The sequence below is a fragment of the Quercus robur genome, chromosome 5 (assembly GCF_932294415.1).
Source record: "Quercus robur chromosome 5, dhQueRobu3.1, whole genome shotgun sequence".
Classification (NCBI taxonomy): Eukaryota; Viridiplantae; Streptophyta; class Magnoliopsida; order Fagales; family Fagaceae; genus Quercus; species Quercus robur.
This window is the reverse complement of record NC_065538.1, coordinates 7356324-7428412: the sequence shown is the minus strand read 5'-3', so window position 1 is coordinate 7428412 and position 72089 is coordinate 7356324. Positions and strand designations below refer to the sequence as shown.

The 72089-nt window shown below is 35.6% G+C and overlaps 3 protein-coding genes and 1 pseudogene across 7 annotated transcripts in view; all 4 read right to left on the bottom strand.

The window, feature by feature from the left end:
* Nucleotides 1-4589, bottom strand: part of LOC126724985 (nuclear transcription factor Y subunit A-3-like) — a 4815-nt gene extending 226 nt beyond the window's left edge. The window contains exons 1-7 of one of the 3 annotated variants that reach the window (XM_050429450.1): nucleotides 4251-4589; nucleotides 2592-2642; nucleotides 2202-2422; nucleotides 1739-1851; nucleotides 1589-1660; nucleotides 627-797; nucleotides 1-516 (exon numbers count right to left, since the gene is read on the bottom strand). The exon at nucleotides 1-516 is cut by the window's left edge and continues 226 nt beyond it. In XM_050429450.1, the coding sequence (XP_050285407.1) occupies nucleotides 136-516; nucleotides 627-797; nucleotides 1589-1660; nucleotides 1739-1851; nucleotides 2202-2422; nucleotides 2592-2614 (981 nt within the window). In that variant the 5' untranslated portion in view covers nucleotides 2615-2642; nucleotides 4251-4589 and the 3' untranslated portion in view covers nucleotides 1-135. Of the gene's footprint in view, nucleotides 517-626; nucleotides 798-1588; nucleotides 1661-1738; nucleotides 1852-2201; nucleotides 2518-2591; nucleotides 2643-4250 lie in introns of those variants that run through there. The other 2 variants (XM_050429451.1, XM_050429449.1) reach the window with 2 other exon arrangements.
* A 13505-nt stretch (nucleotides 4590-18094) lies between these two features.
* On the bottom strand, nucleotides 18095-34190 carry LOC126724984 (polyadenylate-binding protein-interacting protein 4). 3 transcript variants are annotated; one of them, XM_050429446.1, is made up of 16 exons: nucleotides 33894-34189; nucleotides 33064-33117; nucleotides 31435-31593; nucleotides 31209-31364; nucleotides 30910-31046; nucleotides 30479-30669; nucleotides 29368-29545; nucleotides 29056-29265; nucleotides 27214-27341; nucleotides 27016-27088; nucleotides 26877-26910; nucleotides 24199-24524; nucleotides 23867-24013; nucleotides 23658-23747; nucleotides 23472-23534; nucleotides 18095-18498 (listed from the first exon to the last, which is right to left on the bottom strand). In XM_050429446.1, the coding sequence occupies exons 3-16, from the start codon at nucleotides 31571-31573 to the stop codon at nucleotides 18469-18471; spliced, it is 1902 nt and encodes a 633-aa protein (XP_050285403.1). In that variant the 5' UTR covers nucleotides 31574-31593; nucleotides 33064-33117; nucleotides 33894-34189; the 3' UTR covers nucleotides 18095-18468. The 3 variants fall into 3 exon arrangements, with proteins under 3 accessions (XP_050285403.1, XP_050285405.1, XP_050285404.1); XM_050429448.1 differs by having other exon boundaries at nucleotides 29059-29265; nucleotides 33894-34188; XM_050429447.1 differs by lacking the exon at nucleotides 33064-33117 and having other exon boundaries at nucleotides 33894-34190.
* A 6428-nt stretch (nucleotides 34191-40618) lies between these two features.
* On the bottom strand, nucleotides 40619-47307 carry LOC126727736 (phytochrome B-like; annotated as a pseudogene).
* A 19800-nt stretch (nucleotides 47308-67107) lies between these two features.
* The window catches only part of LOC126724983 (phospholipid:diacylglycerol acyltransferase 1-like), a 6556-nt gene continuing 1574 nt past the window's right edge, over nucleotides 67108-72089 (bottom strand). The window contains exons 2-6 of the mRNA XM_050429445.1: nucleotides 70155-70377; nucleotides 69739-70019; nucleotides 69119-69446; nucleotides 68494-68753; nucleotides 67108-67742 (exon numbers count right to left, since the gene is read on the bottom strand). Of these exons, the coding sequence (XP_050285402.1) occupies nucleotides 67259-67742; nucleotides 68494-68753; nucleotides 69119-69446; nucleotides 69739-70019; nucleotides 70155-70377 (1576 nt within the window). The 3' untranslated portion in view covers nucleotides 67108-67258. The remainder of the gene's footprint in view (nucleotides 67743-68493; nucleotides 68754-69118; nucleotides 69447-69738; nucleotides 70020-70154; nucleotides 70378-72089) is intronic.

Here is a 72089-nt window from a genome sequence, read left to right as displayed (position 1 = left end):
AGCCAACATGAAAAGCAACGGAGCAGGACAAGAGCCAAGGATGACTTCCCTCAGGATCAGGAACCCATTACAACAGCAAGCTTCTCCAAAAGAGTATGTGAAGTGCTGGGGAATGAGCATGGTTGGCATCATCTCTCACCGAAGGACAGTGAGATGGTGTTGCTTACTAGCACCATGCAGCATATCAACCGAGTGACTATTCATGGTCCCGCCAATGTGAGGAGGATAGCCAGAGAACCTGAATTCTGGCTGTTGGAAGATGTCGTCACTGTTGGAGACACTTGTGACGTAAGAGCAAGAGATGGTTGAAGCTCCATCCCTATAGTTTTCTGGCTGATGAACTTCAGATTCTGATATATTTGCAAACAAATGTAGCTTTGGGGAGCCTGAATCATCCAGTCCATGGCTTGTAGGAGTATGATTGGATTCTTCAAGCTTCTTCTTGTTGAGAAAGCGTCCACCAGATCCTCTAGCCCTCTTTAACGCATGGAGATGCCGAGATTCATGAAGATACGGCTGCACATGTTTCATAATGGCATTTCTTAGAGAATATTTCCTGTCAACCAAATTTCCATACATAATATAGGGAAATGTAAAAGGACAGGGAAAACCCAAAACACTCGTACCTTACGACTTTTGATGAGTTTGTTCTGAGCTTCAAGCTTGGCACGAAACTGCCTCCGTCTGAGAATTGCATGGTACTGCTTTTTATTGACATAAATGGGTTCATCGTCTGGAAAACCAAGGGGAAGGGGCACTCGAGCAGTGGCCATCCCTATCATTCGGGATGGATGCAACTGCATACATTTTGATGACAAAAACTTCACTGAATGGTAACAGAGAAAACACATCCTCATGCAGCAACAGACTGGAAGTGGTGTGGTTTTTGTATAAATTTTGAGGCCATATATTAATTAAAGGCAAATGGAGTATTTAATGAAAACCACTGCATGGTAGCATCCACAAGTAGAAAACAACTCATGAAATCCACTGTATGCTTGAAACAACACAAGCAATCTTATATGACATCCAGCAAAACTTTAATTTTTTATCATCAACCTATTAAAAAAAGAATAGCAGGTTATTTAAAATAACCTCGATTTGATATGATTCTTTTGCATTTATGCCTTGAAAGTTCAGATATCATTAAGAAATAGCATCTGATAGATAAAAGGGGAGAACCTTTCCTACCAAAAGTATCATAAAGACAAGGAAAGTAAAAAGAATTAAAGCAAAGGAGATGCAAAGCAAAAAAGAATGGGGTGAAAAACGAAATAAAATGGTAAAATACTTCATAGACCTACTTTTCAAACATTAAATAATCCGCAAGGCCAACAAGATGTTTATTGCACTTCCACTTAAATAATTAAGCACAGATTGATGCCTAAGAAGGTTCTACTTTCTAAAAAGATGGTAAACAGTCTAAATTTTGAAGAATCACAAATTTCTGGTAAACAGGTTAGCCCTGGGGATCCACAAACTGGAAACAAGGTTATAGAAAGAAGGGGGGAAAAAGAGAAAGATGTCCCCCCCCCCCCCCCCCTCTCCCTATCAGGGGATGATTATTACATTTTCACAGGGTACTTACAATAGCCTGATGTCCAAATGTAGCAGCAAGCAGACCGTAATATGGATCAGAATAGGGAAATTGAAGGCAAGCCTGAAACAGGAAATGTAAGAGATATAAGATTCCAAATCTTTCCTCGCAACCATCCAAACACAGGCAGCATCAACCTACAATTGATTGGCTATGATCAAGCTTTGATGAAGAGAAGACTAAATCCTGAGTTCCCATCAACGAGAATTGTCTTGTGATGCCTCCAATAGGCTTCTCCTTAGTTTCAATAAATACTGAAGAAGCACAAGAACAAAAAAATGAGATTTGTATCTGGCCTAGTAACAAGAAGGTGCATTAAACCCATTAATTATAGGTGAAGAACCTCTTATTTTATTAAGGAAGTCCTCTCATATATAAGTCAACTTAAACGACCTTTATAACAGCTCCAACAAACAGCATGATAATAGTCTATATGTTAAACTAATATCTAATGATAATTGATAAGATAACTGAATGAACACAGAAAATGTACACATAGAAGGATTAAAAGACCCCCAAAACCATCAGACACCTACTACGCACAAAGAATTTTTATTTTTTAAAAAGGATCAGAAACAAAGGGACTTCATAGTTCATATCATACCTGATTTTGGCGAAACTATGCCTTGTCCACAAGGGTTGCTTTCTTGCATACTAACCACTTCAGGGTAAGATTGACCAGTTGATTGAGTCGAAGGGGAATCCTGGTCTTGGAATTGAAAATTCAATTGCTCAGTGTTATGACAATGTTGTGGTCGATTTCCCATCTTCAAGCTTAAGCTTCTGGATATAGATGATTGCTGGACTTGTAATTCAGTAGAATTCCTGAATGGGGGACAATAAACAAACCATGAAGATACTGAATGGGCAGAACTTGTACTAAAATGTTTCTTTAAGTTCCGCATTGTCTTAACTACTGCTCAGAGCATTTAAAAATTAAGATCATAAATTTACAAGATTTAAAAAATATATATGTAATAGAGGAAATATGCACCTGCATTTAGCTTCTCTACTCATCAGCAACCACGTGCCAACTAAGTGTAAGCTGCAAAAATGTTATTTTATTTCAATTATTTAGGCAAAAGCACCAAAAAAGAACTGAAGCTTTATATATATGTACACACATGTGTGTGTTTTTGTACATATATAACAATGAAACTAAGGAATCTCTATGCGGACAGGAAAGAATAACTATAGAAGGAAACTTGCGTAACACAGAAGTGAACTTTATCTTTTGAATAGTATTATAACAACTAAACATGATTCACTCATAAAATGCCCCTTTGAGCACACCCAAAAAGGTCAACCAACAACAGTTGATACAAGTAGCTCATCAGTGATTTGAAAATACAGAGACTACACCAATATATTGTATCCCCCTATCCACAACCCTTTCTCAGTCAAGAAAGGACAACTAAATGGTGATTATAGAAGCTTCGGTAAGAGTCCGAAATGGACTTTTAATATCATTGAAGAGATAAATCATGTAGTGAATGAGAAAATTCATATATGACATCTCTTACACTGGATGAGCTTTGGACACAAGCAATGACTTTTGTTTCCAAAATCTCAGAACATAATTTTATTCTTAGATTAACTTATCTCGTCTTTGCATTTAGCTTGGGAAACGTCTTGCCATCAATTTGAATTGGCTACAAGAACCATCTCAAATACCTTTGATGATATTTATGTTTCTTTTTGCTTAACATGATGATATGTTAAACTATAACACCAATTTGATTTTTTTCATAAGATAGATTAAATAAAATTACATGCGACTTCCAAGCACCCCACATTCCCTCAAAACTCACAATTCATGTAAAAGTATATAAGTAAGGAAAGAGTTCAACATATTTCATTGGAAAAACTAATTTCATATGGACTCAAATTCTGAATTTCTAACTGGTCAACATAAAGATTGACATATTATTCAAACAAAAGGATCGGCCAATGTATAAAATTAAGCATGCAAACTAAACAAAATAAAAATCAGAAATAGGAAAGTTAAATATGAATTCATCAAGTAGCTAGAAACCAAATAGAGAAATCAAAGCATAGCCCTGAATGAAACAGAGCCAAGCAGATATACTGCATAAAAACAGAAAACTAAATTAACTTTTTATTATTAACATCACGGAGTCAAAAAAAGCATATGAATCAATAAGAAAAAATAGTATCATATTCCAATTGGGACATGAAAAACAAAGAAAAAAAACCAACTGAAATTTTTTGAAATAAGTTCCTCTACAGAAGCTGTCTACATTAATAACCAAAAAAAAAAAAAAAAAGCACTTCCTCAAATTAGAAACCATTGCATATATTCAACTCCCAGAAATTAAACTCGAGAGCTAAAAGGAAAGCAATGAAATTTATTACCCAAAACAAAAAGAACCCAGAAACTAATATCAGATACAAACTCTTACCCAACCCAGGAAACCCCATTATTTCAAAATTCAAACCCCCAACAATACTAAAAATCCACTCTCAAGTCCCACCATCTTAAGCTCCACATGCTAGCATACCAAAGATTCACAACTATAAATATGCCAACCAAATAATAAAAACAAGAATAAAATCAAATAAAATAAACCAACCCCAGAAAAAGAGAAGCCAAGAAGAAGGTAAAGAGAGAGAGTGTGTGAAAAGGAGAGACCTTTGGGATTTGTTAAAGTGCAGGGAAACAAGAAATGATTGTTATTGTTATTGTTGTTGTTGTTGTTGCTTTTTTTTGTTGTTGTGAGCATGGATTTGTGCATGTCCTCCTTGATCCTTCTAACCCCACAAAAGAACACACACAAAAAACTCTCTCTCTCTCTCTCTCTCTCTCTTCACTTGGGTTTTGGCTTTGGAACCATGTCCTAGGCTTACTCACATATCTCTTCCTAAAACAATGGATTCTTGCATTAACAGTTTAACACATACTTAACAATCTCAACTCATCACCACCACCACCGCTACTACCAGCTTTCCACTCTCAAAGTTTTTATCTTTTACATATCCTTTTATATTCTAAAAAAATTTTCATTTATTTATTTTTTTTAAATTAAAACTGTATACTTTTTTATCTTTCACATTGTTTTTCTTTTGTTTTTTTGGTTGGTACAACGTTTTTTGTCGTGTTGTGGTTAGTGTGGTAATAAATTAATAATAATTTTTTATCCAAAAAAATAATTTTTTTAAATAATTTATTTATTTATTAAATTCACTAACAGTCTCTTAAATATACTCAGCCGCCCTTATATTTTTCACTTTTTACTTGGCCCGCGCGCTTTCCATGGAGCGTGGAGTGCACTTTGAAATGAAATGGATAAACTATTCTTTGTTGGTGATTTTGATGCATGCCACGTTTGCCGTTTCTGTATGATTGAACGGTTGGGATTTACTCATACATACCCCTAATTTCTTGGACTTGGTATTCATTTAGTTTTTTTTTTCTTCTTAAATGCACTAGTGTTTCTAGTTGGGAGGAGCTCTCACTCCTCTTAAGAGACGCAGATTAGAGACAATTAGAGGTTATCTTGGTAAAGTTTTTTTTCTTCCTTGATAATAGCTAAGGTTCCAATGTTAACTCCATTAGTAAAGTTTAGTTTAAATCAATATTCAATCAATAATGTATTAGCATGGTAATAAAGAATAGGGTTATATTAATAGTGCCTTTATGACAATTGTTAATAAATTATTTTATAAAAAATTTTATACTACTTTAATGAGAAATTGAAAAGGTTGTTAAAAAATTAATTGTTTTTTTTTATTTTCTTATAAAAACTTTTCTAAAATGGTTTATTAATAAACCCTATTAGGCCATTCATTAACTTTTCTCCAAAAAATAATTATCAATGAAGTTTTTTTTTTTTGAGAGATTTTCAACCTATGACGTCCGCTCCTGATGATAGCTCCTTATCATCAGACCAAGACACCAATCAGTTTTTTGTGTAGGCGGGGATTGAACTCCAGATCTCTTATACAACCATCAGAGATTTTATCAGTTGAGCTAACTGGAACCCACTCAATGAAGGTTTCATAAATAAATAAAAATTATCAAGGAAGGAACACAATAAGTTCAAATATATTAAGGTTTTTTGGATATAATTTAAATACACCTCAACTTTTGTACCAAAATTTTTTCCATAACTCATATATAATCTAGTATTAGTTGTTGTTTACTACTCGCAATTGACCATAATAGAATCATCACAAAAGTTATAGCACAAGATTCAGCCCACAGACTTTATCAAATTTAATTGAAAAACCTAATGTGCTATACTTAATAAATTGTACCTAAATTTTGTGCTTTTCTTATCAACGATATATAACTTGGGTGATACGTCATTACAGGGTACCTCTAATATTTTTTAAAGTATCATATTAATTGTAGATTTTTTGTTCAATAAGACATGAGTTATGACAAAATTTATTGTCAGATGTGAAACTATTATTGTCAGTCCAAATTCAAAATGTGAAAATTTTATAATAAAAAAGAGTTATCATGCGACGTGACAGAACTTACCATTTTGATGTAAGCGTATCTTATTTGATCATATCATAATCTAATTTGAAAAAAAAAAATCACAAATTTAAAATGGATTCTCAATATGAAATGAGTTATAAACGAAGGTGACAAATTAATTTTCACAAGTAACCACACACACACATATATATATATATATATATATATGGTTCTAAAATTCATAGTTGTATCAAATGGCTTAATTTCATATATTACGCCTAGAACAATAGGCTTTTATCATACATTAATTATTAAGATAATAAAGTTTAGACAAAATTAAAATTAAAATGTCACTCCAATTAAAAAATATTAGCAATATTTTAAATAAATTTAAACTGAATTTGTTACTTATTTTTATCATTTATCATACTTTTGTGTTTTAATGTGTTTTTAACATGTGTCTGGTTAATTATTAAGACAATCAGTTTTTCTACGTGAAACACATATAAAATTTAAAATACGTCACTAATTACTACAGCAATTTTGTGTTTTAATGTGTTTTAAATATTTTACTCGTTAATTATTAAGATATTCAGTTTTTCTATGTGAAACACATATAAAATTTCAAGTATGTCACTAATTACGACTGCAATTTTGATAATATTAGTAAAATATTTATTTAATTTTATATCATTTTTAATTAATCCTTGCATCTCACAAACATTATACTTATTATTATTTAAGGTACCATAAATATAAATAATATGTTAAGTACGGAAAATTTTTAAATACTATCGGAGTATAGTGAAATAATGTTTCCTCCTTTCACATTTATTGTAGACCCCACCATGAATTTAATTAATAGACCTCACCATGAATGTGAGACAAAAAAACACAATTCTTCGTACTCCAAGAGTACCTAAGAATTACTCCTTAAATACTCAATACACAATCTCTCATTGTTTTTATGCTAAGTCCCGCATTACTAAAGAAGTAAAGAGTTCCTAAGAATATATGAATTTAAAAGTACATTAAGTTACTTTTATTAAAGTATACTTTCCCCTTTGAAGTGGGTTTAGAACTAACGCTTATAACTTCGGATTTGTCTTAACGCACTATTGGAAAAGTGCTTCATTCATAAAAAAATAAATAAAATACAGTAAGTGTTTTAGGAGCCTTAAACAGTCTTTTAGTAGAATTCGTCTAATGTTTGGCAATTTCACCCAAAAAAGAAGGGAAAAAAAAAAAAAAAACCTTTTTAAGAGCTCCTTAAATGTGAAAACCACTTAAACATCAAAGTTGAAATTTGGAACTTTTAAGAAAAAAAAAACTATACAATCCAATATTCATATTGTTAGAATTTTTTTTTTTTTTTTGAGAAATAAACTAACTGCTAAACACACACTTAATTATACTCTCTCACCATATTCAAATACCTTACTTAACTTAAAGTATTACTACAAAAGAATCTAACTCTTGTAATAGTAGAGTGAGACTTTAAAATACTATTATTTACTGTTGTTAGAACTTTAAAATACTATTTACTGCAATTTTCTAAACACTCAAAACGTTAAAAAATCTTTTCAGTTAAAATTCTACATCCCAAAAAAATTTACTGATAAACGTTTATTTGGTATTGTTGTATGAAATAGAACTTTTGTAACATGGAATTTAATTGAAAAGTTTCTTAAAAGTTTTGAGTGTTTGGAAAATTAAGTTAAGGGTCTGTTTGGTTGGAGGGGTGAAAAAATGAGAGGATAGAAAATGGTGAGAGAATGGAAAATTAGAGAGTAGAAAAAATTTATATTCCCCCCTTTTTATTTGGTTAGGAGTGAAAAAGTAGAGAGGTAGAAAAAGTGAGTTTGTATAAATTTACTCATATATCCTTGTTAAAAATGATGTCCAATTAAAACAAAAAAAAAAAGTGACAAACAACCCAAAAAAACACAAAAGAAAGCAAAATAAAAAAAATAATAATAAAAAAAGGCAATATAGGAGGAAGGAAAAGAAACGTCCAGGAAATAAATAAATAAATAAATAAATGGTGAAAAAGAGTAATGTACAGACAAAGACAAAGTCACAAGTGCATATGAACATTTTTATCTATTAAGCAGCCCAATTTTTTCTTTTTAATTTTTTCTCTATTTTGGGAAGAAAACTTTTTAGGAGGTTTGGAGAAAAAGTACTTGGGTCCCACAATTTATTTTCCTTCCTCCTTACTTAACCAAACACGCTCCAAAAAGGTTTTCATTCTCATTTTCTCTCCAAAGTTTTCCATCCATCCTATTTCACCTCCAAACAAACACACCCTAAAAGTTGTTTGAGAATTTTTAACAAATTTGGTTTAAGCCTAATTGGATAAACAGTTGTAAAAAAACGCATTTTTAAGATACGAATGGCAAAAACACAATCTTCGTTTAAAAAAATGGGTGAGTGGGTGTTTGTAAAAAAAGCCGCGTGTGACGCATTTGAAAACGCAATTTTTATAAATTTGTAGTTTTTTTTTTTTTTTTTTAATGTTACAAAGTGAGGTGATGAATATTGTAATAATTAAGTGGTAGTGTCAATCTTGGATGTTTGCATCTACGAGATCCAATCATCACAAAGCTTGAGACTTCAAGTGCAGCCAATTTTTTACAAATCAGAGTTGCACCTTGACCAATTTAAAGCAACTTTCATAAAATAATCCAAAACTTAAAATTGAAATTTTTAGCATATGATCAATCCCCATCATTGATCTGTTCGATACTAGTGCTAAAGATATAAAAATAAAGGTGATGGCCTTTGCAGTTTGTACATTTCAGAAAATTTTGGGCAGTATTAAATTGCTTATTGACTTCACATGAAACCACAATTTAAGACGTGGAATTCACAAAATTTAAGGAATAGAAAATAGAAATACGTGGAGTTCACAAAAAAATTTCGAAGTATAGAACTAAATATATGATTACAAGTCAAAATCAGAATCTTTCTTAGCATGCGCTCATAGCAGAGTGAAGCTATAATTAATGTTCTTCCGTCACCTTCCAATAGAGGCATTAATAAAGCAAATGAAGCAAAGAAAATGGTGCTTTATTTATTGATGATACCGAAAAATCGTCAGTGAGCTACACGGCACTCACGTGCTCGAAACAACGCCTGCACAACACAAAAAGAGAAGACCTCGCAGAGAGCACCGGTGTGGTGCCGGCCAAATACCCTCCGAAGGTCAAGTTAGAACTTCTCACAACTCTAAAGTGTTAGAGAGGGTAAATTATGCGTACCTTGGTTAGTGAGGGTATTGGGGTTTTTATAGTGGTAGAGGGTTGACCTCTCCTTATTGGATTAGAAGTCTTTTCCTTATAGGAGTCTCTTTAGACGTATTTTGCGAGATCATTTCCTTGTAGGAGTCTTTTTATTTAACACCAAGCGTGGGGCGCAAGATATTTCTTTATATATGCAAACGTGGAGACCAAGCAAGGCCACGTTAGGGACGTCAACTTCGCCTACTCCCTCGTCGGGGTCGTCAGCCTCGTTAGGGTCGTCAGTTTCGCCTACTCCCTTGTTAGGGTCGTCAGCCTCGTCAGGGTCGTCAGCTTCGCCTACTCCCTCGTCGGGGTCGTCAGCCTCGTCAGGGTCGTCAGCTTCGCCTACCCCTCGTCAGGGTCGTCAGCTTCGCCTACCCCTCGTCGGGGTCGTCAGCTTCGCCTACTCCCTCGTCGAGGTCGTCAGCCTCGTTAGGGTCGTCAGCTTCGCATACTCCCTCGTTAGGGTCGTCAGCCTCGTCAGGGTCGTCAGCTTCACCTACACCCTCGTCGGGGTCGTCAGTTTCGCCTACTCCCTTGTCGAGGTCGTCAGCCTCGTCAGGGTCGTCAGCTTCGCCTACCCCCTCGTTGGGGTCGTCAGCTTCGCCTACTCCCTCGTCAAGGTCGTCAGCTTCGCCTACCCCTCGTCGGGGTCGTCAGCTTCGCCTACTCCCTCGTCGAGGTCGTCAGCCTCGTTAGGGTCGTCAGCTTCGCCTACTCCCTCGTCAAGGTCGTCAGCCTCGTCAGGGTCGTCAGCTTCGCCTACTCCCTCGTTGGGGTCGTCAGCCTCGTTAGGGTCGTCAGCTTCGCCTACTCCCCTTCAGCTTAGTAGTGTCAGCTTTGCATTTATGCCAAGTTAACCCCGTCTTCCTAAAGCTGTAGACGTCCTAAAGCTGTTCGACTGCCATTTATGACAAGTGAGGCCGACGGGTCTATTTTGAACGTCGCTTCATGATACTATATTCATGAATATTCACATTCACAATTTTACCCTTATCATTTATCAATTAGTCTAGGCTCCATTTAGCCTTTAAAAAAAATATAATATCTGGTCAAACAACAACTTTCACATTTTTAATTTTAATTTTTTTTTTACAATTATTGGAATGAATATTATGATTGATTTACAATAAAATTGATGCAATCGCAGAAAATGCTCAATTAACAGATATTTTTAGGACATTTGTTAATAGATTATTATAGAAAAATAGTAAATTGCAAATTACACCCTTAAAATTTGTGAAGTAAAATTTCAGAATTTGAATTTTACTCTCTAAAGTGAAGCTATAATTAATGTTCTTCCGTCACCTTCCAATAGAGGCATTAATAAAGCAAATGAAGCAAAGAAAATGGTGCTTTATTTATCACTTAGTCTAGGCTCCATTTAGCCTTTAAAAAAATATAATATCTAGTCAAACAACAACTTTCACTTTTTTAATTTTTAATTTTTTTTTACAATTATTGGAATGAATATTATGATTGATTTACAATAAAATTGATGTAATCGCAGAGAGGGCTCAGTTAACAAGTATTTTTAGGACATTTGTTAATAGATTATTATAGAAAAATAGTAAATTGCAAATTACACCCTTACAATTTGTGGAGTAAAATTTCAGAATTTGAATTTTACTCCCTAAAATTTGAGGATGTTTGGATTTTACACTCCAACATTTTAGAATTTGGATTTTACCCTCTAAATTTTAGGAGTGTTTGGATTTTACTCCCTAAAGTTTGAGAATGTTTGGATTTTACCCTCTAAAGTTTCAAAATTTGTGGGTGTAAAATCCAAACACTTCCAAATGTCAAGGTGTAAAATCTAAACACCCCAAACTTCAGGGTGTAAAATCCAAAGACCTCCAAACTTTAAGGGTGTAATTTGCAATTTACTTTTAGAAAAATTTTGATGCTACTTTTTTGATAAATATAAAAAACTATTAAAAAATCGATTACTTTTTTTTTTACCCCATAAAAAAATTTCCAGAGATATTTACTAAACAAATGTCCTAAGGGCATTTGTTAAATAGTTTACTAAACCAATGCCCTAAAGTCATTCATTATTTACACTTTAAGATGTTATCAACTTCTATACCAGATTTCTTAGACTATGTTATGTCAAGTATAAATGCTTCTTTAAGATCACTCTCATGTTAGGAATTTTGCTATGTTTCTAAGAACTTAAAGTTTTTTTGGCCCTTAACATTTTTTTTGGGATAGCATTTTGTAATTGGGATGAACCCATATCCATCTATAATCTACCTGATTGGATTTTCTGCCTAGAAGGTAGAAATGGATCTAAGCCTTTTCCCACCTTTTTCCTCAATACAATTATTCTTAATTATTTATTTTAAAAAGATATAATTGATAATTTTTTTGAGAAGAATATAATTGATAATTGGTATGTTAAAAATAATGTTGTATTTTTGTTGCTTTTTATTTATTTCCCCTTCCATATGGGGATTATATTACTACCAATGTATAATTTTCCTTTTCCAATTAATTGGGGTTAACTATAAGTAAGATATATATTCTCTTTCTTTCTTTCTTTTCTTTTTTTTTTTTCTTTTTTCTTTAGTTAGAAGACAAATACTAGGATTCAGCTATTCAGCTATTCATCTAGTCTTGAAAATACTACACTTCATTAGGGGAAATTTTCACTGTTAATCTTTCATATATCGATGTAACCATTGGTATATGTTCCCAGGATTATATGTTTGAGGGAATTTTATTTTTATTTTTTTATGAACCAACATATTTATTGAACCAACAACAAAAACTACACAGCCAAGGAAAGAGCCTCAGCTCTAATAACAGAAACAAAGCAAGGAGGCCCCAACCCCACATCAAAAGAGCCAAAGTAGTTGTTTGACAAAGACCACTTGGCTAATACATGAGCAGCAACATTTGCTTCTCTAGCTTGTTTGAGGGAATATTTTTTTTTTAATAATAATTATCTATTCATAGTTGCTTAATGTTAAAAGTAACATACCACATTCATGCATGAGATATATCAAAAGTTATGCGAAGGTCCTAAAATACATCGTTAATCTTCCATGTATTGGATGAATATTATTCTTATTAACTTAATCTTTTCCTCCCATCCAAAAAAAAAAAAAAAAACACTTAATCTCATTCCTTCTAGAAATATATCGTAATTCTTTTATTATTGGATGAATATTAACTTAATCTTATCCCTTCTTGACAACTTGGTTGAGTTTATCTGTTCAGATTTTTAAGCAACTTGGCACTAAAAAAATTATATCCGAATCGAAGAAACTGTGAAATTATATTTGGCTTAACCATGCATGAACTTGGTGTCAATTTATCAAAAATTTCAATAAATAAATATATTTTTTAATATAAGATAAAAATTATACTTTAATCTAATTTAAGTGTATATATATGTGAAACTTTCTCTTAGAGACTTGAACATTGGCCCTTACCTCTCCTATCTTACAAGAATTTTGTACTTGTAGAGTAACTATTACCTCAAAGGTGCGTGACAATGTTTCGAATATATATAAGTATTGAAGAAATTAGTAGGAAATGGTTATTTATTAATGATAGTTTTATGAGATATGCTTGACTTAAATCCGAGCCCTTACATCCTACACCCTATAAGTACTTATATTTGTAGAATGACCATCACATTAAGAATATACAGTGGTAACAAGATTCAACATTGAGTCTCTTATCTGGGCATGAGATACTTCATTGATTGAGTAATTAAAATCTACCATTTAATAACAATATGAATATTTTTTTAAGCAAATCCCTTATTATTCTGAGTAATTCTCTCTCCTCATTAACTAAAAAGTTATAAAATGTAAGAAAAATAAAAATAAAAGCAGCTGTCTGGAACGTGAGTGACCAAAATTCTCATCTTAACAAGCGACAAGTCTCATCCTAGGGTTTACCCCAAAAAAAAAAAAAAGTCTCATCCTAGGCCATCCTTGTCATATTATGTTAATGCTTTTATTGTGGACAAAACAATTGCATTTAATATTGGTAAGCATGGTCTTATCTTTGTCGGAAATTATTATTTTAGTCCCCTAGAATGATAAACATCCTTCCCAAAACATTATTTAAAGTTGAACAAGTCAAATCAGTACTTATCTTTCAACTTACAGTTTTACCACTCTTTCCTTCATAATCATGAATTTTTCCCCACCTTTTTTTTTTTTTTAATATTTAAATTGTTATTAAATTAATTAATTTCATAAGTTGTTATTATTGATACCATTTTATTTAGATTCTACTAATTTGTTAGTAAACCATTTAAAACAAATTATGAAAATATGACTAACTTTTTTGACAGTTTTTCAACTCTCCATAAATATTTTCCTAAAATATATTATTAATGTATGCCCAAACTCTTTTTATTAATATTATTCATACTATGTTACCTCAATAATTATATAAAACAATTTTACAAAATTTTGTGAATCTAATCTTGTTACTTCATTGCATCCCTTTCAAATATTTTTATAAACACCTTCACATGATGTTACCTCAATAAATATATAAAAAAATTTGTAAAAAATTTTGTGAATCTAATCTTGTTACTTCATTGCATCCCTTTCAAATATTTTTATAAACACCTTCACACGATGTTACCTCAATATAGATATAAAAAAATTTGTAAAAAATTTTGTGAATCTAAACTTGTTTACTTCATTGCATCCCCTTCAAAATAAGTGAAAGGGAACAGTTGGCCAAAGTTGGTGCACAATTTAGCCGCCTCAAGTGTGTTTCATAAGTATTAGTATTAAATATAAAATAATTCAAATTAGCTAACAGATTCCAACAATTAGTAAAATATATATATTATTTGTTTAATGTTGAAAGGAATCTTCACTACCAAAGAGAATATAAAATTCTTACTCCATTATAAAACCTAAGAAATTAGGCCATAGCTGACGACTAATCAGCATGTCCCATGCGGTGTCTTTTTTTTCTTTTTTCTTTTTTGATGGAAACTTGTCCAAAATATTAATTATTTGATAATAAATTACTCATGAGCTTATCCATTAATCTAATAGAGATCTACAATTTTCAGTTTTTATAATTTTTGGAATATTGTTGTTGTTGTTTTCACTTATTATCTTCGAATTGCTTGGTCTAAATCATCGTGCATCAAACAGTTAGAGGATGTTTGGTAATGTTGTTTGAACAGCAGTTTTTGTTATTTAAACAACACAATACGTATTTTCATAACGTTTTTTCACCCACCCGTATTTTCACAATACTTAAACAACATTACTAAAACAATACTATCATATAGGCACTAAGTATCATTATGTTGATGATGTTGTTGGTCCTTGAAATTAATTAAGTTAAAAAATTTCAGAAAAATGGGAAACTGTGAGATAAATTGCACCAAAAGACAAAGTTTATAGTAATTGTCATTGGATCTTCCAATAAAAATTGGAAAAATATTTGTTGATTATAACGACGTTGCCGTCTAGCAGGAGAGTAGGACTCGTCTTTTGAGTTTTGAGAGGAGAGTAGGTAACACAACAAGGCTGGACATTTTTGTTTTTGTTTTTCTTTTTTGCAATTATCGTTTTTTTTTTTTTTTTTTTTTTGAGAATTATCGTTTATGTTTTTAGTTTTATTGAGCAATGAAGTAGGTAAATACCGTAAATTAGATCATTTTTTTTTCTCTTTTTTTTTTCTTTGTTCTTTACTTTCTTTTTTAATTTGATAATTGAGGAGGGAGAAGGATTTGAAGCCTTGAGAAAAATAAAAAAGAGTTGTCAATTGAGCTTACTTGGCTTTTTTTTAAGTTCCAGTTAGCTCAACTGATAAAATTTCTAACGATTGAGTAAAAAATTTGAGATTCAATCTCATTTTACACCAAAAATTAATTGGTGTCTTTGTTTTATGATAAAGAGTACAATTATCGAATGCAGACTTCTTAGATTGAAATTCTATCAAATAAATAAAGGTTCTTGGCTTTTTTTTCTCCCATTTTATTTACAATAAGTGAGGGTGGAAATTTTGGATCAAGGTTCTTCCAATGAAGAATCAAATAATAACTATTCAAATTTTTTGAATTTTTGAATCCAAGTTCTTCATGGTTAGTATGTTGTAGTAGTTGTTGTAAATTGTAATGAAATGACTATTTATGTAGAATAGCTATTCAATTATTTGGTTACATCTAAACTCTCAAAAAATATATATATATATATATATATATTTGGTTACATCTTGATAGGTGTAAATGTGTAATAATGTCAAAAATTATAACTTCCCATATATACGTAACAATTATAAAAATAAAAAAATAAAAAATCATTAAAAATTAATATGTTTCTTAAATTCAAAAATATTATTTTAAAGAAATATAATTATATAAGTATAATATTTCATAAATACACATATTGACTTCTTCTTTTTTTTGATGAGCAAATATTGACTTTTATTTTTAATAAAGATTATCATTTTTTTTCCTAATCTTCATATGATATAAATTTCAAGGTTGGACTAGAATTTAAATAAAGTTTACTTGTTAATTTTAAAATAAATAAAATTTAATTCAAATATCTTGTAGGACAGAACACTCATTACCGAGGTAGAGAACATTTGAAATCCATTTGATATAGATGTCAACGTTTTGACAGATTTTAATACATTTAAAATGTTTTTGATGTAAATGTAGAGCAATTTACTAGAATTTAATACATTTGTCAGTCCTCTCATTTTCTTTTTTGATCATTCAACCAAAAATTAGAGAGGGGAGAAGCAAAGGCAAAATATGGTTTTGGTTCTAATTAAAAGTAAATTTTCAAAATATTTGATTAAATCTACAAAATATGTAACATTAAATCTAAGTAATGTTACATCACTCAATATTTTTTTATTGGATATGAATTTTGAAAAATCCACTGTTGAATTACATTATATTCATATATTTTTCATGCTTGCAAAATTTCAAGGTAATCAAAGATCAATAGTCATGTCATTAATCAATTGTTTAAATTAAAGTTTTTGTAGTTTAAAATAATGCATAAAAAATGAGTTTATAGGTTGAATAGTAAATAACATTTGACTACTATGAAAATTGACATGCACGTTAAAAACGTATAGAATATATAATTCAACGATATAATTTTTAAAATATGAATTTAATAATAAGTTATTGGAAAGTATAATGTTGCTTAAAGTTACTCTTTTTTATTTTATAATATTATTAAAACTATCATTGGGTATGGTTTTTCGTTTAAAAAATAATAATAAATCAAATTGTAAAGAAAAAACCCATGCCATCTAGCATGCAAGTGGTGTCTTCCCCTTGTGATGTTACGGTGATATCTTTCAATGAAGAACTAATAATAAAAAAATATCCCATCTAATTTCTAAAAGCTAGTGCGTTCCTCCGAAACGAAGTCCGAAAAAATTAGCAGAGAAAGTGAAGCCACAAAGTTGAGAATGGCTATTGTGCGCGTGCCTTGGGGTTTTTAGGGATTCTCAATTCCATAGCTATTAAGCAGGTGATAATGTGATAGAAGAACAAAGTTTCTTTCTAAATTAATTTAGAGATTTTTTATGTATTTTTATATTGGATATGAATTTTAAAAATCTAACCGTTAGATTACATGTTCTTATTATATCTTTTATATTTGCAAAATTTTAAGAAGATCAAAGATCAATTGCTATGTCTTCAAACAAGTGTAAAAATTTCAAATTTTTGTGATATAAAACTGTGTATAAAAAATAAGTTTATTGATCAAATAGCAAATAACATCCGATTTGAACGAAACTTGATATGCATGTTAAGAACATAAAGAACATGAAATTCAATAGTTAGATTTTCAAAATTCACACCTAATATATATATATATATATATATATAAAGTTTGAAGAGTTTCCCTTCAAACTAGTTTAAGAAAAATTTTGTTCATGATCGAATATTTATTATGTCCATTTTAGAGAATAACTTACATAATAAAAACATAGCCAAACAATTGAATTATTACATTATAGAGTCTATTAACGTATTATCAAACCTTGAGCTTTTAAAATCATATTAATTTAAATTGATGCAATAAGACTCTCACATTTGATTTGAAACTAGTGAAACCATAAAATATATAGATTCAAAACAAATAAAAAACCTATAAAACTTATTGTAAATTAACAGTTTTAAATTTCATAATTTAATTTGAAAAAATTGTTAAGACTATAAAATTGTCATTTGCAACCAACCCTAAAATACAAGGTTCAAAAGATAATTTAGCAAATACAATATGGGTAAATAGTGGTTATGATTGTCGAATGCAACAAACAAAGGTGCAGACAAACAGAGACGTTAATGTCACACCTTTGAAGCCATTATTTGCAATATAAAGTGGAGTTTGTGATAGATTTTGTCAATCTCTAGGATGTATCTATGCACATCACAGCTAAATCCCACTCTAAAAAAGGATCGAATTCCTGTCATTGTAGAAACTACAGAATAGAGACATACATAATGATGTCATAAACTGAGTGGGTCATATTTGACCTGGCATTTTTGGAACATCAGAGTTGGGAACACCATATATTTTACTAAAATAGAAAAGATGGTTGCACATCAAGAGCATAATTTAAGTTGGTATGAACTTTAACACTAGACTTCCAACAGTTCAACGTAAGATTCAACTATAAAAGAAAAGATAACTTAGTTTAAAGCAAATCCAATTATTAAACTTTTCTACACAATGATAACATTTTCCTTTTTTCTTTTTTTCTTTTTTTGCCTTAGTTACTGACACTTGATATATCTTTCCTTCAAAGCATCGTTATTTCAAATTTATGGCTAACAATGTAACACAAATAAACAATAAATTATTTCAGAGTTAGAATTTAAGGGGAAATAAAAATAAAAATAAAACAACAACCGGTGTTCATTGACTAAAGCAGTCCTGACTCCTGAATTAGAAGACTCCCTTTTTTTTTCGGTTCTTTTCCGCAATGTCAATAAAACATATAGGTGAGCCTAGGCCATCATGTTATGACCATAGTGATGTATGAAGAATTAGGGAAAGAGTTGGAGATTCACATCTTAACCAAAATTTAAGCACTGTCAAGCTACGATTTGATACAAGAATCACCCGCTCTTGCCCCAACCTGCCCCCCGTCTCCAGCCAACCAACAAACTAATATTCTCGTCCTTTGTACTGCATTTCCTGTAAAAATGAATTAATTAGCTTCCTAATATCAATCCTATTTTACAAGGCAAAGAAGTGTCCCAGATGTTTATAGAACAAAAAAGCTGCTCCAACACTTGTGTTACTCATGTATGGAAATATTAGACAAAATAGTAAATGAATTTAAAATTTTAAAAAACCTGAATAATTCTAGTAGTATCACTCCAAAAGTAAATCGGCATCAGTTTTTCTGCTTTTTAATTTTTTAGTTGACTGTTTCATTCGACACTAGTTTGTAAGAGTTACAAATCACTAGGTGGCAAGGTTTTATGGTCCACATGTTCCTGTTAATGTTTTTTTTTTTTTTTTAATAATTAAATAAGCATTTAAAAAAAAAATTTATTTCATGTTTATTAGAAGTAAGTGATTAAATGATTATATTTACTATATCTCAATACCTTAAGCTTTTGGGATAATCGGTAATTTAACATAATATCATAGCAAGAGGTCCTAAGTTTGATTCATGTCCTCCTCCACTCTACCTCCCATTTAAGTTCCCATAATTTCTCACCAATTAAAAGGGCTCATAGGTGAGGGGGGAGTGTTAGAAGTATGTGGTTAAACGATTAAATTTACCATATTGCAATAGTTTAAGTTTTTAGGAAAATCAGTAATTTAATTAATAGCATAAATGAAAGTGAACACAAAGAATTACAAAAGATTATGTACAGAAAGATACAGCTCTAAAAACTCAGGAATGGAATTACAATCAGCAAAACCCCTTGTCAGACACCAATCAAACAATCTAGCAAACAGCTCTATCAATTGTATCCATGAAATTACCAAATCCTCAAATGTACCACAAATTACGTTCCTGCCATAAAGTCCACATCAAAAATAATGAGACCAAGTTCTAGATATCCAAAGACTGCTTGCCTACCCAATTCTGCCAACCAAACAACGTGAACACAACACTACTACAGTTTAACAGAAGATGCTCCATTATCTCCCTACTATAGCAACACATACAACACTACCCTACCAGCGTGTATCTTCTCTAAATGAGATTATCTCTTAGGTTGTGTTTGGAAACAGATTTGGATTTGGATTTTAAATTAAAATATTTTAAATGCCTTGATTTCAAATCCAATGATTTTAGAAGTTATTTCAAATCCAAGCATTTTAAAGGTTTAAAATCCTTGGTAGATTTGTTAAATCCAAATCCTTGACATTTTTTAAACTGTCCAAACAAGATATTTGGATTTCCATCACCCAAATCCAAAACCAAATACCCAAATCATGTCATCCAAACACACCATTAATTAGATCATCACAAGCGAGGATCTTCCCCCATGCCCCCTGTTCAATTGGAGACAGTCATTTTAAAACTCAATATCTATTTAATGTTATTCTGATCTGATGACCAATTCATGATGCCCCACTTACAACACTAGCACCCTACTCCCTTTGCTTATCTTTGCAACTCAATCGCTATATTGTCCATAGTCCTTTTTCCTTTTCTGGAGAAAAAAAGTCCACAAAAAACTCGACCAAATTTACAACAAAGCCATAGTCCCAAAATTTTGGGGTTGGTTATGGATATTCAACATATTATTTTCTTTTATATTATTCAACATATTATATTCAACTTAACCAAACTTAACCACATGTATTATTTTCTTTTAATATGTTTTGTTCTATTTGAAGTTATATTCTTTGTTACTTTCTTAATTGATGTCCTTTAATATTACTTCTACTGATGCTATTTTTTTTCTTCCTCTACCATTTTTTGTTCTCTCAACTTAATTTTTTTTTTTTTTTTTTTGATAAGAAATCAAAGATTTATTTCATAAAAAGGACATCATGTTCACAATGGTGAACACTCTGAACTTAAAACAAATACAAGTACCTCAAGAAGAGATACAAACAAAAAGAAGAAATTCAAAAATGGAAATACATTGTGTAAAACCCCAAGTTCTACCCCACTGAAATAAGGTCCCAACTAGTATAGGCTTCAAAAGATCAATTGATCTCACAATATCTTCAAAAGTATGATTATTACACTCCCACCAAATTAACTACGTCAAACAAGTTGGAACCATATTCCAAATATTAGAGGAATGCTTCCCCAGCCAATTCCACCAGCCAAAAAGAAGGGAGGTTACTATCTTCGGCATTACCCACTGGATCCCAAATATCAAAAAAACTTCACCCCACAAGACATAAACAAACTTACAATGGAGTAGAAGATGATCCACAGTTTCCTCATCACACTGGCATATGCAACACCAATTAACCAGTGGTAAACGCCTAAGAACCAGATTATCAATGGTAAGAATACTGCCCCTAGCTGCTGTCCATAAAAAGAAAGACACCCTTTAGGTACCTTTGTACTCCAAATACACTTCTAGGGTAAAGAGCTAGAAGGAGAGCCATCCGGAACAGCTAACAAATTATAATAAAATTGAACATCAAAGACACCAGAACGATTCAACTTCCAAGTCAAAGTGTCATCTCCCTCGCCCCTTGGCATATTGGAGTAAGATGCTTAAGCAGAGAACATGCTCTCTCTACCTCCCTTTCATGAAAAGCTCGACAGAATATAAATTCCAGCTTCTATCATCCCCTTCTAAATTAGAAACAACCAAATCAAAAATCCAAGCTTCTTTGGAAACAACACGAGCAAAAGATCTGGATAAAGATCCTTTAGAGGAATAGGCCCACACCAAGGTTTGTACCAAAAACGAACACGATGGCCTTCGCCCACAGCATACTCCACCTATCTAAAGAAACTCTCAACTCCTGCTCTAATATTCTTCCACATTCCACAGCCATGAGCCCCTCGAACATCCCTAGTACACCAGCCCCCACGATCCACTCCATATTTGGTTGCCATAACCTGACACCATAACCTGTGAACTTCTTTCCCAAACCGCTATCACCACTTATCAAGCAAGGCTTGATTAAACAACCCCACCCCTCCTTATCCCCAAACCACCTTCCTCCATCGGTAAACAAACATTATCCCTTGCAACTAAAGAATATTTAAAGACTTCATCAGTAGTCCCCCAAGGGAAATTCCTTTGTATCTTTTCCAATTTGGCCGCTACAACTTGACGAATAGTGAACAATGATAAAAAAGTAGGAAGGCTCGAAAGAGTACTCTTTAACAAAGTAAGTCTACCACCCTTGGACAAATATAATTGTTTCCACCCAGAAAGTCTCCTTTCCATTTTTTTCTAGAATTGAATTCCGTATCGAGGGATCCTTGTAACGTGCCCCAAGAGGATACCCAAGTAATTCATAGGTAGATTTCCCACCCTACAACATAACACACGAGCTAGAGCGTGTAAATTACCTACCTCACCTACTGGCACAATCTCACTCTTACCGACATTGACTTTCAATCCTGCGAAAGCTTCAAAGAAAATCAAAACCATTCTTACATATAATAATTGTTCCCTGGAAGCATCACAGAATAAGATAGTGTCATCAGCATAGGGGCTACCCCCATCTTTAAGCAAATTTCCTAATTTAGAATCCTAACTTTCCGTGTATTTCCACCTTCAATCTCTTCATCTTTATGAATTATTGATCCAAGATATCGAAAGCTATCGCTCTTTAGTATCTCTTGACCATCAAGTCTAATTGTCTCTCTCTCTATTTCTACATTTACTAAGCTTACATTCCATGTACTCTGTTTTAGTCCCACTTAATCAAAAGCCTTCTAGAGTGTCTCACCAAAATTATAACTTGGCATTAACTCCACAAAAACTAAACCAAATTGAAATATAAAAAAAAAAAAGGCCAAATACTCCTTACATGCTAAATCTATGATTTATTCAAAATTCTCCAAGGGAATTTCCTTCTAAAACTCTAGACTGAAATACGCAGCTACAGTCTCCTTGGCACAGTGTTGTCTAATGTGATGACTACATTATCGTCCTCACCTAGGTTTCAAATGGTGACAACCAAAATGATACAAAAATAAAATTGAGAAATATAAAATAAAGGATAGATAAATTAGGAGTTAGCACCTACACTTGGAGTCAACACCAATCAAGAGAAACCAAACCTAGGAGTCAACACCAAGCAAGAGAGAATAGATCTAGGAGTCAATTAGCAGCACCAGATCATTGAGAAATTCCAAGAGAGATGTTATTAATCAATCAAACTGTAAACGGAGTCCATATGAGTACAACATTGCTGCTGACGTGCAACACAGTTGGGCTCTGTTTACAGAGTTCTCATCTCAGAATTTAATGGGACTTAGCTTATTGATAAATTACCAACTATCCCCAAAGCTTAAGCTGTTAATAAATGGTGAAGTTAATCATTTGACCATTATTCTAACACTCCTCCAAACTTGTGGACTTAAAAGACTCCTTAAATGGGACCCAACACATAGGATTTTTAATTTTTAAAAGGAAGGTAACAGGATACAAACTTAAGACCACCTGCACTTATACCATGATAGAATACCAATTCTCCCAAAAGCTTAGTGTTGGGAAATGGTGATTTCGATCATTTAACAATTAATCTAAAACTTGATCAACATGGGTATTTGGGAAAATATTTTTGGTATCCTGGTAGTGCTTTTGAGAGAGAGAGAGAGAGAGAGAGAGACAGTGGGTTCACCAAGGGAGCAAGTGACATAACTGCTGTAAGTGATGTGAAAAATTATGTGACCTTAAGCATGAGAGATGTGGTCTATTTTAAAACCTAACAGATTATAGGAGCTTTTTACAAACCAATTTTGAGGAAAATTTGTTCTTTTTTTTATTAAAAAAAAAAAAAAAGGAAAATCCAGTGCTTCCAATTAGAGAACAATGCAAGTGGACTGATAATGCATGTTCCTTTTCCAAAAGCATTGTTGCTTCAGGAAACAAATAAGAAATAGGAGCAGCTTCTTTATACACAAAGAAATATTTAAAATTAGCACTCAACAAGAAAATATAAATTCTTAAACAATCTAGATTACAATAGTTCAGAATATGATTAGAATGACTTACATGTTGATAGTTTTGCATGTACAAGACTTGCCTAGGGTGACCACCAAGAAGCATCTGCGGATACTGCATATAGATAGATAGATACAGGTCATCAATATCAAGAAGTTACATTTGTGTACTAATATATAACACACAAACAAGAATCCCTGTGCAGAATCCCACAAGAACTTATAGACAATGTCGCACCTGAGGGCCATTAGCATGAAAATATGGCTGTGGTGTTGGTGGAACCTGTGGATACATAACAGGCTGGTGTCCGGGAAATGAGGGTCCAATCTGTTAAAACCATGGAAAGTAACCATAAGAATAAACAAGTGGAACTAAATGTATAGAACAAATTTACAATTAATACCGATCCTAATGTATTTCACAAATCATTCTTTTGTTACACTTACTCCAATGCCCACAGGCATGCCAGGCATATGTGGTACAGCAGAGACATTTGGTTGAAAATAGAATGAACCATCAGAGACTGGGGACTGAGGCCTAACAGGAATTTGAGACGGTATGAAACTCTTTGCATTAGGATTGAGTTTGAATTCCTGATATCAAAATTGAAAAAACAGTGGAAAACAACGTAATTAGGAAGAGAGCAAAATATATTTTAAGAGGAAGAGAGGATCCTAACAATCTTATATATCTCTTAATAATGATGTATGTTTTTACCCTACTGCATTTACTAATATCAACTGTGCAATAAAAACATACAAGGTCTAATCAATAATACCTTAGCATGAGGATTCAAAGTTGACTTTTCAGAGGATAACGAACCCATTGATGAGCTTGGTGATAAACCAGGTCCACTAGAAGCCGAGACACCACCTGCATAATCTGAACTGGATGATGCAGAACTACCAGGTCGTCCACGAGAGTGTAAAGATTGGGGTTCTCCATGCACTTTGCTAGATGCCACACCATCAGATGGTTCACCATAACTTGTCTTTTCATGACTCTTAGATAGAACACCACATGATGTAGCATAAGAGGTGGCATTAGCAGATATTCCCCCTTTATCAGAGCTGTCTTTCTTCTCATTAAGCGATGACTGTGAATCTACATTAGACAATATGCAATAGTAAACAGAATATTTAAAATTGCATAAGCAGCAATCATGCAGTATGCAGAAGAATAATATAGCTGACAGGGGCACAAAGGTCAGCAAGCAAAAGAAATAAATATTAAAGTAGGCTCCCTCTTAAAAAAGCAATTCAGTGAAAGGAAAATCCAGACTGCAAGTCATGTAAATAGTAGTTATAAATATCCTGTGGACATTATTTTCATGCTTTAACCATGGATCTACATCATTAAACAATGTACAATAGTTTTTCTTTTTTCTTTTTCTTTTTTTTTGTTTTTTTCATTTTATTTTATAAGTAAAGAAAATTTTATTCAAAATCATAAAAAGGAGTCACCCAAGTATACACAATAGGGGACCAGAACAATCAAATACACAAATTACAAGCATCCATCAAATCATAAACCAAAAAATTAGAATGACTTCCTATGATATACATCCAATCCGATAGTGTTTTAAAGAAGAAAAGTTTTAAGTCGCCTATTGTCCTTTCATAATCTTCAAAACACCGGTTGTTTCTCTCCTACCAAATGCACCACATCAAACAATGAGGGACAGCCATCCACATAACTCTATTACGATGGTGACCAAATTTTCCTTGGCAACATGCTAGGAGCTCAACCACAATCTTTGGCATTGCCCAGTGTAACAATGTACCATAGTTTACAGGTTATGCTTGAAACCACAGAAGCCACAATTATGCAGAAGGTATTACAAGAGAAAGAATTTTAGCAAGTGCAGGACACCCCCCCACACCCCCCCCCCCCCCCCCAAAAAAAAAAAAAAAAAAAAAAAAAACCTACACACAAAAACCAAGTAAAATGGGAATCCAGACGGTGAAAGTTAGACTAACATGCAAATTACACCCTCAATGTATGGGGTGTTTTTTATTTTAGTCCCAAATGTTTTAAGATTTTGATTTTAAAACTAACTGTTGACACCGTTTCGAATTTCGTCCATCCATATATTTATGTTAATGATGTGGCAGTTAAGTTCCACCTATGCTTGCATTGTGCGTTACTTGGTCCAATTAAAGTTAAACCAGGCCAATTCAACTAACTGAGCCATTTATGATTTCCTATCTATTGTTTGCAGATGATAATTTGATTCGGTCAGGGAATGATCCAGACCAAATTGGATATTTGAAATGTGTTCCAAAAAAAAAAATTTACATCAGCTGAAGAAAAAACCTAAACTCAATTGATATATATATATATATATATATATACATGCAAACAAGGCAAACGGGAAGGGGAAAAAAAGATGAAGAAGACCAAGAGAACATTGAACTCAAAAGAAAAATCACAAAAAAAAGACAACAAACCTAAAAAACAGTACTCTTCCTCATTTTGTTTCAGAAAACAAAGGCAAACAAAAATTTTCAAAACATGATCTAAAACAATAATTGAAATTCAGAGTTACCTTTACAAACTCCATCACATAATACAAAGCCAAAAACCCAAACACCAACAAAAAACCCAACAAATGAAAACTCAATAAAAATTTCATTTCCTTGCTTTTTGCAGCAACCAAACAAACTCCACAAGAAAGAAGGAAACAGTTTCACAATCATTATCAGAATCCCAAAAATAACCAGAAAAGGCAGTTCTGGACACACGGATAATTAGCTTTGGGGTTTTTGTCAGGACAGTCAGATCGTACAGCACATCTTTCTTCGAGATTTTCTACAGGGAAGGCAATTCTAAGGAGCTCAAGTACTCCAAAGTCACTTTACTCTTCGGCCAAACAAGAAGTTGAAGCCCACGATTTCACTCACCAGAGGTCGTGGCTCGACAAGAAGCCTGAAAGGCAGCATCGTATCAAGTGGAAGCGAGCGAGAGAGAGAGAGAGATGTGACAAGCAACAAGGCAGAAGAGAGAGAGGGCATTGATGCCAAAGAAAACAAAGTTGGACTGGTTAGCATGATCATGAGAAGCAGAGCAGAATAAATCAGGTAGAGTGGAGAAGAGAAAGGACAAGAGGAGGTGCAAGGAGAGAGAAGGGAGAATAACTTTGTTTTTTAGAATTTTTTTAGTTTCTCTACTTTTTTGGGTAATTAGTGAATTTTTTTAATTTAGTGATGTGCATTTTTAAATGAAATGACATGTTTTAATTGGATCAATCATGGAGAAACCATCCCAAACATAGATGGTGTAACTTGCATTTTAGTTGTGTAAGTCATTTAAAAAATAAACATAAATATCTCATGGATATAGTTCCATGCGTAACTATATGCTGGTATTTTCTTCTTAAAGTTAAGTAGCCAGATAAGAATTAATGGTATTTGGAATCAACAGTTGGCATGCATACAGACAAGAAATTTCACTCACCCTCAGGCTTTGACAATTGAGCATCTTCAGCTAACTGCATTAGAATAAACAGAAACACAAAACATGTATGTTAAAAGCAATCAAATGAGGCACTCTTAAGTTACCATGAGAAAAAGCATATTAAGGAATTTCAGTTCACCGTCTTCTTCTCTGCCAATTCCTTGGCATTATTATTGAGTCCATGTTGATCACTGATTGAATTTTCCTGGATCCTGCAATTTTTAAATATAGAATTTGATTAATTAAGGAAATGCATTCTAGGAAAAGCAAAGCCACATGGCATTAATTTCTCAAGGAAACAAGTAAATAACAAATAACTAGCAAAATCAACAAAAACCTGTTTTCACTATCTGAAGCAGGGACGCTTTTAGAAAGAAATTCGGATGCCAGCTGTTTAGCATGATCATAAGAACCAGTGCGGCTTAAATCCAAGCCAGTACTTGACTGGGAAGACTGTGCTTGATCCTGCATGCCCAAAACACATTTTCCTTAAAGACGTTATGGGTAGCCAAACACCACAAATACATGTGGTAACTCTTTGAAACAATGACAAAACAGACAAACGTAAGCTATATACGTATTGAATTAAGATTTCAAACACCATAATGAAGATTTGAAGATATTGATTTCAAGATAAGATAGACTCAGAATACAAGATGATAAAAGCATGTTTCAGGATAAACTATACAATGGTTTGAGAAAAAGAAATTCATTGGATTGCAATCACTTCTATTAAAAATAAAACCCAACACCAGGCAATACGTATTCCTCTAAGTAATGATGATTTATGCAAAATCATAGTACTACCCAGCCTCTAAAGAACCTTCCAAATAGAATAAGCATACAGGATGATAGAAGCATGTTTCAGGGTAAACCATCCCATGTTTTCAGCAAATACATTCATTCAATTGCAATCACTTCTATAGGAAACCAAATACCAGTCACTATGCGTTCTTCAAAGTAATGGTTATTTAAGCAAAATTAAGTACTGCCTCGCCATTGTAATTAACTTCCAGATATACAAAAGAGACAGAGCTCATATATTCTCAAACCCCCCCCACCCCACCTTTTTTTAATTTTCTAATGGTAAGTTGCATCTCACATCCTGTGAGTCTTGAATTCACAACCTTGCCCTCGACCCTATACCATAAGAAGAGGATAAGCCATTTGTACTAGAGCTCATTGGATGTTCTCCATTACAACTTACAAGCGTTAGTTGCCGTATGCAGCCAAACACTTGTCTAAACAAAGCAAACTAGAGACCACATGTAGCACAGTGATCAAGATAATATTGAAGAATCATTCTCTCTCAACTCAGTATCAACTGCACAAAATCTATCCATAAGTTATAACTTGATCAAGAAAGTCAAACCTATCATGCTACCTATCATCCTGCTGCTTCCCTTGAATCCTTTCCGAAGGACAGATCTGTAAGCTACATGCATAAGACTCCCATTATAGCCATCAAGGCTTCAATTTCACCAAGCACACTTGTCCTTACACTTGATAACACCAAGAGTCCAAGACAGCACCAAACCAATAATATGGCAAGCTTCATAAGAGGATTGGCCATTATCTAAAGAATTTTTTTTTTTTTTTTTTTTTTTTCAAAACTGAATGATGCACCTAAGATTTGAACTTGTTTCAGTAAGTACTGTCCATCAGTTTGAGATCCACCTAAGATGTAATTCTTTAGGAGTACTTTGCACATGCACCCCATGTACTTGAGGTCTCTCCATTTCGATAAAATTTATCATTTATCCCAAGGAAAAAGATAAACTAAGTTTTAAGAGTCCAGGAAATTTTATTACTTTCTAAAACTGCTAGGCATGGGCTATAGTAACCAGTCCTTGAGGCTTCTGTCTCTAGTACTCATGTCATTGGGTGTTTACATTTGGTCTTTAACAGTTCAACGAGTCCAAATCACATTTGAGAGTATGTGTTCATGTTTAGTGGAGGTTGAGTTATCATGACATGGATTCTCAAAAGTCATAACCCGCCCCATAAAATAAACAGGCAGCATATAAGCAGTTTGATAACATCCCAATGAAATCACCTAACCAACAAGAAGTCCATAGTTGATCTAATATTATCAGATTAAGTATAAATGAGCAAAAAACTTAGTCACATTACAACAGCAAGTAAAATAGCTTATATTTGATAGAGAATAACAAGGAACCACCTTAGAGCAAAAGCTTGATGACAACCGAGCTCCATCATTGTTTTTCTCAATGGATAAACTACCAAAAGTTTCAGTGTTATGTGAATCCGATAATATATTCTCAATATCTCCATACCCACTATCATCAACCCCCTTACCCCTATAGACAGAAGAGAATTTAGTCTCCTCATCAATATCAAAATCTTCATGAAAGTGACTGCCTCTCTCCTGTTGGAACAAATCAACATGAAATATTTAAGGAATTTGGAGAGACCGATTAACAAAGGAAAAAGTTTTAAAACAAAGAAATTTATGCTAGATTAACCTCACCTCCGCTAAATGAAGATCTTGGGTTTCCTCACCCTCAATTTCTCTAGCAATTCTTGAGGCTTTCTTTTCCAACTCTTCCATCTTAGGACCTCTCTCAAGTTTTGTTGTATAAAGTTCCTCATCAAAGGTGCTTTTTACTCCAAATAATGTTTCATTGGTTTCAAACTGGTTCCAGTCCCTAGGAAGAAAATAATACAAAAATTATCAGTCACCGCAAATATAAGTGATAGAAAGATCACACTCAATAATTATATAAGTATGTACATCTATAACACACACACACACATGCATGCGTGTGCACACACATTGGTACTTGTAGCGCCAAGAGCCTATAGCTACCTCCAACAAGGGCATGGCTAACCAATTAGTTTCATTTTAAATCATTAAGTAACAATTTAATACGAGTGATGGGAACAAATGGAGGAAGATAGATAAATGAAAACATGTATGTATTAAGAGTGTGAAAGGTGCTTTTTACTCCAAATAATGTCTCATTGATTTCAAACTGATCCCAGCCCCTAGGAAAAAAATAATACAAAAATTATCAGTCACACAAACATAAGTTTTAGAAAGACTACAATCAATATATGTACGTATAATATAATATAATATATATACGCACACACAAATTGGTCCTTGAAGCACCTAGAGCCTATTGCTCCCTCCAACAAGGGCATGGCTAACCAATTAGTTTTGCTTTACATCGTTAAGTAACGATTTTATATGAGTGATGGGAACAAATGGAGGAGGATTGATGAATGTTTGTCTGTGTGTGAGAGAGAGGGAGAGGGAGAAAGAGATCGTATTAATGTGTGCTGTACATCTGATATTATTTAAATGGGTGCACTTCATTCCACCAAATGAATGTTTAAAGAATAATATCAAGGTACAATTGTACTTTTCCACAGCTAATTTTTAACCAAAGTAAGCCAATGAAAAAAAGATATACCAAACCAACATTTAGAAATTAAATGGAAGAGGTTCAAGGGCCAGAAACAAATGAAGAAATGCTGCTAATAAAAATTTAAAAGTTCTCACAGGTGATCCTACTCAAGTAGAGAAGTTATTAGAACTGTAGAACTTTGGGTAAAGAAATATTTATTATAACAACCTATTCCATTGGCCATCAAATATATTGTCCAGTTCAGGACACTGTGGATAATTTTCATCAGGAACCCAGGGTTTCAGTTCTCTCTCCAACTCAACATGTCGAGATTGTGATATGTTGGAGTCCAGCATAAGCTCCTGCTGTCTTTCACGTTGGAATTCTTGTGATAACTCTTCCTTGGTTACTGCCACCCCCTGGCAACATCAACAAACAACCCAGTTAAATATTAATGGCTAAAGATAAATAAAAACTTAGCCACTAACCTAACGCAAGACAGATATTTCTCTTTTACTGCAACAAGACCATATCCTTGCTATCATTGTAACAAATTATTAAGTATTTTAACAAAAACAACTACACATCAACTTATTGAATCATTTAGTAGAAACCACATTTAAGGCTGCAGAGTTTCAAGTACAAGAATGCAGCAGAACCTTTGCAGAAACTTGTACAAAATCCTCGGACTGTATAATTAAAGTCTTTATAGGAGCCTTGCTAACAGACTCTGCAGCAGCCCTCTGTCCCCGTAAAGAACCATCCTTTATCAAGTGTGCCATTTTCAAGACAATTCCTGAAAGTTAAAAGCAAGTAAATGTTAAAAGAAGACACTTGCCAAAGCAAATTGCAAGAGTTTTAGAAAAGAATTAATGGAATCTACAAACTACATCTGGTATACAACACTACAAGTCAAACACATAATCTCTTTAACAAAATCAAATCCAAAAAAGCATACCAAAATCTTTTTCAGCAGCATGAAATATTCCAGAGTATATAGACCCATCTTTCACCTGAACTTCCACATGATGCCCAATGAAACAAGTTGTTACATATACTACCCGGTCACGTGAAGGACTCCCATTACTGCCGATTTTGTAGCCAGCCATTGCCCCTATACCATCCACTATGAGAAAGGAGAATGTAATGTACTACTGAATGCACTCCAGGTCTAAAAAGTTTACCTGTATTTGTTGATCTGCTGGGATTTGATTTTCCAAACTGCGATTTACTCACCGTCCTAGTCCCTACTTCTCTCTCGCCTCTTCGCCGGCCAAATCCATTAGTAGCTAATTTAGGCTGTACAGCTTGTTGCAGATTCATTGCCAGCAACAACCTTTGACCTAGACACACACACACACACACACAAAAGGTCTGAAATCAGTTAAAGTCTTTCTGCTGCAATGTCAATTAAAAATTGTGCACAAAAAGAAACAGAATAATAGTGAAACATGTGGTTAGCTGTTTCATGAAAAATAGATGAACAAGGACTGCCAGACCAAATTGATGTGATTAAAATACAGAGAAAAATACAATAAGTAAACTCTCCAACTAAGGACTCCTAAATCACGAAATCTGAGAAAATATCTTTCAACTAAATAATACTGGCCAAAAGGGGATTCTCCAACAAAATGGGAAGAATGGACAGAAATATTATATGAGGCAGCTACCCACCCAACATATACCTTACTCTTGGATGAAGCTATAAAATTCCCTTATTATAGACCAATGTACATCCCTGTATGTTATCTAAGATCATTAAGACAAAAAAAGAAACCTTATAGATCTTGTTAACACATATTTCATAATACCAGTTCCCATCACCAATTTAATTTAAGCCCAAACTCTTTTTACCAAAACTTTAAATCTTCAGTTGAATATAAATTCCTACTTCTGGGACATCTGACTCATTCAAGCAAAAACATCCTGCTTCTGTCAAACCTGACTGCATGAATTACGTCACTGAGCAAAGCTTTTGGCTTGAATGGCTTCATGATTTTGTATGCACGTGACATGGTTAAGCCTAAACTGGTCTTTTATGTAGCTCTGCCATCCTTCAATGTCTGTTGTGGGAGCCTTGGTTTAGTTTTTATTGTTAATGACACTGCCTTGTCCTGCTTTATTTGGTTCAATACCTTGAAATTGTACCCTTATATATATTCGAATGTGGCATAGATGATTTTGTGTCATATAAAACATCTCCAACTTACACCTTCACCACAAAAAATTTCCAAAATAAAATGCAATAAATTGTGAAACACTCCAGCCTGTATCCAAGAGTTCGGATTTTCACCAAAAAAAGTTTCTATTGGCTCAAAACCTGCAGGCAGCTTATCATAAACAACCATTACTTTACTGATCTTCAGTGAAACATCCTCATTAAAACCAGGACTTCTCCTCCACCATTCTCCCCACCCCCAACCCCATCCCTCTTTCTTCTCACATAGTCAAAGATTCCCACACCAACTAAGCTTTTCTTCAACTGCTTGTATGTTTGAACATACACTTGCTTCTACAAGTTTCAAACTTGTATGTATGTATATGAAAGCCCCTGCACACACCCAGGCACCCTCTCACACACACAGATGGAGTAGAATGATGTCTGGCCGAAGCCAAAGCAGAACCACTTATTGCATAACAACATCACATCCAACGATTAAAAAATCACCACTCCTCAATGTCCTTCTCTACACCTGCTACCTTTTTTTTTTTTTTTTTTTGATAAGTAAAATAGTGACATAAACCTCCTACCTAAACTTCAAAAACTCAAAAACACACAACATTAGAGTTTGCTAAAGAATACAAGACATTACCTTTCTATGATGGGAGCTACCCACAAAGAGACCCTTCAAAGTTCCAATAAAAACCTACATCATGAAGAGAAACAAACAAACCATTACCAGTCTAACAAAACCACAAACCCTCCAAATTCTCCAAATTATTACAAAGGTAATTATCACAAGTGATTTGCGGGTTCAAGCTTGGAAATTAGACTCTCCAAAAATGATATTACAGGTAAGATTGCCTACCAATCAACTCTCCAAACTCTGCAAAAGTGAGAGCTTTGTACACTAGGTACAACCTTTTTGGTTTCAGCTCAAGCATTATCAAAAGACCCTAACAACCAACAATTACGTAAACAAATAGAAACCTAAAAGCAATTCACACAGTCAACGTACAGCAAAAAGCAACACACTCAAAAGAAAAACACATCGAATATGACCTCCTAACCACAAATGATTACAACATAATTATAGAATCTCCAATACACTATAAGCAATTAGAAATCAAATGCACAGCAAAAGCAAAATAGTTCTACAATAAATAAATAAAAACCTAAATTTGTATATATATATGCGTGATACATTTTCCGGATTTAGCAGATGAATGGCCGAAAATGGAAACTGGAATCAGTAATTAAAGCAAGTGAAGTGAAATTGTGTTTACTACTTAATTGCTTTACCGAAACCAACCAGGTTTGATTTTCCTTCAGATTTTCTCGGAAACCAAACAGAGAGCAAAGTTTAAAAAAAAAAAAAAAAAAAAAATTAAAACAAATTGTAATTTGGATCGCGAAGCCAATTGAGAAGTAATAAAAATAAATAAAAAAGAGCGTGAATTCAAAGTACGATCTTATCGTTACCTTAAATAGCTGAAGGTTGAAGCTCAATGAATCCGTGAAATTCTCTCTCTTCACTTCGATTTTCGGCGGTGGTGGTACTTCTCCGAGTTGACAGACTCAGTGAGTTAGGGTTAGGAATATAGGGAGAGCGAAGAGAGAGAGTTGGAGAAGATCGGAGATAGGAACGAATCGCCGAAACGATACTAATTTTTAGAGAGAGAGAGAGAGTCAGAGTCTGAGTCTGTGTGTCGTTGTGATCGATGTAGAGAGAGAGAGAAATTTGGAGAATAGCAAAAGAGGAAATAAGAATGGGAGTTGTGAGTGTTTTGAAGGTTGTGAAAAGAAACGAGCGAGGAGTGGAGGGATTTCGTGCGGTGGGGTGTAGTGTAGGATAACGTTCAATGCATGTTGTATATCGTTTGATTGACTTTTACTACTTTTTTTTTTTTTCTTTTTTGTTGTTCACTTGTTCTTGTCTTTTCTATTATTGGGGGGAATTTTGATTGATCTTATTACTTCTTTTTCTTTTTTCCTCTTATGGAAATAGGAAATAACAAGGATGATGGTGAAGAAATTTGGTGGAAATTGCTATGTACTTGCTACTAGGATTCCTATGGGTTTCTTTTTTCTTTTCTTTTTTAATGCAACAAGTTTAAATGGGTAATTTTATAACTTTATATTGATTTTAGAATCATGTGTATCTGAATTATTTATAATTGTTTGTTTTAAGATACATTTTGGGGGATTTAATTTGAATTTTTTTCCAATTTAATTTATCTATTAAATAAAATAATCTTGTACACTTTTATTTAAGCTAAGTCTATAAGGATATTATCTACCTTTTTTAGAATTAATTCAATCTCGATTTTGATTCACTTGTTATCATGAAAATCAAAATTTGTATCATTTTATATAATTAAAAAATTGATGTAATAACTGTCAATTTGATAGCATTAATGGTGTGACAGATTCATGATCAGTTGACCAAGCGTTATTTCCACATATCTTCTTAGTATGACTTGTGTTTCATCGATTCAATAACTAGTGTGTACCAAATGTTGTTTCTTGCATACATGTTGCATTATCCAAATTATTTATATTCTTCATTTTGAGATGATTTTTGGGGGCTTAATTTGAAAATTTTCTAATTTAACTCAACTATTGAGTATGATAAACTTGTACAATTTTATTTAAGTCGGGTTTTTAAATCTAATTTTTCAAAATAAGTCACCTTGAAAATACAAATTGTATCATTTATATAATTAAAAAATTGAAATGGTGTGACATTTTCAATATTTTATCAATCGACCATATGTAATTTCCACATGTCTTCTTGTATGACTTACATTTCATTGATTCATTAATAAGTATGTACCTGATGTTATTTTCTTGCATAAATGTTGTGTTATCCAAATTATTTATATTCTTCACTTTGAGATAATTTTTAGGAACTTAATTTAAAATTTTCCAATTTAATTTAGCTATTTAGTAGAATAAACTTGTACAGTTCTATTTTAAGCCAAGTTTTTAAGGATATTATCTAACTTTTTATAATAAATTTAATCTCAATTTTGATTTACTTGTCATCTCAAAAACTAGAATTGTATCATTATATAAAATTAAAAAAAATGATGTAATAATTGTCAATTTGATAACATCAATCGTGCAACAATTTCAAGATTTTATTAGTTGACCAAGCGTGATTTCCACATGTCTTCTTATTATGACTTGCATCTTGTCGATTCAATAATAAGTGTGTACCAGATGTTGTTTCTTGCATAAATGTTGTGTTATCTAAATTATTCACATTATTCGTTTTGAGGTGATTTTAGGGGACTTTAATTTGAAAATTTTCCATTTTAATTAAGCTATTTAGTAAAACAAACTTGTACAGTTTTATTTGAGACAAGTTTTTTAGTATATTGTCTAATTTTTTCAAAATAAGTCACCTTGAAAATCATAATTGTATCATTTTATATAATTAAAAAAATTGATGTAATAATTGTAAATTTGATAGCATTAATGGTGTGATAGTTTCAAGATTTTATTAGTTGACCAAGCGTTATTTCTTTAGCATGACTCACATTTCGTTGATTAAATAAAAAGTGTGTATCAAATGTTGTTTCTTGCATATTGTGTTATATAAATTATTTATATTCTTCATTTTAAGATGATTTTTAGGAACTTAATTTAAAATTTTTTAACTTGTTCATTTTTAATTAAGCTATTTTTATAAGGATATTATCTACTTATTTTTAGAATAAATTTAATCACGATTTTGATTCACTCATGATCTCAAAAATCACAATTGTATCATTATATAATTAAAAAGTAATGATGTCACAATTTCAATATTTTATTAATTGACCAAGCCGGTCCAAGCGGCTTTTCACATGTCTTCTTAGTATGACTCGTGTTTCGTGATTAAATAACAAGTGTATACCGAATGTTGTTTCTTACATAAATGTTGTGTTATCCAAATTATTTATATTATTAATTTTTTAGATTATTTTTGGGGACTTCATTTCAAAATTTTCCAATTTAATTCAGTTATTTACTAGAATAAACTTGTTCATTTTTAATTTAGTTAATTTTAGGAAATTATATTTTTTTTAAGAATAAATTTAATCTTGATTTTGATTCACTCATCATCTTGAAAATCATAATTGTATCATTCTATATAATTAAAAAAATATGTAGTAACAACCAATTTGATAGTTGTAGGGACACGACTATTAAACGACCCATGAAAGACATTGGACTCGTAAGTAAAGGACCCTTACAATATGATTTGTAGAGAGTGAGCTTGAAAGGCAAGACCTTGGTCACAAGTGAGCGGTTTGGTCGTCGTTTTTATAGAAGCTTACACATTGGAGGACTTGGCTTAACTAGCTAAGCCTTCCACTGGTGTGGGTAGTAAGATTTAAGTCCTCGGACAGCATCCGAGGAGCATCGTCTTCTTCCCCTTCTCCCCCCTTAGGACTTTATCCTCCTTCCCCTTTTATACTAGTGTTCACTTTCCTTTTATTGTCCACGTGTAAGTTTCACTTTTTGGGGTGCAGACCTGTCCTGTCAATCCATACCTAGAGTGGTTGGGGGGTGGTTGGAAAAGTTAAATAGCATAGTTTGGAGTATGAGCCTGTCAGATGCAGGATTCTGTACTACAATGTTGGCAGCTTTATCCCTTGTCCTGCCCCTGTACTGAGTTTGTCCTTTTCTTCAGGCGTTTTGTGAGATGCTGAGCATAAGATCATCCTCGACCATATCCTTGGGCCTTTTTTAGGCTTTCGTTATGCGTACTCGGCAATAGCTCTCCTCGGCTTAGGCCTTGGGCCCTAATGTAGAGTGGACCTAGGCCACGAATTCTCTGGCCTCACAATAGCCCCTTAAAATCCTGCTGCTCGACTTTTTAGTTGGGGAGGAGGGTTTTGGTGATGTTGGGCCCACATCATGGCTTGCTCAAATTCTGTACTTTATTGATGCTGGTGTTTTTCCATTTGCTCGGGAGATGTGCCGAACTAAGAGGCATTCCTTTAGTTTTACTCACGCAGTGTCCTTGACGTTTCAGTGCTCGAGGCGCGCCTTCACAAGGATCTTCAGATCTTATGGTTGCAGATGGTGTTGAAAATCGAGCCAAAACCGTCTTGTCCGTAGCATTCCTTGGAACCCTACATAAATTAAATGCCACCAACCTGCCCTTTATATAAGTAGGATAGGAGGTTATTCCCCTTACATATAAACCCTTCAGCTCCTTCAAATTCATAATCCTTCATCCATAATCACAATCTCCATATCCAGTGCAATCCACCCTTAGTGCAATATGTTTGAGGCACGGGTGGGGGTGAAGGAATCATACCCGCCACAGAGGCACCGGATCCTTCCGAGACTCAAGGTGGTGCGGTCTGGACAGGGGAGACATAGACTCAAGATAATCTTCCGTTTTGAAAAGGTGGGGATGATATCTCCGCCTCTTTCAGTCAAAATCCGAAGCAGGTACTGGTCGCATCAGATCCTTGGTGCGTCAGAAGTAAGGTTTTCCGCCATCAGCGCCGTCTGCTCTATCGCAGGCATGGCTAACATGGAGGCTCATCAACTTCCTGTGTGGCCATCGGCGTGCACCCCGCTCCCTGCACCTTTTCTTCAAAGGTGCTAGCTCCATGTTAGGTTCTTTTGCTACCTGAGTTATGGGCATGTAAAAGTACTGAATAATGGTTTCCATAGACAACGTTCTGGAACTGCTACATCTCCCTTCTCTGCGCCTCTTCTTCTGTTTTTTTTTTTTTTTTTCATTTCCTTGTATCTTTTCTTTTTGCTTATGTAGTTAGTTTTCAGTATGAGCTTATTCAAGCTCTTTCATTGTACGCTGTACTATTTCTTTGTCTTAATAAGAGATGGATCTGTTTCCTTTTAAATACTTTTCTTTTTTGCAGCAATTACTTTGTGAATGGGATACTACATGTGTATTTTCCTTTAATGATACTTAGAGCAGGAAACCTTGAAATAGAAAGCTACTAATTTGAACTTATCGACATTATCAAGTATAATAATGCTAATTCACAGTAGATTAAACTTATGAGACTAACCGAGATAACAGCTGAGTGCTCCGTAATGCATGTGAGGCAACCGTCTGAGAACGATAAACTCAAAATAAACCATCCGAGAGGGTTGCCGAGTAGTGAGGGACTTTGGCCGTGTTTTTGATAACACCTGACCCTATCACAATCGCATCAGTTCCCTTGGTATTGAGGATCCGAGGGTAGACTGGGGATTCCATTCAGTCTAGGGATTAACCCAACTATTAATGGGTAACTCCTCTTCGGGGTAGATTTTAAGGGCCATATAACATCCAGGTTGTGTCCAAAACTTGTATTTTTTCTCTTAAGTAGTTGGTTTCCCCATAGGCTTGAGTCCGAGGACTATACAAGGCCTTGGTTCTGTCAAAAACTTGTGTTTTTTTTTTTCTCTTAAGTAGTTGGTTTCCCCATAGGCTTGAGTCCGAGGACCATACAAGGCCTTGGTTCTGTCCAAAACTTGTATTTTCTCTGTTAAGTAGTTGGTTTCCCCATAGGCTTGAGTCCGAGGACCATACAAGGCATTGGTTCTGTCCAAAACTTGTGTTTTTTTTTCACTTAAGTAGTTGGTTTCCCCATAGGTTTGAGTCCGAGGACCATACAAGGCCTTGGTTTTGTCCAAAACTTGTGTATTTTCTGTTAAGTAATTGGTTTCCCCATAGGCTTGAGTCCGAGGACCATACAAGGCCTTGGTTCTGTTCAAAACTTGTATATTTTCTGTTAAGTAGTTGGTTTCCCCATAGGCTTGAGTCCGAGGACCATACAAGGCCTTGGTTCTGTCCAAAACTTGTGTTTTTTCTCTTAAGTAGTTGGTTTCCCCATAGGCTTGAGTCCGAGGACCATACAAGGCCTTGGTTCTGTCCAAAACTTGTGTTTTTTCTCTTAAGTAGTTGGTTTCCCCATAGGCTTGAGTCCGAGGACTATACAAGGCCTTGGTTCTGTCCAAAACTTGTATGTTTTCTGTTAAGTAGTTGGTTTCCCCATAGGCTTGAGTCCGAGGACCATACAAGGCCTTGATTCTGTCCAAAACTTGTATGTTTTCTGTTAAGTAGTTGGTTTCCCCATAGGCTTGAGTCCGAGGACCATACAAGGCCTTGGTTCTGTCCAAAACTTGTAGTTTTTTTTTTTTTTTTTTTAAGATTAGCCCCTCGGCCAAGGTGGGGGGGTGGGTGTTAGCTTGACGTTGGAAACCCCTAAAGCTGCCCGTGCCATTGACACTGCGAGGCGTAGCCCCTAGCAGAGATTTATGTAGGGACAACAACAGCGTGTTGCCGAAAACGGAGGAGGTTTCGCAGATCCTTATTTGACAGAGGCTTGACTCCGCCACTACCTGGACCAACGCGCAAGCCTTCCCACAGACGACGCCAATTGTAGGGACACGATTATTAAACGACCCATGAAAGACATTGGGCTCGTAAGTAAAGGGCCCTTACAATATGATTTGTAGAGAGTGGGCTTGAAAGGCAAGACCTTGGTCACAGGTGAGCGGTTTGGTCGTCGTTTTTATAGAAGCTTACACATTGGAGGACTTGGCTTAACTAGCTAAGCCTTCCACTAGTGTGGGTAGTAAGATTTAAGTCCTCGGACAGCATCCGAGGAGCATCGTCTTCTTCCCCTTCTCCCCCCTCAGAACTTTATCCTCCTTTCCCTTTTATACTAGTGTTCACTTCCCTTTTATGTCTTCGGCAACAGCTCTACTCGGCTTAGGCCTTGGGCCCTAATGTAGAGTGGACCTAGGCCACGAATTCTCTGGCCCCACAATAGTATTAATAGTGTGATAGTTTCAAGATTTTATCATTTTACCAAGCATTATTTCTACATGTCTTCTTAGTATGATTCGTGTCTCGTTGATTCAATAAAAAGTATGTACCAGATGTTGTTTATTTTATAAATGTCATTATCCAAATTATTTATATTCTTTGTTTTGAGATTATTTTTGGGGACTTAATTTGAAAATTTTCCAATCTAATTCAACTATTTAGTAGAATAGATTGGTACAATTTTATTTAAGTCAGGTTTTTAAGTATATTATCTAAATTTTCAAAATAAGTCACCTCGAAAATCATAATTGTATCATTTTATATAATTAAAAAATTGATCTAATAACTGTCCAGCTAATAATATTAATGTTGTGATAGTTTCTCGATTTTGGGGCCTCTTCTTAATGCTAATAATTTAGTCAATACTCTTTAAGCCTCTCCGAGGCATAGGAAGTTCTAGAATAACTAAGAAGTAACTTCTTTCTGACTCCCTGATATATTCGACTTCACCATTCATGAGCCCTACAATCTTTCTACACATCCTCAGCCCTAGGCCTTCTTCAGTCAACCATCCACTGCTATGAAACATGTCCTGAACCGATTCAGGAGGAAGACCTTCACCAAGGCTTACCATCCTTCATAAATAAGATCAATATTAGTTGAATCAATATCAAAGAAATTAATAATAAGATCCATCTCCACACACACACATATATACCTAAAATAAGTTGCAACTTGCAAGTGATAAAAAATTACTTCCATATAATCTTTTTTTACAAAAGAAGTTGGCTAACAAGGAATCCATAATTGAAATTAATTCAAAAGCACATATCAGTAACACCATGCCAACATAATGCACATGGGAATCATAAGTATGGTACCACAAGTTTATTCACCAAATATCAAGCAACTAACTTGCTTAAAGCGCATGCTTGTAAAATTGCTGCTCTAAGAGATTTACATAATAAATTCTACCCCAAAAAAATAAATTATCATATATTAGGGATGCAACTCTGACTAGTTAGTCTAACCCTAACTTTTTTAATTATTAAAAATAAAATAATAAAATTAAAAATAAAAATAAAAACCCAAACATTTATCAGTATTTTGCAGGATTTCAGTGTTGGCGAGCATATCAACAAGGTGTTGATGGATTAACATAAATTTAAAAAATTGATGATGCAAGCAAGTCTAAGAGGGCATCTAAGTTTCATAGGACCTCAAGATTATGTTAGAGAACCTCCCATGACAGCTCAAAGTGTAGTCAACCTTCCAGACCTCAAGAGTACTGTAAGGATATGTCATATATCTACAGAACCCAAGTCACAAGCCTCTTTGGCACGGATAAAGACAACTAAGGAAAAGCCTCAGCATGTTATAGGTAAGAGGCATACTAAAAACTTTAAACCATCATATTGTGAAAATTTACAGAGATAGTACAAACAACAATCCATTCTAGGACCAATAGTTGCCACCATAAAACACCTACATGTTAAGTGTTAGTCAAAGATTTTGTTAAACTCACACGATGACTCAACTACTTCAGATCTGGTTGAATGCTTAACTTGTTTGAATCAGTCCAATATGACGCTTTTTTTTTTTTTTCAAAGAACACAAAATATTATTGACAACTAAGTATACTGATGATTAGGAGTGTTGAAGGACAAAATTAAGACGACCATTAATTAAAACCAGCAAAATTATGTTAGTGCACACACAGACAAAACATATACATTATTGACACCAGCTCAACTTTATGGGAAAAATAAAATGAAGGAATTATTCCTTTCTAATAAATAGGTAATAATCCATCATGGTATAACTAGAAAAAGGGTAAAAATGAATTGGAATCCAACATACTTGAATCCGGTACGCACAAGAGTGTGTCCATCAGAAATTTGCTTGAAGCTTGGACGAACACGAATCTCTACCCAACCTTCTGGTGGTGGTGCATAACGCACCATATTCACCAAAAAATCAGCTAGGACCTGTTGAATTCTTATTTGATCACCGTAAACAGCTAATGATTTCGTTTCTTCCGGAATATCACGAATCAATTGCAAATTTTTTTCCCTCAGCAGCATCATTACTTGGCTAACAACAGAATTTATGACACACCCAAGAAAGAATTCTCCCTTCTCAAGCTCCAATGAACTGATTTCGAATAAAATAACATTGGAGTTCAGATGAGATGTTAAGACAAACATGGATTTAAACATGGTAGCAATGAATTAAGACATGATAAAAATACACGGCATCATGTTCAATCAAAGGGCACGATCTGTGTCCTTAAACAGGGTTATGGACCACAATCTGTGGAACCAGCGGGGAAAATAATCAAGTTAATGGGATAAAACCACGTTTCTTTAGCCCGGATGCAAATTGGTAGATTTGTTGAGATCCCCAAAACTTTTTTCAGTACATTTACAGTACTATGAAGGATATCACCATCTATACAGTCATATATTTTTGGCTTATCTAGAACAAAAGCTACTGTTAAAGGGAACAACATGATATCAATCTGGCTGTCTATATCATATAATTGGCAGAAACACGCATTAGATTTAGATTCACTGTAAAGCCAATACAGAGATGTCAAAAACTTACAACTAGTATACATTGCATATGAAATAAATTTGTAAGCCTTTAGTAGGCAATTGACAAAAAATACTGCTACATGCATCACATTCTCTTTTGCATAAACTGATAGTTTTAACTGACTTGTTTAAGAAAAACTCACCTATCGTCAATTCTCTCCAGATCAACGTCCTTTGTAATCTTCAACATCTGCTTCACACAAGCAGCACTAGTCTCAAGAACTTGCCTTTGATCTTCAGTCATGTCTGTAGCCTCCAACAGTGAGTTAGTAAGGTGAATACCACTCAAAGGATTCTTTACTTCCTGGCAAATGTAAGCCAACTCTGTCATTCTTGCAAAGCATTTCTTCTTCTGTTGCCTCTGAACTTTCAGAGCTTGCTGCAATTCAGGAGTAGCAATATGCAAGAAGCAGAAGGCTCTAATAACCTGGCCATCCATATTTACCCTCTTGTTTGCAGTCAAAAGAGCCTGTACATATCTCCCATTTTGATCAAAGAAAGAAAATGGGAACTTATCTGTGTCTTGCCCTCCAATTGCATTGTGCAAGACAATCATGAATTTTGACAAATCATCTTGACCCATGAGCCGACAGCAACTGCCAAAAACCTCTCCAACTAACATTTTTCCTACAATGTCCCCTCGGGCCCACCCAGTGAGCTTTTCCATAGCGGTGTTCCACTCGGAGCAACACGTATTATCATCTGAAGCAAATATGGGAGGGATCAAAGGATTGGGACTATGAACAATAGCCTTGTAATCACCTTGAATGTTGATAAACTTATCCATCACCACTTTTTGACCAGTAACATCCTGACCAACAAAACAAACTCCTACTATATTATCTGTGTAATCCTTGCTAGAGCAAGCATTGACTACCACAAATACAGCCCTCTTATGATGCTCAGGGCCAAATGTCCTCAGTTTTATCTCTACATTCTTATCTTCTTCACCTGCATTGATTAAACTAAAGTGATATACAAAATGTTATCAAAACCAACTCCCATCCAAGGCAAATACTAAATATTATGTATCAACGGATAGAAGGTTGCTTCTAAACTCGGATACTAATCAATATATTGTAAACCAATAGTAAGAATAAGATTCTAACATTCCAACCCCTAAAACATGGAGATTAATGGTTTTCTCTTTCTCTTCTTGGCACAAGAATCCATTTTTTAACACCAACATCATGTTCAGGTCTATTTTAGTTTCGTCACTGTGTTGGCATTTCTTATGTATATTGGATATCATGCCACTCTCCATGTCAGGATGCTAGCAACATGATCAGCATCCACATGATAGGGCATCCATTAGGTTTTTTAGGGAGAACATAGTGGAAACTTCAACTTCTTAGTAAAACCTACTTATAGTAAAGGATGGTTTCAAATGTCCTAATATCTTGCAGATATAATGCAAATATATTGACGCAGCACAAGCAACAGCTAAACTTTTGGCAGATTACAAATTTACTCTCTCAAATGGGAAGAATAATTAAAGACGCAAGCTAACACATATACTGGTCAACTGATGAGATTTAGGACATCCCATTCAAACGAAGTCATCACATCATACGTAGAGAAAGTGAGCAACTTCTTGCTTTAAATCTAATCCGCACCATGCACTTCAAATTTAAAAAAAAAAATCAAAATTAATGCAACATACTTGCAGCTTTTATTGTCAGCAAAAAACTCATTTTTTTTAATTATTTTAAGATCAATGGATTTCTTTGTGCCTTTTGATGCAATACAGAATGAACTGGACCAAAACATTTCTACAGGATGCCAATACAACCCCCTTATTAAACTTTTAATATTGGCAGGAACAAAGACAATATGTATTAATCGACTACCTCTTAAAGCTCGAGAAAGAAGCTTGTCTACTGTTTCTTCGTATTCTTTATAAATAAGATCACGAACCAAAGACTTCCCCATAGCTTCTTCAACTGAGAGCCCTGTCAACTCTGCAACCTTTGCATTCCACCCATTTATACAGCCATCAACATCTACAGCAAATATAGGAGCAGTTGCAGTCTCTATCAACCTGACCATTTCTCTTGCAACCGAACTGAGTTCATCCATACCTTGCAACTCCATGTCCCCAAGCTGGGCATGTACAATAGCCTTAGGATTGCTTGGCTCAGCATCTCTAAATGAGTCTCGCAGAAGAAGCTGCAGAGAGTGGATTGCACCGATTTCTGCTTTCTCCCATGGCAAGCTGCGGCTTTTTACCACTTCTAGAAATGCCTTGAAAGAAGAGCGCGGCTGCATCCTCTGCCCATCATCCTTGTCCTCAGGGTGATGCTTTGCGCCACCCTATTTGATCTCTTTTGCAGTGTGGGACCGGAACCAGAACAGGAAATCCCTTTTTGTGATATAAGCAACAGCCATTCCACAAACTGCATCTCCAAGTGAGGCTGCTCCATCGTACCCAGCAACACCCAAACTGTCTGTGCTGAAACGTGTGGAATTTCCGTGGAAAGCCAACAACCACTCTACTATGTCCTTTATCTGGGCCTCAGTTGGGGTCACACCCAGAGGGTAGTACTTCCCTTGATGGTAGAGGGCTGCCCCATCACAATTCACAAGGTCCATAATACCAGCCATTTTAGTAACGATCCCCGTAGGTGAGTCACGAAGAAGCATACCACACAACAGGGTCTTCGTCATTAAAACACGTTTCTCCAACATTTGTGATGACAATTGCAACTCCATATTCAATCGGAGTCCAAAAGCCTGTATTAAGAACTCACAAGCATTGTGAAGAGGGAATGGAATGCACCTAGCAGAAGTGTGATGACAAACCACCAAACCCCATAACCTCATTGAACTCCGCCCACCAACTCCTTCCTCATCATTTCCTTTGATAATAACCGACATTGCCAATGAGGCAGTCGAGCCCATATTAGCCATATACTAAGCATGACAGCCATGAGGAGCACGAAGCGTTGAACCAACAAAGCACAAAGGCTGCTCAATCCTATCATGCTGAATCACCCTAACCGGCATGGCATGACAATCCACAATCATCCTAACCCTGCTCTGCTTAAATAAAAACCTCGAGGCTTGAGGTATATCCACGGCCAGATAATGCAACCCAATATATGGCTCCAAATCCGGCCTCTTACTCTCTGCCACAACCTCACCATGCTCATCCTCATGAAACTTATACACCATAGCCCTATCATACCCAGTAAGCTCCCTCACTCTCTCCACCATGGTATCACACAATAACTTAATATCCCCACCAGGTAATGACTGCAATGAAGAGATCGCCCGGGCAGCCAGCTTCTGTGGTTGAACCGCCCCGGCAATCAACAGAGCTGGGTCCTCAGTCCTTGCAAGTTCCAAATCAATTACAATCCCAACATCTATCCTATGCAAAATCGCGTAAAAGGGCTTCCCACAATTCTTGGAATCAATCCTAACTGGGTTCCACAACGTGATTTCCTTAGCTCTAAACGCCTTCTCAAGCAAAACAGAGCTGGAGTTCGTGAAGAGCGTCCTCACATCAGTCCCAATTGTCAAAATCTCAGGCTTTTCTAAACTGGGAACTGACTGAGGCAAAAGAGCAAGCATGTCGCGTGCGTTTTCACTATAACCAATTACACTGAAAGAAGCTGCGTCTACAGCAATCATACAACCAAAAGATTTCTTTGAGCCAAGTTTTTAAAACATTCTCTAAAACTTCAAACTAAATTTAACATCAATTTAAAATCATCTTTTCACTCGATGAAGAAAATTGATGGAAAATGCAATGCCCTTACTACTAGGATTCCTAGTGTTCTTTTATTGCTATAAAGTTTAAATGGGTTTTATAACTCTAAGCTTGATCTCATGCTATGTTTTCCAAATTATTTATATTCTTTTATATATATATTTTGGAGATTTAGTTTGAAAGGTTTCCAATTGAATTCAGCTATATTGGGTAGAATAAACATGTGCAAATTTACATAGGCCAAGCTTATGAGGATGAAATATAAATTTTCAGAATAAATTTAATCTCTAATTTGATTCACTTGCCACCTTCAAAACAAAATTGTATTATTTTATATCATTAAAAAAATTGATGTAATAAATGTTGATCTAATAGCATTAATGGTGTGATAGTTTCAAGATTTTATTAGTTGGCCAAACGTTATTTACACATGTCTTCTTAATATAACTCTCATCTTGTCCATTCAATAACAAGTTGGCCAAACGTTATTTACACATGTCTTCTTAATATAACTCTCATCTTGTCCATTCAATAACAAGTACGTATCAAATGTTGTTTTTTGCAAAAATGTTATGACGCATATTTAAAATATCTTATTGTGTTTATTTAAAAAATAATGTGTTACTTTTTTTTTTATTATTAAAATATGAATAGTTCTAACTTCTAAGAGTCATGACCATGTGTGTTCTTAGTGTGACTTGCATCTCATCAACTCAATAACAAGCACTTACCATAAGTTACTTTCTTGAGACTTACCATGACAAATAGTAGAAAATACATTAATGCATCCATTTCCAAATATCCATACTTTTGTTGGGTCCTAAATATGAGTTTGGCTCCTAAATTATATGAAAAAAAATTTGAGTTTCATCCCATGATTTTGGGGTCTTCAATCGAAGTATACAAAATTTGATCAATTATTAAAAATAAAAATTATAGCTTTCTTTAAGCCAAGTTTAAACATTCTATAAAACTTCGAACTAATTTATCTTCAATCTTAAATAATCATTCCATTGACAACAAAAAATTGATGGAAATTGTAATGTCCTTGATATTAGGATTCATAAGGTTTTTTATTACTATAAAGTTTAACCGAGTTTTGTAACTTTAAGCTTGATTTCAATGTTGTCTTATCGTAGGATATCACTCAATACATTGATTGACTTTACTTTTCTTTTCTATTGATGGGCAAATGTTGATTGATTTTATTACTTATTTATTTTTCTTTTACCGTTTTTGGAAAAAGAAAATAGTAAGTATGATGAAGAAAGTTGGTGAAAATTGCAATGTCCCTACTACATGGATTCCTATGTTTGTTTGTTTGATTGTTTTGTTCTGTTTTTTGTTTTTTGTTTTTTTTTTTTTAAATGGGGAATTGTATAACAATGATATTAATTTTCTTCTGAAAAAAATTGAGTATTAATTTGGTGCTATCTGAATTATTTATATTCTTCTTTGTCATGAAATAATTTTGGAAAATTTGACGATTTAATTCAACTATAGAATAAATATATAGAGTTTGATTTAAGTCAAAATTTTAAGGATATTATCTAATCTATATATTATTAATATATATATATATATATATATATATTAATAATCAAAGCTAAGAGAAAATTCAATTAGATTTTAAATTGAAATTCAATTAAAGTCTAATTTTGCGTCATTTGTCTCATCTAATCTAAAGTTTTAAATTAGTGTAAAAATTGGATTTCAATTAGAGTTTAATTTTGCACCATGTGTCCCATCTAATTTAAGTTTTTTAATTTTTGTGTCAAGTGAATTAATTTAGTATAGAAAACGAAGAGTTCAATATATAAAATAAAATAAAATAAAAAACCATAAAAAAAACCTAATCATATATCTAAATCTATGTATAAAAGAGTAATGCTAGAAATATAAACTTTTTTACAAATTTTTTTACAAATTGTTGATATGGTGAGTGGTTATTGGTAAATGAAAAAATAATGTTAAAGGTGGGCCTAGATGAAAACTAATGAGAAGTTGGCCACATCAATAGTTTGTAAAAATGTTGTAAAATAGTTTGTGGTTGTAGCATTATCTGTATAAAATTAGAGTGGAATTCAATTAGAGTTTAATTTTGCGTCATGTGTTTTATCTAATCTAAACTTTTAAATTTTGTGCCAAGTGAGTTAATTTAATGTAAAAATTGGATTTCAATTAGAATTTAATTATGCACCACTTGTCCCATCTAATTTAAGTTTTTTAATTTTTGTACCAAGTGAATTAATTCAGTGTAGAAAACAAGGAGTTCAATATAAATAAATCATAAAAAAACCTTATCATATATCTAAATCTATATATAAAATTAGAGGAAAAAAGAGTTTGAATGAATTTATATTTATGAGCCATTTTTTTTGTGTAACTAAAAATAATTCAAATTTATAAGTTATTTATGAAATATACCATAACTATATACAGTCCATTACTAACTAGGCAATATATATATATATATATATATATTAAACCAAAACTTAGAAAAAATTCAATTAAAATAAAATTTGGATTTTGCTTTTGTTAGCTTTCCATAAAAATTAAATTGTTTAGATTTTTGTTGTTATTTTTTCTCTAAACTAATGAACATATTTTTTTATACTGTTTCTATTTAGATATTTTGTATGCGAAGATCTTGAATCTAAAAAATTGTAATTGAGCTAAATGATCACATACACTTATCCCCATTCAATTTAGGAAATACTATTGGAACAATCTATTCTTTTTTTTTTTTTTGTGTTGTATTTGGTAGAATTTCACGTACAATGATTGTGACTTGATATTGTATATGTAGTATCTAATAGTTATTTTCAAAATTATATACATAATAGCAATGTAATGAGAAACTTGACATAATTAATATCATAAAAATTGTAAGAAAAAATCATTTTAGTACCTCTAAATGTTCTAGTCGAACTAATGTCCTATATAAATTTAATAACACAAACTAACATCAGTAAAACCACTTCAATTTATCATTCTCGTATGTAAGCACAAGTTACATACTAGTTTTCATAATAGACTTTAGTTTTAAACTTTTAATCATCAACTTCTCATCTTAAAAACTAGAAACTGTATATTTTTACATAATAAAAAATAGATGTAATAACGACTGATCCAATCTCTCTCTCTCTCTCTCTCTCTCTCTCTCTCTCTCTCTCTCTCTCTCTCTCTCTATATGTGGTTGCACGATTTTCCTGGCCCAACTTCTATTGATCAGGCCTTGGCCCAAAGCGCAACCCACAATAAATATTTGTAGAGGATGGGTCAAAGAACTTAGCCTCAGTGAACCTATTCGGTCTGATACATGGACAGTATTGTTTGCAAAATAAAAACACAAGAATGGATCTCTCCTGTATGATTCTATTTCTTCAGTTCTTAATACAGTTTTTTCCGTCCCCTTCTTTGAGGGACTCCACTACATTATATAGTTCTCCTCCTCTCATCTCAACCTTACACCTGTTGATCATCTAAGCATCTACTTGAGCACCTGTCCCATCAGACGCCCTCATCACTCCCTTTGTGAGTTGCAGAGGCCAAGGTGGTACTGTTCAGGGGTCTTTTTCTCATTAATGCGGCCAAGAGGGTGGTTGGGGCGCAATTAATGTGGTGGTAGCTTTCCATGAGATATTTTGGATTTTATTCATTTTATATGTTGGGAGGATGAACTGAAATGGCTGGGGAGAGTTCCTCGTCTGGGCTTCGTGATGTCCGAGGAGGAGTTACTCCTTGGACAGGTTTCCTTGGCGTTATTGGGATCGAGTAATGCTTCATATGTGGTTTTTCTTCGGACAGGACGCTCCTCGGACGGGCCTGAATTTGGAATAGCCCATTATTTCTGGGCCGGGCCCCACAATAGCCCCTCAAAACTCTGGTTTTTATCTCCTTCCGAGGAGAAAAAGCGGGGTTTTAATGTTTGTGAGAGGATGGAAATAAGGAGATCGTGTGGCGCGCGTGCGGATCATTACTTTTGACGCGCTACAATTTACGAGGCGCGGCCATTAACTTCTGGAGGCGTTATGTTCCCTTCATCCAACGGCGTGGCGTGGATCGAACGGCCATCGTTTTTTCTCGTATTTTTAGGCAGGAGTGATCTTTTCTCTCTCCTCCCGGCTATATAAGACGTCAGAGGGGTTCAGTTCCTTCTTTTTATCTGTATTTCATAAACCTCAAAGGACTCCAGAGAACTCCATCGAATCCCAAAGATATACGAACACTTGCGTCCGTTACGCCACCGTAGCCGTTTTTTGTGAAGCGTTTCGTCCAAGAGAGATTTCCAGGCGTCCCATTGAGCGTTTTGTGAAGGTACCAGTACATTTCGTTCTTCTCGCCGTTTCAATTCCCTCCTCGGACTCTACTTTTCTTCTTGGTCTTTACTTTCATTTCCCCAGTTCAATTCAGATGGGTAGATTCGAAAAATTAGTAAAAACTCCAGCCGCTATGGAGGCCTTTAGGGCTAAATACCACATTCCCCCGGGGGTTGGGCTGCAGTACTGTTCTCTTGAAGGAGTATTGACAGATAGAGGTGAGGGAGAAGTCGTTATCCCCATGATTGCTTTCATAGAGGGAGGGATGACACTTCCCATGCGTAGGATTACAAGGGAATACCTGTTCAACCATAGGTTGACGCCGTATCAGTGTGCCCCGAATATGTTCAAGATACTAGGCTGTGTAGATGTCTTAGACGAGCGGATGAATCTAGGCCTTACTTGGCACGATGTGGCTTATCTGTACGAATGTCACCGCCTCGGGGATGATAGGTATTATCTTAAATCTCGGAACGAGGACGTTAGGTTGATCTCTTGTCTCCCAGTATCCAATAAGACCGTGAAGAATGACTTCCTCATTGCTTCTAGGGAGTGGTTCGACGGTATTCATTGTCCAACTCGGGCAGGAAACCCAGGTGCGGCGCTTTTAGGATCGGTCCTTTTTGGGAAAGGATTTAGTATTGAGGGGTTATTTTTCTTGCTTTCTTTGTAATTGGAAAATTTCATGGACTAACCCCACTTTTCTTGGTTGTTTGCAGACAAAGTTCACGTCGCTCCTCGGATAAACTTTGTGAACGTGCCAGCGTTGAACTATCTTCTTAGGTCGGAGATTTACGTTTCCGAGGACGGACAGTTGGGTGCGGCCCATCTGGTTCTGGGCTATCAACCTCTGAGCAGCGCTTTCCAGGCAATCGGTCACGCTATAAGGGCTGGCAGTCCGAGGCTGGCTAGGATTGACGTGTCCAAGGACGGGTTCCTAGCTCAACACGATCTGCCACCAGTTGTGTTGCCTGGTGTCAGAAATCCCTACTTAGCAGAGCAGCTACCTCCGGTAAACGAGCCTGGAGTTGCTGTTTTGGTTGAAGAAGAAGTTGAATCATCTCGTCTTTCCCTTGAGGAAGAGATAGACGAGTTTTACTTCGAGGAGGAAATTCAGCAAAACCCCTTGGTGGAACTTCCTAATCCCGAAGCAGAGCAGGACCAACATTCCGCAGTTGGTGTTCCCTTAATCATTATCTGCTCGGACGATACTTCAGACGAAGAGGCAGAGCCCATGGCAGGAAAGGGAAAGTCTCTAAAGGAGCTGATGTCCTCCCGAGGGAAAGGTCAGTCATCGAAGGGTCAGTCATCAAAGGGACCAACTCCATCACAGGTCAAAACCCTTCCCCCCGTGGTCCCTCAGGGCGTCTCGGACCCTGGCCTTAAGGTTAATCCGGACCTGAGGAAGAAAAGGCCGGTTGACACTCCTAAGGAAGGTGAGGTGATTGCCCAGCCGACCAAGCAGCAAAAAACCACACGGGCGCCAAGGAGCAGAAAGGGTAACTCCTCGGAGAGCCGGGATGAGAAGAACCTTGCTGAAGTGCGCGCTACCCCTCGTGCATGGAACCCCAAGTTGGAGCTGGATGGGGTTGCCATCCCTTTCAATGCTTCGGTCCGAGAGTATAACCGAGGCCGGGCAGGGTATGTGGCGGATGCCTTAGAGCAACCCCTACTCCTTCCTCGGGACATGGAGGCCTATAGGCGGTTCTCTTAGCCTGAGCTCTTCCTATCCCTTAAAAGGGATCTCGCGATGGAAAGTAATCCTTTTACTGTTTTATTAATTTACTTACCCCAGTTAGATTTTTTTTTTTTAAAACAATCTTGTTTCGTTCGTAGATTACTCAGCAGGTGTTCGTGGCTGAGGAGTTTTGCCGTGATAACCGTAGTCGGGCTGAGGCTGAGACCCAGGCTCGGACGGAGATGGAGAAAACCTTGGGGTCCCTCAAGCACGATCATCTTAAACTCACGGACGAGTTTAAGGAGTCGGAGAACCGGCGCAAAAGTGCAGAGGCTGATTTGAAGAGTGCCGAGACCCAGGCAGAGGACCAGCGCAAAGAGCTGTACTCGACACAGATTAACCTCGCCACCGAGAGGCAGGCAGTGCAGGATCTCAAGACTGCCCTGTAAAAAGTTGAGGATGAGCTGAGGTGGGTCAAAGAGGAGGCCCAGCTGATCCGAGAGGCTACTGAGGCCGAGAAGAATGCTGCTCGCCAGCTCGGGGCCGAAGAGACGGAGGCCAGGCTATCCGAGGAGATCCCCGAGGTGTGCAGGGATTACTGCAGTATTTCATGGGCTCATGCTCTCGATGTTGCAGGAGTTCCTGCGGATTCGGCACTAAGACTGCCCGAGAGCATCTTCTATCCTTAGGAGATCCGAGAGAATCCTGATGACGCCCAAGTCGCTTCAGAGCAGGACCTGGCGGTGCCTAATGCCGTCCTTGTGCCTGATATGGCGAAGGATCCTGCCGCAGACTCTACCATCGAGGTTCCTCCTCCTCAGCCCGAGCAGAAAGAAGATCCTCCTGCTAAGGCTTAGCCTTTTAGGCTTTTGATCTTTGTACTCTCTTTTTTTTTTTGAATGAGAGTCGTCTTATTTTTCCATTCTTTTGTAAGGACCTCTCTTTCTAATGTACTCGGAATATTAATATAAAATGTTCGTTTTGCTTACTATGGATGTATGTCAGTAGCGCTCTTTTTTAAACATTTGCAACGATGTAGATATAGGTAAACGGTCAAAATAAAATGGGTTTTTGGGCTGCGCATTTGAGGGTTGCGATGGTGCTAGACTGTGCGCACGCATTAAAATGATTTCCTTTAAGTAATAATCTCCCAATCTATCATAAGTAATAATTTCCCCTAACTCTGTGGTCCGAGGAACCATGCAGGACTTAGGTTCTGTTTAAAACTTATGAATAGTTGCCCTAAGCATTAATTTCCCCCAAGTCTGTGGTCCGAGGATCCATGCAGAACTTAGGTTCTGTTTAAAACTTATGAATAGTTGCCTTAAGTATTAATTTCCCCTAAGTCTGTGGTCCGAGGAGCCATGCAGGACTTAGGTTCTGTTTAAAACTTATGAATAGTTGCCTTAAGTATTAATTTCCCCTAAGTCTGTGGTCCGAGGAGCCATGCAGGACTTAGGTTCTGTTTAAAACTTATGAATAGTTGCCTTAAGTATTAATTTCCCCTAAGTCTGTGGTCCGAGGAGCCATGCAGGACTTAGGATCTGTTTAAAACTTATGAATAGTTGTCAGTAGACCAGCAAGCAGCGGATAGTCATGAAAGAAAACGTATGCTAAGCCATTCTCATTAATAACAATATCTTCTGAGGTTATTTACATTCCATGGTCGAGGTACAACTTTTTCATCCAAATCTTTTAGGTAGTAGGCGCCTATTCCGGCCACGGATGTGACACGGTATGGTCCTTCCCAATTGGGCCCCAACTTGCCCCAAGAGGGGTTCTTTGCGCTGCCAATAATCTTCCTCATCACGAGATCACCTGGACCCAGAGGCCGCAGTTTGACGTTAGCATCATACCCTTGTCTCAGCTTCTGGTGATAATAGGCCATATGAATCATCGCTTTTTCCCTACTTTCTTCAGCTAGGTCCAGACTCCGTTCCAATAACTCGTCGTTATCGTTTGGGGTAAACGATCTAGACCTTAGTGTGGGAAAGTTGTTCTCGATCGGGAGCACGGCCTCAGCCCCATAAGTCATCGAGAAAGGGGTCTCACTGGTCGATCGTCGTGGCGTCATCTGATAAGTCCATAAGACGTGGGGGAGTTCTTCTACCCATCTCCCCTTTGCCTCGTCCAGTCTCTTCTTCAGTCCGTTCACTATGACCTTGTTCACGGCCTTGACCTGCCCATTTCCTTGAGGGTAGGCGGGGGTGGAATATCGGTTAATGATTCCAAACTCGCGGCAATACTCCCTAAAGTTCCTACTGTCAAACTGCAGACCATTGTCGGAAATGAGTGTACGCGGAGTCCCGAAGCGGGTGATGATGTTCTTCCAGATGAATTTTTGGGCGTCCACGTCCCTAATGTTGGCCAAGGGTTCAGCTTCCACCCATTTAGTGAAGTAATCAGTTCCGACTATTATGTATCGCTTGTTCCCCGCAGCTTTGGGGAAAGGTCCGACTATATCAAGGCCCCATTGTGCGAACGGCCATGGGCTAGAGAGGGGGTTGAGAACCCCTCCGGGTTGGTGGATATTCGGGGCGAATCTTTGGCACTGGTCGCACTTCTTAGCGTATTCTTGGGCCTCTCTTTGCATGTTCGGCCACCAGTACTCTTGGGTGAGTGCCCTGTGCGCCAGCGACCTTCCTCCTGTGTGGCTTCCGCAAATCCCCTCGTGTAACTCCTCAAGTAAAGACTCGGACTCTTCTGGATGTATGCAGAGTAGGTACGGTCCAGAGTAAGAGCGTCGATATAGTTTGTGGTCCTCTGATAGCCAGAACCGAGGAGCATTCCTACGTATCTTCTCGGCTTCCAGTTTTTCCTCCGGTAAGATGTCGTTTTGGAGGAAGCTCTTTATGGGGTCCATCCAGCTGGGACTTTTTCTGATCTGATGGACTTGAGCCGGGTTTCCGCGGATGGGACTTGCCTGCGATAGATCTTCAACAAGGATCATTCGCGGCAGATTATGCGCCGAGGACGTGGCGAGAGTGGCCAGCGAGTCTGCATGGGTGTTTACGCTCCTGGAAATGTGCGTCAGACTAAAGGATTCAAAACTCGTCTGTAGCCGTTTGACTTGTCCCAGATACTCTTGCATCCTAGTATCTCGAGCTTCCAGCTCGCCCATCACTTGTCTGACCACTAATCTGGAGTCCGAGAATGCTTCTATTATTCTTCCACCCAATCTTTGAACCATCGCCATCCCCTGAAGTAAGGCTTCGTATTCGGCTTCATTGTTCGTAGCCGAGAATCCGAGTTTTAACGATTTTTCAATGGCAGCGCCGTCTGGCTATATTAAAACTATCCCAACTCCTGATCCTCTCTGGTTGGCCGCACCATCCACGTAGACCTTCCAATGCATGGTCCCCCCTGTTGAAATTGCGCCAACCAATTTTCCACCCAGGTCTTTCTTCTCGGTCATTGTTTCTATAGAGGGCTCAGCAAACTCCGCTACCAAGTCTGCGAGGACCTGTCCTTTGACGGAGGGTCTGGGCATATATTTAATATCAAAGGCCCCCAAAAGAGCACTCCACATGGCGATCCTTCCTGTGTAGTCAGCGCTTCGAAGCATGGCTCGAAGGGGAAGCTGAGTTAGAACGATGACCGTATGCGCCTGAAAGTAATGAGGAAGCTTTCGGGTTGCATGCACTATCGCCAGAATTGCCTTTTCTAAAGGTAGGTATCGCACCTCGGCCTCATGTAGTGATTTGCTCACATAGTACACCGGTCGCTGCACCCCATTATCATCCCGTATTAGTACCAGGCTTACAGCGTGGGGAGCTACGACGATGTAGGCAAACAGCACCTCATCTGCCTCAGGACTGGACATGATGGGTGGTCGGGACAGGTAGTCCTTAAACTGCTGGAAAGCCTGAACGCAATCCTCCGACCATTCGAAATCTTTCCACTTGTTTATCAGGAGGTAAAAAGGCCGACATCGATCCGCCGATCGCGATATGAACCAGTTTAATGCCGCAATCATGCCAGTGAGCTTCTGCACCTCCTTCGGATTCCGAGGAGTCTGTAGGCTGTTGATGGCTTTGATTTGGTCGGGACTTACTTCTATTCCCCTGTGGGTGACCATGTACCCTAGGAGTTTCCCAGACCCGTCCCCGAATGAACATTTGGAGGCATTCAGCCGCAACCGGTGCTCCCTTAAGATAGCGAAGACTATTCCGAGGTCTTTCACGTGCTCGGACACCTTTTTACTCTTCACAACCATATCGTCTATATAAACCTCAATGATCTTGCCCAGTTGTGGCTCAAACATCTGAGTCATCATCCTTTGGTAGGTTGAGCCCGCGTTCTTTAGCCTGAACGGCATCACCTTATAATGATAATTTCCGATGGGCGTCATGAAAGCCGTTTTCTCTTAGTCCTCTAGCGTAAGGGGTATCTGATGATAGCCCTGGAAGGCGTCCAGGAAGCTCATTCGAGGGTACCCCACGGTTGCATCCACCAATCGATCGATTCGGGGTAGGGGGAATGGGTCCTTGGGGCACGCCTTGTTCAGGTCCGTGAAGTCCACGCAGACCCTCCACTTCCCTGTCTTCTTCCTTACCACCACCGTGTTCGCCAACCATTCGGGATAAAAGACCTCTTTGATAGCCCTTGCTCTTTTCAATTTTGCCACTTCGTCCCTTACGGCACTAGCGTGTTCCTTTGAAGGGCGTCGGGGTGGCTGCTTCTTCGGAGTGGAAGAGGGGTTGACGTTCAGGTGGTGACAAATGAGGCTAGGATCAACTCCCGGGGCGTCGTAGGCGTCCCATGCGAATACGTCGACATTTTCTCTGAGAAATCCGACCAGTTCCTCCTTTTCTTGAGAGGGCAATTCGGAGCCGACCTGAAAGAACTTCTCCGGGTCATCGTTGACAGCAATCTTATCTAAACTTTCACACCTTATCTCCTCGGCCATCCCATCGTCTTGTCTTGCCGAGGAGGCTGGTTGCTATAAGCTCTCTGGGACCGAGGACTCGACTAAGGGCCGATGTAAAATGGCGGCCACCATACACTTCCTGGCCACGGCCTGATCTCCTCGGATCTCTTCTACTTGTCCTCTAGATGGGTATTTTACTTTTTGGTGAAGTGTGGAGGTCACGACCTCTAGGGCGTGGATCCATGGCCTTGCAACTATCGCGGTGTAGGGTGAATAAGCGTCGACCACGATAAAATTCACCTCCACCACTTCCGCCCCAGTCTGTACGGGTAGTCGGATTTGCCCATTTGGCGTAACAATCCTTCCCTCGAAGCTGAGAAGGGGGGAGTCGTAAGCTGTCAAATCTTCCGGCTTCAAGTTCAGCCCCTTGTATAGGTCAGGGTACATTATCTCCACCGCACTTCCCGAGTCTACTAACACCCTTTTCACATCGAAGCCCCTAATCCGCAATGTGACCACCAAGGCATCATCGTGAGGTTGAACAGTTCCTCTCTTATCCTCATCCGAGAATCCCAGTATCAAAGAGCTTCCCTTTTTCGACCTTTTGGGCTCCCTTTGCCTGTCCTCGGAGGGAGCCGATCAACAGCAAATACCCTGGGGATGGGTGGCCCAGTTCTTCCTGGTGCAGCGAGGATGACATGTATCGTCCCGGTGGGGGGTCTTAAAGACACGTCCCTTCGAGGCTCTTGTGTTGCTTGGCCAGGATGGCCGCTCGATGGGTGCAGCAGGTGACGTAACTTTCCTTCTCGGACCAATTGATCTAGGTGATTCCACAGATTCCTGCAGTCCTTAGTAGTATGCCCATGGTCCTGATGATAGTGGCAGTACAGGTTCTGGTTACGTTTGGAAGGGTCTCCAGCCATCTTTCCCGGCCACCTGAAATAGGGTTCATCCCTTACTTTCTCCAGTACCTGTTGTACTGGCTCTCTGAATACGGCATTCACTGTTTGCGGGTTGCTCTGCCCAGCCTGTCGCGGAAAATCTCTCATTGGCTGACCAGGATTGTGACGTTTCGACCTGAAATCATTTGCTTTGGGGGGGATAACCTTCTCCTTTCCCCTCCCTTGCAGCTGATCTTCCTCTACTCTTTTGTACTTGTCGATCCTATCCATTAGCTGTTGGACGTCAGTAACTGGTTTTCCGGTGAGGGATTTCCTTAAGCCATGCTCGGTGGGGAGACCGCTTTTGAATGTGCTAATAGCAACATTATCATGGTTGTCATCCAAATCGTTATACACCTCCCAATACCTATCCGAGTACACTTTCAGGGTTTCTCCTTGGTGCATGGATAAGGATAGTAGCGAACTGAGAGGTCGAGGGACTCTGGTGTTTGTAATAAAACGGGAGCAAAAAGCTTGAGTGAACTGCTTGTAGGAGCCTACGGAGTTTGTCTTCAGGCTGTTGAACCACCTCATTGCCATCGATCCCAAGCTGGATGGGAAGATTTTGCACATTAGGGCTTCGTTTTGCGAATAAATCGCCATTTTCTGGTTAAACTGACTCACGTGCTCTACCGGGTCTGCTCTGCCGTTATAGATGGCGAACACCGGTTGGTTGAAGCGTCTTGGCAGCTTAGCCCCTTCGATTCTATTCGTGAAGGGTGACCTTGAGACCTGATCCAGCGCCTTCTTCATGGCGTCGTTCCCCGAACCTTTGCTGGATGGGCTCTCATACTTTCGTACAGGGCGTGGTTCCTTTTCGTAAGAAAAGGTTTCACTTGGGGGGGTCCTTGACCTTTGTCTGTAACTCGCGTCCTCCGCATTAGAAGACTCGCCTGAGTCAGAGGGAGATCGTCTTCGCTGCACACGTCGTAACTTCCTTTTTAGGTCATCTATCTCTCGCTGCATGGCCTGGTGACTATTTCGCCTCTGAGACACGTGACTTCCTATCTGAGTGTGACTCTGGCTCGTTCGGATAGTATGCACATTTCCCTCACGATTCCCCCTGCCGCCTGGGTTGGTTGGGTTATTTTGCCTCTGGGACTCGGCGGGTTGTGTCCGTTGGGAGTTAGCTTGGTGAGGATCCTCCTGGTGCGGACCTAGTTCTGCCATGCTCGACCGTTGCACTAGCTGATGCCTTAGTTCTTCCCACAGACGGCGCCAATTGTGGTTGCACGATTTTCCTGGCCCAACTTCTATTGATCAGGCCTTGGCCCAAAGCGCAACCCACAATAAATATTTGTAGAGGATGGATCAAAGAACTTAGCCTCAGTGAACCTATTCGGTCTGATACATGGACAGTATTGTTTGCAAAATAAAAACACAAGAATGGATCTCTCCTGTATGATTCTATTTCTTCAGTTCTTAATACAGTTTTTTCCGTCCCCTTCTTTGAGGGACTCCACTACATTATATAGTTCTCCTCCTCTCATCTCAACCTTACACCTGTTGATCATCTAAGTATCTACTTGAGCACCTGTCCCATCAGACGCCCTCATCACTCCCTTTGTGAGTTGCAGAGGCCAAGGTGGTACTGTTCAGGGGTCTTTTCCTCATTAATGCGGTCAAGAGGGTGGTTGGGACGCAATTAATGTGGTGGTAGCTTTCCATGAGATATTTTGGATTTTATTCATTTTATATGTTGGGAGGATGAACTCAAATGGCTGGGGAGAGTTCCTCGTCTGGGCTTCGTGATGTCCGAGGAGGAGTTACTCCTCGGACAGGTTTCCTTGGCGTTATTGGGATCGAGTAATGCTTCATATGTGGTTTTTCTTCGGACAGGACGCTCCTCGGACGGGTCTGAATTTGGAATAGCCCATTATTTCTGGGCCGGGCCCCACAATATATATATATATATATATATATATTAGGCCAAAACTGAGAGAAAATCCAATTAGATTTCAAATTGGAATTCGATTAGAGTTTACTTTTGCACCACGTGTCCCATCTAATCTAAGTTTTTAAATTTTTGTGCCAAAGTAGTTAATTCAGTGTAAAAATTGGAATTTAATTAGAGTATAATTTTGCATCACATGTCTCATTTAATCAAAGTTTTTAAAATTTTGTGTCAAGTGAGTTAATTCAGTGTAGAAAACGATGAGTGAAATATAAATAAACTATAAAAAACCTAATCATATATCTAACTCTATATATAAAATTAGAGAAAGAGAGAGCTTGAATGATTTTATATTTATGAGCCATTTTTTTTTATGTAACTAAAAATAATTCAAATCTATAAGTCATTTATGTAATATATCATGACTATATACGGTCCATTATTAAGTAGATAATATATAATTGGATTACAATCAAAATTGGATTTTGCTTTTGTTAGTTCTTTATACAAGTTAAATTGTTTAGATTTTTATTGTGATTTTTTATTTGAACTAATAAGTAAATTTTTGTACCGTTTCTCTTCAAATATTTTGTTTGCTAGGATATTGAATGTAACATATTGTAATTGAGTTGAATGATCCCATGCACCTATCTCCATTCAATTTAGGAGATACTATTAGACCAATTTATTCTTTTATTTTGTGTTGTATTTAGTAGAATTTCATGGACAATGATTGTGAATTGATATTGTATATGTAGTATCCAATAGTGATTTTCAAAATTATATACATAATAGCAGGGTAATGAGAAACTTGACATAACCAATTTCATGAAAGTTGTAAAGAAAAACTATTTTAGTACCTCAAAATGTCCAGGTCGAACTAATATCTTATATGTTTTATAATCCAAGCTAACATCAATAGTACCACTACAATTCATTATTTCCATGCGTAAGCATGGGTTACATATTAGTAGCATTAATAGTGTGACACTTTCAATTTTATCAGTTGAACAAATATTATCCCCACAAAAAAAAAAAAAAAAAATTCTATGCCCATAATATTTTTATAACACTTTAACAACAAATCTTAAGTTGCAAGATTTTATTAGATGTTACTGGTTGGTAAAAAAAAGTAATTTAAGTGGTAAATTCAAATTATAACTAATTACAACTTACCACTTTAAATTTGTTGTGAAAATATTATGAACGTAACACTTCTCTATTCTCACTTGCTATCATTTTAGTAGTACGACCCACATCTCCTCAAATCAATAACAAATATGTACCAAATGCTATTTCTTAAAGAAATCACAATGAATATAAAAAAATAATCAAAATATCTTATGATTTCATTTTTAAAAAGATAACATGCAACATTTTTATATATTAAAATATGATATAATTTAAAAACCTGTGTGTCTTCTTAGTGTGTGACTCATGTCTCATCAATTAATTAATACTAATCGCTAACCCGTGTGATGCACGGAAGTTAAGCCATTATGAAATTTTCAATCAATTTTATGTTTAAAACATAATGATTAACATAATGCCTCTAGCATAATTCTCCCAAACATGCAATTTTAAGTACCAAGTAGCAATTGCTCGATTTATATATTCAGTATCACCTTTAAGATCATGAGCAATCACATCCCCTGTCCTAAGATCCAATATCAAATAGCCATATCATATATATATAAAAGTTTAACATTGTCTAGAAAAAATGAAGTTATAAATATAGTGAAAATATATATGGATTCAATACTTCACTTAGTTTTGAATAGTAGGTTTACCTACTATCCATATGAAAGGAAGAAGTACATTTGAGTAAGAATTCATTGGCGTTACTAATAAGTCCATGAATGTTGGGAAGTCTTAATTGATACGGCATCGACACACTACCCATCAATCAAAAGTTGGGTATAATTTAATTTTAACGGGTGATTAATTGGATCCTTAACAGTAGCAACAATGTTGTATCTACATATTTCTTTGCTCAACTTAGGAGTCCTACGACTAAAACATAATATGCAAATGAAAAAAAGAAAAAAAATTGAAATCTTCCACACACAAGATTTTTTATTAGTGTACCTCAATTGTAAACCCGATCAAAGAATAGGACCATGTGAATTGGTCCACAACAGCAACAACACCACTTGATAAGAAAATAGCATTCAAGTAATAGAATAGTATTGAAAATTCTTGTAGACAAAAAGAGCATTAAATTTCCACAAATTAGAATGCCCAGCTGAGAATCAAATCTTTGCTACAAAAACATAATACACAAATGAAAAAAAAAAATTTTTGAAATCTTTTTACAAGATTTGTTAACAGTGTCCCCAATAAGAGTACCAAGAGTCATGAAAATATCCTCAATAATAATTCACATAAACCTTCATAATATGATTCAAACATATATAAGAATAGAAATTAAATTCGAAACAATTAAAAACCTTATAAGAAACGACAAAATAGAAAAAGAAGGAAAAAATTAAAATATTTTGAAAAGAGAGGGCCAACCGAATTTTTAATAGCATCATCTTGGTGTTTGTATTTCTTGTAGCAAGGAGTTGAAGACTTTTTTTCAAGACGTCGTTCAAGTATTATAAGGAACATCTTTCCTTTTCATACAACAGTTAAAACAAATAAATATTATATAATCCATAGAACTTCAGAAAACCATGAAAAATACAAACCTCTCTTGTAAGGTCAAATTCACATAATTAAGCCTATCATTGTCTAATTTTTTACAATAAAAATATCCAATTAGAATGGTTACAAAGTGTCTCCCATATGCCACGCACAAAAACCTAATCGAAAAAGCAATTTAACACTTTCTAAGATATCAAAAGGTGAGAAAATTGATGAATTATAGTCCACACGAAACACTAAACCTAACAATATACGCTAAAGAAGAAAGTGGACTTACTATGTTGCATGCGTTTGGGGTTTGTGAAACACCTACCTCTAGGGTTTGTGGAGGAAGATTTTAAAACCCAAATAATAAAACAAAAAACCTATAATGGAATATAGCGTTAAAACCTCCCAAAAATATATTTGTGATAACCAAAGGTTCTCCACCGTACATAGAGAGAGAGGGTGAAGAATCAGAATTAACTTGAAGTTTTTGAGTTTTGTCTCAAGAAATATAAACTAAAATTTCTTAGGATATATGTAAAATTTATAACTACCTGCTGGAACAATGCAACTGAACACCAACATTAGCAAAAAATTGTACTGAAATGGTTTGTATAAGCACCAAATGAAAAGATACATTGTTCTATGTTTTTAATGGTAGATGTGGCATTAATTTATGTAGTCACGTGGCATAATGAGAAGTGGTCAATAAAAAGTCAAACGTTTTGGCTATTGGTTATTATTATATAGATATAGATAAGTATGTACTGGATATTATTTTTTGAGACATGTCATAACAAATATTAGAAACTACATTGATGCGTCCATTTCCTAAAATCCGTACGTTTTTTTTCTTCAAAATATGAGTTTGGATCCTAAATTATATGACACATTTGAATTTCATCCCATAATTTTGGGGTCTTCAGTTGAAATTTTACAAATTTAATTTAATTATTAAATTGAAAAAAATTCACAGATTTCTTTAAGCCAAGTTTAAAAAAATTATCTAAAATTCAACTTAAATTTAACGTTAATTTTAACTCATAGTTCATCCGATGAAGAAATTTAATGGAAATTGTAATGTCCTTAATACTAGAATTCCTAAGGTGTATTAGTACGATAAAGTTTAAATGTGTTTTACAACTTTAAGCTCCATTTCCATGTATTGTTATCCTAATTAATTATTTTCTTTGTCTTGAGATAAATTTTGAGGACTTGATTTGAAATTTTGTCAAGTTTATTAAACTGTTGAATAAAATAAACATCTAAAGTTGTATTTAATTCGAGTTTTTAAGGATATAATCTAAAGTTTCAAAGTAAATTTAACCCCAATTCTAATTAATACGTCATCCCAAAACTAGAACTGTATAGTATTTTTTTTTAATATAATTATTTTATAATAAAACAGTTTTTTATTTTATTTTATTATTATCAGGGAAATTATAATAATACAATAAAACAGTTTTAAGATATCACTTGTTGACTTGAATCCAGTGATTCCTGTCTATTCAAGCACAAATGCGTACCAAATGTTATGCATTGCAGAAATATTGTTAAGCATATTATAAAATAGCTTAATGGGTTTATTTTAAAATTTGCACAGGATTTTAAAATTTAAAGAGCAAGTGTTACTTTTTGGAGATGTGCCATGACACATTAGAAAATTCGTTCATGAGTTTATTTTAAAAACATTATACATTTTTTTAATGCAAAATACGAGTTTGCCCCTAAATCAAAAAAAAAAAAAAAAAAAAAAAAACTTTGAGTTTCACCCTTGAATTGTACGTAGGGACCTCAATTTAAAATTTATAATTATTCAATTGACAAAATTATAGTTTTCATTAAGCCAAATTTAAGAACATTCTCTAAAACTTCAAACTAAACTTAATCACATCAATATTAATTCATCTTTCCTAACCAATCAAAATAACATCCATTTATTTTACGAAACAACCAAAATAAAAACAATGGATTTGAATCATTTGATGGCATCAATGGTATGACTTGGTTCTAATGGTCATTTTTACATGTCTTCTAATGGTAATTTTCACATTTCTTCTTTAGTACGAATCACGTCTCATAAAAAAAAAGTATAGAAATTGATTGATTTTATTACTCATATTTTTTTTTTTCTTTTCTTGAAATGAAATAACAAAGTATGATGAAATTTTTCGATAGAAATTGTAATGTCCTGAATACTAGGATTCCTATTGTTTGTTTAGTAATGTCTTAGAAAAGAGGCTCTTCCATATGTTCTCACGTCTCGTCAATTAAAACAAGCGTGTACCAAATATTTATTTTTGGACAAATACCATGACACACATTAGAGAAAGCGTGTACCAAATATTTCAAAAGTCTATACTTTTTCCAACAAAATATTAGAATTGATGTGTCCATGTCCAAAAATCTATACTTTTTGGAATAAAGTTTATCTTCAAACTAATTTGGAAATAAATCCTTCAAACTTATCATATATTTTTTTATATTGAGTGTGAATTTTGAAAATTTAATAACATGCTATTTAAGATTTGTTAGGAAATTATTATGAAAATTAATTGGACTTAGCATTATACTAAGAGGGCCTTTGGTTCGTTGTGTGTTCTTGATGTGATGTACATTATGATGATGTGATATTAATATTTTTGGTTTATTTTATTTTTCTAACATTACTATAATTTAAAATTACAAAATATATCATATTATCTTTTTAAACAATAAAATATTTTATTTTTATATTAAGATTATAATAATGTAAATTTACAATAATGTAATAATTACGGAATAATGTAATATAACGCCCCTAATTAAATTACAGTGTGCGGACCTCATCTACACCACAGACTATTCATACCACGCAATTCAAACAAACCAACAAAAACGGAGCATGGCCTATGATGTGAAGGCCACGTAGTACGTAGTACTGGCGGTAGTACTAGTAGTCTAGTACATAATATATTGGAGGCTCATGTATATTTATATCAATATCATATCAATACTATAAAAAATGAGAGTTGGCATTGTTTGTCAGTGAGAGAGATGGCCTATGCTTATGACTTTGTGTTGTGTTTGTGGTATAATAAAACGGCGTTGAAGAGGAAGGACAAAAGAAAATTGCTAAAAGAGTACCCACTAGTGACTGCCTTTGAACCCTGTCGAATAATAATTTGATGATCTTTAGCTCTCATTCGGATATAGACTTTTTCCCTTGACCTGTGTATGTCTGTTTCACATTGCTGCCCCTTGGCATATAACTTTTTTTTGTTGGGAAACTTCCTCGTCTTCACTGAGTTGTTGTTGGATTCTATTTTATTAGTATTATTTTTTTACTGGTGAAGGGGTTATTGAGTTAGTTTAAGCTGCTTTAATAATTTATTTATTTTATTTTTTTAATGAATGTACGTGTACTAAAGTATACTTGTAATTAAAAAAAAAATGTGATGTTTTAAAAAATTGTACGTAAAAGCTGAATTTAGTAACTTACACGTGAATATATATTGTATACTAATGTATCTATTGCATATCATGCATAATATTTTAAATTAATTCAGGAGTGTGCTCTATTTAAGGTTGGGTAGTAAGGGTTGGAGAAAGGCAATCAATCGTTATGTGCATGTACCAAACACACTTAAACACATATTTTCAGTTTTTAAATAATATTATACATATTTCCGCATATTTTTTCACCTACACGTATTTCCACACATATTTTCAAACACATGTTTTCAGTTTTGAAGTACATGTACCAAACACCCCTAACATTCTTAAGACCAAATAGTTGGGAGCAAAGGGAGGGAGGGAGTTTCCGTTCCTAGTTCTCCGGTAGCATTATGATAGGACTTGTTGGTGACTGCTCTCATTTATGAGTGACTAAACAATTGAAACCTACTAACTTCTAATGACTAACTGCAACCATTTACGGGCCTCCTTATCCTTTAAAACCAAACCAAGAAAAAAAAATGATCTTAATCAAACCAAGCTTGTGATTCAGGTGCAGCACATCCCATGTCTCCATTAGTGACCCTCTCCCTTCTATCGTTGCCTATTTAAGTTAAGACTTTAACGACACTTCTCGTTCGACCCTTCACTCTGTGGGTTAGACAGACGTATCCTCACAGAGGCCAACTAAACCACATAAGTATGACGTCTATAAGGTCCTAAAACAAGAGTTACAAGACCCCCCAGTAGGACTCCCTATCTGTCTTCGAGTACAATTTCTGACATTAAAAAAAAAAGTTTCAAGTACAATTTCCATGTGTCTTCGAGTCTCACCAAATAATAATATCTGGGAAAAAAATTATAATCAAGATCATAGAATGTGATTTTAATTAACATGCGTATGAGATGTATAGGTTTGATTTTTTTTTTAATAATCATTGAAAGGCTAAGAGTATACACCAGTTGCAATTACAGTTGCAAGTTGATCTTCTCAGACCATTTGAAGATGTCAGAGTAAACCCGATCACCCCCCAAGTCTTCCCCTGTAGCTCCAGCAGCCACCCTTAAAATGTCCTCAATCAAAGCAAAATTTCCCATTATATCAACATGAGCTCCACTTTGGGTGCCCCTGCCCTCTAGCAGATTGGCTGGAGGAGAATGATCATACTCCCTAACGTATGTTCGGCTTCCTGAAGGATTAAATCTTGTTTTCCCACGCCATCCTTTCGCGCACATGAAGCCTGCACTTAAAACAGGCACAGTCTCATCACCATCCACATGATAGACTCCATCTTTCAGACAGCCATCTTCATCTTCACTATCAGCTGAAGTATCAATCTGAAATGGAATGTTGCATTCAGCAGTGGGGGATAACTTGTAAACATAAGATCTTTCAGTTGGTAAGCCAACTCCATACATAGAATATATTTCCATGTCAGGAGCATTGGGCAATCTGCAAAACCAATGGGGGAGATTAAACATTAGCAGAAATTACTTTAATGGTCGGAGAATACTAATTGGACAACCATTAAGAACTTTTTTTCCCTATGAGCAGCCAGAGTTGGCTAAATCGATCAAGCAAGCAAAAAATGATCAGCCAGGGAACAATGGACTCCTAAATATGAATAATGTCATAGCTGTATGGAAAGGGAAAAAGAACAAGAATATGCAAGTACAATTAACTATTAATAACATCAGGGCACATTTCATTGTGATTACAACATGCCTGTATCATTTTCCTAGGACAGCATGTAGAAGGGTTGTATATCCAGAGTCCAGGCTATTAATAAAAAACCTTAATGAACCACTTTCTTTACAAAACATAGTAGCATATTAGAATATGAAATTAATAAAGAATCAATCTTGTGTAGGAACTACTATAGTAACTTTGAATTCTTCAAATCCATTTATATAAGATCTATTTCTCTCTAGAGCCAAATTCTCTCAAAATCCTTTTAGTTAATTAACAAAGAAATAAATGAACCAGTATTACTCATGGTTTATTTAAGATTTAAGCTACTTTTTAACATCAACTTCAAACTTTTAGCTACTAAATAAGCATGCAATCAAAAGCGTATTTATGCACCAAATAATTCAGGCTATTCAGCATACAATTGACAACTATATTCTGAAATATTTACCAATGAAATCATTTAAATATGAGGTGACAAGAAAAAATTGAAATAGAATACAAAGATTCTCACCTTGTCTCCAAGGGATTTGACCAATATTTATAGTGTTTGTACTTTGGATCATCCAAATTGTCAGCAATTCCATAAGAGAAATGAGCGCTGCCACGTGCCATCATTTTTGGAGCAACAAAATTAAGCAGATCTAAAACTGATCCCGCAGTGTAAACTTTATGATCCGCAACAGCTCTGATACCCTCAATTCCCATGTCATGGTATTCAGTCCACACATCATGACAGGAATTATTTACAACATTATTACCCTTAATGGCATCCTGCACATTTACAAATAGGCTAAGAACATAAAGATACCATGTGTGTCCCTATCTGTACACGAACAAACCAGCAAAGACACATGATGAGTTATTTCACCATCTTCTTTGAGTATTCATCTCATACACAGTTTTTTGATATATCCATGTATATGCAACCAACATAACCCATAAATCATCAAACTGCTTGTTGGTATCAATTTTGTAGTACCTTTTATAATCTAATTACTCATAATCAATTTAAAAGCCTTCCAATCTCCAGTTTCCAACCCGCAGTACGTCATACATCATTATGCACTGATGAATTAAAATGGAAAAGAAAAAGAATATGGGATTTCACTGGATTCTAGGGGAATATATAGTCTTACCAGAAAGTCAATCCTCTCAATCTCAGATAAGGGTGCCTCTGCCACGTCTTTCCCAAATGATATAATCCTTCCATATTTAACACTTTTAGTTTGAGAACCCGGATTTCCGGTTGCACTATGCCTTTCTGACTGCGTATCATTATCTCTTTGCCTTCTCTTGCTATTAACATAGCCTTCCTCTGGTGACCAGTCAAGATCACCCCATATCGTGTCCCCACCTTTTGGTATCATTGACATTGTTGAGTCCCATGAGCGACTTGTCCTCATTACATGTTGCAATGTTTGAAAACGAAACAGATCACTGTCCAAGAAACCTGGTGCAATGGCCCTGCATTTTTGAAATACAAAGAGATTAATTATTTATTTAAAAAAGAAAACAAAGAAATGAGAAGAAGCAAAACAAATTAATATCCTAAGGAAAGTAATCCAAGTAGATTCATTGTTACGATATACTGTAATATCAGGAAAATAATCAAACAAATAAATTACATGAGGCATAGAAATTTCCTACTCACTATGCAAAGATTGTAATGCTGTCAAACTAAACTTGTATCAACAGGCCATCAAAAAGCATATTCCAAGTATATACACTACTAAGGAGGGAAACCAGAGAAAAAAACCTGGCAACTGCAATATCCTTAGCTTCAGCAGAGAAAAGCCCAGAAACAGCTTTTGGAACACCCAAAAATGGTCCACCAATGTTCATCACCGCCTTTATATGCTTAGAACACCAGTCTGGCCCTCCCCCTCCACCCTTTGGGGCTGGCTCCTCAACCCACTTCATAAAATGCAGAAAATACAGTACACCCATTGAATGTGGAAGTATAACTGCCTTTTCCCCACTGGTAGCAACCATCGATTCTATGTTACTTTTTATCCGGCTTAAAGTTTGGTCCCGCACCTGATAAATTGAGTTTCACAAAATTGTCAAAATCAGTGCAAGTAATTTAAAGAAGATTGGAACAAAAAGAAAGGTGCATGATCAATAAAACTCTGCACCAAAACACCAAACGACAGCTAGTTCAAGTTTAAGTACCTCAGTATTTTGAAATGAGATTCTCCAATCATATGCAGCCATATACATGTTCTTCTCTTCATAACCAATGCGAGCCAAGTTAGCAATTAAAACTGCCCACACAAAATAGCCTGGAGCAAAGTAATCAGCAGCCACAAGTCCAGTTACAGGTCGGATCCTTATGCCGGGAGGATCTAATCCAGTTTCATTGTCCAGTGATATGTGCTCTACCCAGCATAGAGGTCTGCAGCAGGCCCAACAGAACAATGAGATTTCATTTGCCAATTATCATGGAAGTTCACAAGTTAAATGAATGATAAACTCTGAGAAAGCTGGATATGATATCCAGTGGGAACTAGCAATTCCTATAGACCCCATTTTCAGTTTAAGAGCAATTAGTGTTGGAAATGTTTAGTGCAAACCTACCAACCTACTATTGCCCAGCCCCAATCTGAACAAGTTTGACTCTAGAAGACTATTAAACAAGCTGAGATTTTTGTTTACTTTCTCTTCTAAATGGTCACAGCTAAACCTATGACATTGTGAATTTTACCCAAATAATCGTGCCTAAATAGGAGGTGATATTAATCCTCTAAATGATTTTAATTTTAGGCATCACCAAGTGCACAACATTCTGCAAAATAATTCACTCAGGTAACAAGCTCCCAACCAAAGTCGGTCAGAAAAAGTTTTTCTTTTTGCCTTTTTAATAATCAACTGAAGTACAAGCATCTCCACTCTAATGACTTATTGCTTCAAAGAAATGATTTGTGAACATCGCTTACATGTAATGGCATTTGAATATTTCCTCCCATCCTCAGCATCAACCAGACACCATTACCAGACCAAGCAAGTTATTAATAATCAACTGTTTGTTTTGACTAAACTGGATGCCAAAAAAGGAAAACAATCCAAAATAACAATACTAAAGAAAGAAACAGATGAATCAAAAAGGTGGAAAACAATCACATCCAAAGCCTACCGACCAGCCGTATTCAAACAATTCTACACACCATTACTAAACAAGGCAACTTCCTTATTAATTCTCAGCCTGTCAATCACTTATACTAACAAGAAGTCATTCAGTCACTGCCAAGAATAAACCATTTGACTCACCTAATTATAAATAATTAAGATTATCGCATACCCCATTAATCACTACACAAATAAGCTCCAATCCACACCAATCACATTCCTCCCCAGTCCCCCCAACCGCACTCAACCTATGAACATTAAAAAATAATCCAATACTCCAACTTCTCCCACTTGAATGGCACATCTTAGCCCAAATTTTATCCATGGAATCCCTTATTCTATACGAGTGAAATCCCATAGTACAGAGTAATTACTCCTAAATATTCAATCACACACACATTAATACCCTCAAAATTAACACCTTATATACTACTAATAATAAAAAAAAGGTTTTGTTAATGAGAACCCTAATGACACATGTTCAAAACTGTTAATCAAATAAAATCCATTTGAATTTATCTTAAAAATATAAAATATTATTAAGTACACTTTAGTCCATGCCTAGCAGACTTGTTAGCATAAGTTTAATACAATGTCTATGCACATCGCAACAAGGAAAAATTCTAAAATAACCATATATTTTCAATTGTTTCAATCTCCAACATTGATTCATGACACTATATATACATATATGGAAAATTAAACTAACATATATGGGGAAGATTAAAACATCAGAGATGGTACTAATAAATTTGCCACAAAGTTATTAAATAACTCCACCATAAAGTTTCTAAAATCCTATCCATCATTTTGAAATGATAATAGTCTCAATATTTAAATGTCGATGACATGCCAAAATCTACAATCAAATCATCCCTAAAAACAGAGATTTTAAAATTACTAGATAAGATTTTTTAAGAATTCCACAATCAAATTATCCTAAAAAAATTATAAAAGATGCTAATCTTGAGCTACCATATA

Coding starts and splice junctions, on each gene's coding strand:
- LOC126724984 (XM_050429447.1), bottom strand. CDS start 31,573: ATGAATCTGCAACAAGCTGTACAGCCTAAATTAGCTACTAATGGATTT. Junction 29,546..30,478: donor TTTGATGGCCAATGGAATAG/GTTGTTATAATA, acceptor TTTTCTTCCTAG/GGACTGGAACCAGTTTGAAA. Junction 24,014..24,198: donor CTTTGAATCCTCATGCTAAG/GTATTATTGATT, acceptor TTTTGATATCAG/GAATTCAAACTCAATCCTAA.